Source organism: Heteronotia binoei, chromosome 17, assembly GCF_032191835.1.
Source record: "Heteronotia binoei isolate CCM8104 ecotype False Entrance Well chromosome 17, APGP_CSIRO_Hbin_v1, whole genome shotgun sequence".
Classification (NCBI taxonomy): Eukaryota; Metazoa; Chordata; class Lepidosauria; order Squamata; family Gekkonidae; genus Heteronotia; species Heteronotia binoei.
In genome coordinates this window covers 51,298,081-51,355,708 of record NC_083239.1, presented here as the reverse complement: position 1 = coordinate 51,355,708, position 57,628 = coordinate 51,298,081, and the positions used below count along the sequence as shown (strand labels likewise).

The following is a 57,628-nucleotide window of genomic DNA, read 5'->3' as shown; positions in this document are numbered from 1 at the left end:
CGATCACCGCGCTATGGACTGGTACTGGTCCATGGCCTGCCGGCAACTGGGCCGCGGAGCAAGACAGAGGCGCCACACCACTCCCGCCCTCCTGGGACCCGGGTGGATAAAAGAGGCAGTGCGGCCTCACTCCAAAGCTACCTCCCCTTGCATCAGCTGTTTGGCAGGGGTGTTAAAATGGGAGGGGGAGATAGGCTTTCTGCCCCCTGGCTACTTAGTGGGAAGGTGACAGAAACAGCCAACGTTCCAAGATGCATTTACCCATCTGGTTTTTTTATGCCTCCCCTCCTCCGAGGGTTTTTAAAAAATCAATTCAAACAAAAAATATATAATGACAAGGGTGGTGAGTCTACACACAAGCATCTATAAGTAGGTTCCAAACAACATTTATTAACAGCTAAAGTCCAGCAGCCCCTTGGGGCAGGGACAGAGTGCAGGTGGGGGGGGGGCAGCCTGAGATAGCAAAATTGCCAGCACTCCCACCCCCCTTCCCCAGTTTACGTCACCCCAATTACGCCACTCTTTTGCATTAGGGAGACTTAATGTTTTACCCTCAGTGGTACTGTCTGAGAGGTTTGCCAACAGCCCTTATCAGGAAAGATTCTGCCCATGTAATGGAAGGCAAAACTGTCCGTGGAAAAACTCTTCCCCAAAACCGGTCCCTGGTGCCAAAAAGGGTGGGAGACACTGCCCTAGAGAAATTTTGAACAAAAAACTAAGTTCTGCTCACAAACCAAGGTTGGGAGTTGAGTAGGAGTTAGAACAAAAAGAATCTGAACAGAAGCACCCTGCTCTGAGAGGCTCTAAGGTTCTTTATTTTAGAAACCTAAGACTTAACTTCTCTCTTGCGATTGCAATTTTCTCTTTCTGACCCAACCACTTCCCCATCTTCCAAAGTCTCTCTCCCATCGACACTTGGGGGCCTCTGCTCTAACGAAGCCTCAGCTCTCTGCTTTCTCTTCTTCTTCCGAAGTGGGTTTTGCTGTCTCCTCCTCCTCCGGGGTGGGTGAGCTCGGGTCGGCCACCTGCGCCTCCTTCGCTGGCTCCTCCGGGGAAGGGGTTCCCTGCTTGGCCGGAGCTGGCTTGGCGGCCGATCCCTCATCCGAGCTGCTGCTGCTGCTAGCTCCGCCTTCCTTGCTCTGCAGCTCCTAGGGAGAAACCGGGGAAGAGTCAGGAAGGGGAAAAACTCCCCGCGTGAACACAGCCCTCCTCCAACCGGGCAACGCTGTTCCAAGGTGCATTTGCCCGTCTGGTTTTTTTATGCCTCCCTTCCTCCGAGGGTTTTTAAAAATCAATTCAAACAAAAAAATACATATAATGACAACGGTGGTGAGTTTACACACAAGCATCTCTAAGTAGGGTCCAAACAGCATTTATTAACAGCTCAAGTCCAGCTGCACCTTGCAGACCGACAAGATTTTCCAAGTATATCCTGTCACCCCGCAGTCGACGTTTCTCCAAGCTAAAAAGCCCCAGGCGTTTTAACCTTTCTTCGTAGGGAAAGTGTTCCAACCCTTGAATCATTCTAGTTGCCCTTTTCCCAATGCTATAATATCTTTTTAGAGGTGCGGTGACCCGCCTATCGCCTCCTATTTCCTCTTATCTGGATTCTTATGAACAAATGCCTAATAAAGGTTTCAACATATATAAAATTTAAATAGTTTCAAGTTCGACTCGGCGGCAGCTCAGCCAGAGGGAACCTGGCCTGGTTATCTAGCTGACTTCCCAGGCCAGCCCATCTGAGCTGGCACGCACAGCATCCCCCGCTGCTTCTGGCAGGGAACTCCCACAACCAAAGACAGACGCCTTCTGCAGCTGTGCGGGAAGGAGACTGATGTCCCCTTGACTGGCAGCACCTGAGCAGAGTTACCTTTGTGGGCCAGGTCCCCTCCAGGCTGGAATCCAGCAGAGAGCTGTCTGCCCCGAAGCTCTCCTCTTCCTCCTGCATGCTGATGAAAATGGTGGGAGTCTCCACCTCCGGAACTTCCTCCCGGAAGTCCGCGGGCCCCTCGGCGGCGGGAAGGGGAGTGGGCGGGGCCGCCGGGCGGGGCGGCTGCTGCTGCTGCTTCAGCTTCTGCTCCTCTTCCAGCTGGCGCTTGAGGGCCTTCTCTTGGGCCAAGCGCAGGGCAATCATGTCCTGAGACACTCGAGGCAGGAGGGGGTGGGGCTCTGCTTCCTCCTGGGGGGTGGGGAGAGAAAGGATTCAGTCAGGTTTGGCAAAAAGACACACACACAACCCTCCCAAATCGTGGCTCATTCAGGCCTAGTGCCCCAGTGTGAGGAGCTGTGCCTCAGTGGTAAAGAATCTCCTTGGCCTGCAGAAGGTCCCAGGTTCAATTCCTGCCAGCGTCTCCAGTTAAAAGGACCAGGCAGGAGACGATGGGAAAGACCTCTTGTCGTGATCCTGGGCCGAGCGAGGCCTGCAGGCCCCAGGGAAGCCTGCTTAGGAGTTACTGGGAAAAGCCCACATCTCCCAGGATCCCCTCTGTCCTCTGATTGGGTAGTGAGGGCTTTGGAGGGAAACAGGCCCAGAGAGGGGTGGGAGCCTGGGAAGAGAATATAAAGGCCAAGCCCAGGAAATGGGGGTTCTTTTCCTAGGAGGCAGAGCTGAGGAAGAGCTGCTGCCAGGGAGAGACCCTCACCCTGTGAGGTAGGGTGAGTAGAAGATGATGATGTAGTGGTTAAGTGTGCGGACTCTTATCTGGGAGAACCGGGTTTGATTCCCCACTCCTCCACTTGCACCTGCTGGGATGGCCTTGGGTCAGCCATCCTTCTCACAGAGGTTGTCCTTGAAAGGGCAGCTGCTGTGAGAACCCTCTCAGCCCCACCCACCTCACAGGGTGTCTGTTGTGGGGGAGGAAGGTAAAGGAGATTTTGAGCCGCTCTGAGACTCTTCGGAGTGGAGGGCAGGATATAAATCCAATATCTTCTTCTTCATATCCTGCCCTATACTCTGAATCTTAGAGCGGTCACAATCTCCTCTACCTTCCCCCGCCCCCCCAACAAACACCCTGTGAGGTAATTGGGGCTGAGAGTGCTTTTATAGCAGCTGCCCTTTCAAGGACAGCTTCTATGAAAGCTATGGCTGACCCAAGGCCATCTCAGCAGGTGCAAGTAGAGGAGTGGGGAATCAAACCCGGTTCTCCCAGAAAAGAGTTCACGCACTTAACCACTACACTAAACTGGCTCTCAGTAGGCCCAGGTCTGACTGAGACAGTAAGTTTAGATGTGTTAGGGCATTTGGTTATTTTTCCCTTCACCCTTTTGCTGTTTTATGCACCTTGCTTGTTATATTGCACTGAGCTTCTAAAATAAACCTTTCCCCCCCCCTTGTTGTTAACTCTGCCTGGTCCTCACGCCCATTATTTCGCTTAAGCTAAGGGAGGCCTGAAGGGCTTGGGAGGGTACTCTGGGCCTTCTCAAGGGAGACCCTTAATCCAGAGTGGTGGCAGCAATTGGTAAGACCCCCCCCCCCCCCGTAGACAGTACTAAGCTTGATGGACCAAGAGGCCCGTAACCAAAATTTTTAGGTGGGGGAGCCCAGGGGAGAAAATTCTAGGTGGGGGGAGGGGGCTGCGGGGCCCAAAATGACATCTGCCTTCAAGAACTACGAACAGGACTTTGCTGTGCTCACTGCTGAGATCACAAACTGTACCTGCAAGGTGCCCAAGTTGCAGGAGGTGGAGATCTTACAAAAGAAATGCACTTCTTCAGTGCAGCAGCGAGTGGCGGTGAGCAAAGGGGACAAATCGGAGGCCCTCCAACGGAGGGACCATATAGATGGAAGGGGGGGGTCGAATGCAATGGCCTATGCTCCCCGGGCCCCACTGTAGCTACGGGCCTGTGGACCAAGGGTCTGATTCAGTATAAGACAGCTTCACATGTCTAATGCTGTTTAGAAGGGGCTGTAGCTCGGTGGCAGAATCTCTGCTCGACACGCAGAAGGTTCCAGGTTCAATCCTCGGCATCTCCAGTTCAAAGGACCCGGCAGGAGGTGATGGGAAAGACCTCAGCCTGAGACCCTGGGGAGCCATGAAGTGGGGCTGTGACTCAGTGGTAGAGCCTCTGCTTGGCATGCAGAAGGTCCCAGGTTCAGTCCCCAGCATCTCCAGTTAAAGGACCAGGCAGGAGATGATGGGAAAGACCCCTGCCTGAGACCCTGGGGAGCCACTGCCAATCCTGACACCGGATACTGCCTTATACTGAATTGGACTCTCAATCCATCAGAGCAGTATCAGGTGTCCCCGGTTTGAGGGGCGCTTCTCCCCCTTTCACCAGCCCTACATTTCTCAATCTGGTAAGATAAATATTATTCCTTCCTATGTAAAATTTCCTGGGACTTATGGATATTGCAAAGAAACCGCATCTTCTGCGGCTGGCACTGATACCAGGCCTCCAGAGTCCGGCTTCACCCTATCGCCCACCAAATTCTGCAACCATATACCAGCTGCGGGTTCCCCAACACCAGGAGTCACTGCATTTTCTTTACAAAAAACTTCCACTTGCAAACTTTGGGTTGAAATACCCCCCACAACACACACCCTCCCAGAAATCCTTCCCCACTCGTATTTCCAAGCACCCTCCCCCAAAATGTGCATGCATCCATTGCACTGAAGCCAGAGCGCCCCCCCCCCCCTGCATGCTCCAACCTCTCTCTCTCTCCTCAGCGCCTTGCTATTCCTGGGTGGAGCCGTGCTCTTCACTTCCTCCAGCAGCTGCAGGTCTTTCCCTTCCAGGTCTTGCTTGCCGCTGGCTTCCAGGATGGCCATTGTGGAGTTGGGGACGTGGGCTTGCTGGGGGAGGAGAAGCAGAGAGCACCAGCCTTATTACAGACATCAAGACCGACACGCGCTGCTGCAAAAGGGGCCTACAGTCAGCGTGGCGTAGTGGTTAAGAACGAGGACTTACCTCACAAGGTGCCTGTTGTGGGGGGAGGAAGGGAAGGCGACTGTAAGCCACTTTGAGTTAGAGAAAATGGAATAAAAACCAACTACTTCTACTACTCCCACTGCGCAAGGAGCTACCAAAGTAGAAGATGACGACTGCAGATTTATACCCCGCCCTTCTCTCTGAATCAGAGACTCAGAGCGGCTTACGATCTCCTATAGCTTCTCCCCCCACAATAGACACCCTGTGAGGTGGGTGGGGCTGGAGAGGGCTCTCCCAGCAGCTGCCCTTTCAAGGACAACCTCTGCGAGAGCTATGGCTGACCCAATGCCATCCCAGCAAATGCAAGTGGAGGAGTGGGGAATCAAATCCGGTTCTCCCAGATAAGAGTCCGCACACTTAACCACTACTTCTTCTTCTACTCACCCTACCTCGCAGGGTGAGGGTCTCTCCCTGGCAGCAGCTCTTCCTCAGCTCTGCCACCTAGGAAAAGAGCTCCCATTTCCTGGGCTTGGCCTTTATATTCTCTTCTCAGGCTCCCACCCCTCTCTGGGCCCGTTTCCCTCCAAAGCCCTCACTACCCAATCAGAGGGACAGAAGGGATCCTGGGAGATGTAGGCTTTTCCCAGTAACTCCTAAGCAAGCTTCCCTGGGGCCTGTAGGCCTCGCTCGGCCCGGGATCATGACAAGAGGACAACTCAGCGAGAGCTATGGCTAATTCAAGGCCATTCCAGCAGGTGTAAGTGAAGGATTGTGAGGAACTCCAAAGGGATCTGTTGAGGCTGGGTGAGTGGGCGTCAACGTGGCAGATGCGGTTCAATGTGGCCAAGTGTAAAGTAATGCACATTGGGGCCAAGAATCCCAGCTACAAATACAAGTTGATGGGGTGTGAACTGGCAGAGACTGACCATGAGAGAGATCTTGGGGTCGTGGTAGATAACTCACTGAAAATGTCAAGACAGTGTGCATTTGCAATAAAAAAGGCCAACGCCATGCTGGGAATTATTAGGAAGGGAATTGAAAACAAATCAGCCGGTATCATAATGCCCCTGTATAAATCGATGGTGCGGTCTCATTTGGAGTACTGTGTGCAGTTCTGGTCGCCGCACCTCAAAAAGGATATTATAGCATTGGAGAAAGTTCAGAAAAGGGCAATTAGAATGATTAAAGGGCTGGAACACCTTCCCTATGAAGAAAGGTTGAAACGCTTAGGGCTCTTTAGCTTGGAGAAACGTCGACTGAGGGGTGACATGATAGAGGTTTACAAGATAATGCATGGGATGGAGAAAGTAGAGAAAGAAGTACTTTTCTCCCTTTCTCACAATTCGAGAACTCGTGGGCATTCGATGAAATTGCTGAGCAGACAGGTTAAAACGGATAAAAGGAAGTACTTCTTCACCCAAAGGGTGATTAACATGTGGAATTCACTGCCACAGGAGGTGGTGGTGGCCACAAGCATGGCCACCTTCAAGAGGGGGTTAGATAAAAATATGGAGCAGAGGTCCATCAGTGGCTATTAGCCACAGAGTGTGTGTGTGTGTGAGAGAGAGCTGTGTGTGTGTGTGTGTGAGAGAGAGCTATGGCTGACCCAAGGCCATTCCAGCAGGTGCCAGTGGAGGGGTGGGGAATGAAGCCCGGTTCTCCCAGAAAAGAGTCCACACACTTAACCACTCCACCAAACTGGCTCTGTAGCGGTTCTGATCCAAATAGCAGTTCATCTCCCCACTTAAATCCCTCCCTCCAATACATTTGAGACACGGTGCTTCAGTGGCGATGGTGAAAAGTGCTATCAAGTTACAGCGACCCCATGGGGCTTTGAAGGCAAGAAATGTGACGAGATCTGCTGTACAAGGACCCTGCACCTTCTTGGTGGTCTCCCACCCACCACGCATCTTTCTTGAAGCATCCTTCCACTCTGCACCCTGGAGGACCACGCGCTCTGTGGTTTCGGCACAGCCATTCTAGCCCCTACCTGGTGCGGGGTGAAGGAGCGGACGTGGGCCAGCAGGGGCTCCCGCAGCTCCGGGCATTTCTCAAAGACGGCGTTGAGCTGCTGCGGAGGCAGCTGGAGGATGACTTGGAAGGACTGGGGCTTGGTCCGCTGGCAGCACTTGATGAAGCCCTCCCACACCTTGGGGTACTTCCACACCTGGGGAGGGAAGCGGAGAGGTGAAATCCTGTCCCCTCGCTCATGGCCCGCCCCACCCTCTAAATAGGAACTGCCTTGCAAAATGAGTCCAAAGCCTATCTAGTTCAGGGGTGCCTTCCCAGCAGTGGACAGCTAAGGCAATTGTGTTTGGTACTCAAAGGTAGGCAGTTGCTGAACGTGGAGGTTCGAGTCATCTTGTCAGATCTCTTAATACTCGTTCTTTCGTTCTACTCGTTCTTTCACTTATTGTCTGGTTTTCTCGATGAGAGCAGCCTTGTGGCGCAGAGTGGTAAAGCGGCAGTACTGCAGCGCTGCGATCTGAACTCTCTGCTCACGACCTGAGTTCGATCCCAGCGAAAGCTGGTTCAGGTAGCCTTCCATCCTTCCGAGGTCGGTCAAATGAGGACCCAGCTTGCTGGGGGGAAAGTGTAAAAGACTGGGGAAGGCAATGGCAAACCGCCCCGTAAAAAGTCTGCCGTGAAAACGTTGTGAAAGCAACGTCACCCCAGCGTCGGAAACGACTGGTGCTTGCACAGGGGACCTTTCCTTTTTCCTTTCTCAATGAGGCTAATAAAAAAAGGTAAAGGTAGTCCCCTGTGCAAGCACCAGTCGTTTCTGACTCTGGGGTGATGTCTCATCACAACGTTTTCACAGACTTTTCACGGGGTGGTTTGCCATTGCCTTCCCCAGTCATCTACGCTTTCCCCCCAGCAAGCTGGGGACTCATTTTATCAACCTCGGAAGGATGGGAGGCTGAGCCAACCTTAAGCCGGCGACCTGAACCCAGCTTCCACCAGGATCAAACTCAGGTTGTGAGCAGAGCTTAGGACCGCAGTACTGCAGCTTTACCACTCTGCACCACCGGAGCTCTTGAATGAAGCTAATAGCCACTGACATATTTCCTGTACAAAATCAGAGCTGTTAGTGGGACAGGCTGTGACCTGGGAAGACCCAACTTAACCCCCTGCCCAATTGTTTTTCATTTTCTAGGGCACTGTGGGCCTGCTACAGCCTAGCACAGCAGCTGTGGAGAGGAAATGCAGAAAAGACAAACTAGCAACACTTCAGAGGAAAGGCGGGATGACAATGCAATGGACAGAATTTGTCCAACTGTTTTTACAAAGCTACCGAAACTCGGCACCCCTCGGTCCCTTGGGCAGCGATCCAAACCTCCCGCTTCTGGAAACGAACTGCCTAGGAGACGCAAGACACCCGCCCTGTTCTATCTGGCAAAGCGTTCCTTTCTGGGAGGGTATCGGCATGGCTCAGGAAGCCCCGATATCCCAGAGACCGTGTGCTGGGCAGACGGGCAGCAAAGGATGCTGGGTGGAAGTAACGGGGCCCCGTCTGGCCCCCTTCCCCACCTGCTTCAAGATGAGGCGGGAAAGGATGTTCATGACGAAGCCGCCGAGGCGCGGGTACATCGTCAGCGACTGGATCACCGTCCGCATGAGGAGCATGGGCAGCGGGCTCTGCTCCATCAGCTGCTGCATCACCACGGCCAGGACCTCGGAGGTGTAGACATTGCGCTCAGCAAAGCACAGGTTGGTGGCTGCAGATGAGGAAACGGAAAGGTCGGCTGAAGGCCCAGAGGAGGGGGGCTAACAACAGTGACCCCGAGGGGAGAAAAAGCCACAAGAGAGCACTGTCTAAGTCGCTGGCCGGTTGAGAGGGAGAAAAAGGACTCAAAAGTCTTTGTCCCAAGTGAATGCACATACGTTAAGGACTCCAACCCAGGGGTGTCAACACATGTGGCCCGGGGGCCAAACCAGGCCCTCGGAGGGCTCCTATCAGGCCTCTGAGCAACTGGCTCTTGTCTGCTTCCTTCTCCCTCTCTCTTGCTTCCTTCTTCATCTCAGCTTGCTTTACAAGGCTTGCTCAGAGCAAAACCTCAATTTTCTCCATTGGCTGAGGCTTCTCCCCCTCCTGGTCCCCTGGGGAGGGAGGGAAAGAGTCAGAGCTTCCTTTGCCCAGTTCCCTGGATCCCCTGGGAGAATAAAAATGAAAATACGGAGCAGAGGTCCATCAGTGGCTATTAGCCACAGTATGTATGTGTATATATATATGTGTGTGTGTATGTATGTATATGTGTGTGTGTGTGTATACACACAAACATATATTGGCCACTGTGTGACACAGAGTGTTGGACTGGATGGGCCATTAGCTTGATCCAGCATGGCTTCCCTTATGTTCTTATGTGACACAGAGTGTTGGACTGGATGAGCCATTGGCCTGATCCAATATGGCTTCTCTTATGTTCTTATGTGACACAGAGTGTTGGACTGGATGGGCCATTGGCTTGATCCAACGTGGCTTCTCTTATGTTCTTATGTGACACAGAGTGTTGGACTGGATGGGCCATTGGCTTGATCCAACGTGGCTTCTCTTATGTTCTTATGTGACACGGAGTGTTGGACTGGATGGGCCATTGGCCTGATCCAACATGGCTTCTCTTATGTTCTTATGTGACACGGAGTGTTGGACTGGATGGGCCATTGGCCTGATCCAACATGGCGTCTCTTATGTTCTTATGTGACACAGAGTGTTGGACTGGATGGGACATTGGCCTGATCCAACATGGCTTCTCTTATGTTCTTAATTACAAAGAAAGCATCTTTAAGACCAACGAGTGCTAATGTTTTAAGCACGTTTTATTTTAAGGTGAGTTTTTTTTTTGTCGTGTTTGTCCGTGTCCTTTAAAAAGTTTACATCTCTGCTACCTAATCTTAAATAGATTAGGCCCGACATGGCCTCATTTATATCAGATCTGGCCCTCATAACAGATGAGTCCGACATCCCTGCTCTAACCCATGTGCCATCCTCAAATGAGTCACCCGCTGAGAAATGAGAATTTTGTCTGTGGATGTTGCTTTGGGGACAACAAGAGTGGAAGAATACAATACCTGCAGCCGAAGAAGCCAGCAATATTGGACATTCGAGACAACTGATTCCATTCCATGGAAGACAATCCCATGGTTCGGAGCTGCAGCATCCGCGTCTCAACAGCTAAGGGAGAGGCACGCCCCCTTCCCAGCAGCCTTACCTTTGATGATGGACTTCATGTCGCACTTGGTGGAATCGATGTTGTGGAGGGCGATCAACAGCTCGCCGGGATTCAGCGGGGAAACGGGCGAGTTGCCTTCACCTGTTGCCGTGACAGCAAGGAAGAAGCGTCAGTGTGGGCAGCCACACTGCCCACCCCCTCCAAAACCAATCTCTTCCCCCCTCCTCTCAACCCAGCTTGTGATCCCCCCCCCCTCTGAGTGGGTCTGCCCCCCCCCCCCCCCCCTTACCATGCTGTGTTCCCAACAGGCGGTTGAAAACCTCTTTCACGACGATGGGATTCAGTTTGATGAGCTTGGGCAGAGCCTGGATCACTTCTTTCTGCAAGGAAGGAGGCAGAGAAGAAACTCAAGGTCTGTTTCTTTGAGAGGCTGGGAATGCTGGGGTGCAGCAGAACAGCTCGATTCGATTCCACAACTCGTGGAAATCTTGTTGGTCTGTCGGGTGCTCTTGGGAGTCAAATCTAGCTGTTCAGATTTGTTTCGACATCGACACGTTTCTCTGCTGTCCCCGTTCGCCAAGAAAAGGCAGCCTTTGCCCCACAGCCCCTCAGAAACGACTGGCAGAAGAAGAAGAAGAAGACAACCGTAGATTTATACCCCGCCCCCCACTCTGAATCTCAGAGTGGCTCATAATCTCCTTTATCTTCTTCCCCCCCAAAATAGACACCCTATGAGGTGGGTAGGGCTGAGAGAGCTCTCCCAGAAGCTGCCCTTTCAAGGACGACTCTTGCGATAGCAATGGCTGACCCAAGGCCATTCCAGCAGCTGCAAGTGGAGGAGTGGGGAATCAAACCCGGTTCTCCCAGATAAGAGTCCACACATTTAACCACTATACCACTACAGCAAAACCTGGGCTGCCTTTTCATGCAGCGGAGCTTTCTCTACTTCTTCAGTCCGTCCTAGAGACTCTGTGGGCCTCAGCACATTGGCCATTGCTGTGTAATACCTAAAAGCAAACCCTCATGTGCATTTCTATCAGCTGTTGTTCCTTCATTCTTCACCCCACCCCGGCAGCAGATAAAAAATCTGAGCTAAAAAGACTTGAAATGGAAGCAGCAGCAGCCAGTGTAGGGAAAGGGGGCTGCACTAAAAGAAAGAGAAAAGCAGCTGAGGCCTAAAGATGTGCAGAGCAAAATAAGTGACTTAAAAAAAAATGGCATAAATCCAGGGCTTTTTTTGTAGCAGGAACTCCTTTGCATATTAGGCCACACACCCCTGATGTAGCCAATCCTTCAAGAACTTGCAGGGCTTTTCTTACAGGGTCTACTGTAAACTCTTGGAGGATTGGCTACATCAGGAGTCTGCGGCCTAATATGCAACCCCGTTACAAAAAAAACCCCCTGCATAAATCCCTGCTACAAAAAACCCCCCTGCATAAATCCCTGATATGTTTTGAGACCTCCCACTAGGGAATCATGAAGACCTAAACTTACAGATGTTTCTTTGTCATTCAGAGGAATTCAGTATACTTGGCATGATACAGAGTTCAATATACTCTGTATCGCAAGGCAAGTTTGGATGGAAGCACAAGCCAAACAAAAGCTGGAGAGTTTGGGATCAAAAGGCCAGCTTATTCCTTCCCCCAAACCCCCTGAGTACCTTTTCCAAGCCACTGAGGACAGGAATAAGAAACCGGACATCCGGGAGCCTCTTGTGGTACAGGTCTCGAACTCGCTTCACCAGCTCTGGAGATGGGGGAACTGAGGGAGGAGAAACAAATCGGACTGCAGAGTTAGGACCTCAAGCACACTGGGTGCTTCCAAATCCCAGGGGATTTTCTTTTAAGAGAAAGGAGGAAAACTCTCTTTCTACACACAATGGAACTCCCGCTGCCTCGTTCAGGCAGCCTCCAAGAATTCAGTATAGTCCCCTACCCAGTATGTACCAAAAGAGAAAGCTTGTATGGAGCTGCAGAGCCCAGGGGTCTGGGCCATTGCGTAGGAAGCACTAATGAAGAAACACAGCAAGATTTCCTCCTACCTTTATCCGTTAGGCTGTGCAGGCAACGGGTCACGAGGGTCTCTGCCCCCTTGGGGCAATTCTCAACCAGAAGCAGCAGCTCTGGGGAATTCATTCCCATCCCACGGATCTGGAGGATGTTTGGAAGAAGGTCAATTGGGTGGGGTGGGGGGAAATACAGGCCCGGCTGTCTATACCAGGGTTGTCAAACATGCGGCCTGGGGGCCATATCAGGTTCCCCCGAGCAACTGGCTGTCATCTGCTTTCTTCTCCCTCTCTTGCTTCCTTCTGCATCACAGCTTGCTTTGCAAGGAGCTACAGAGCAAAGCCTCTGTTTTCTCCATTGGCTGAGGCTCCTCCCTCGGGGAGGAAGAGCTTGCTTTGCCGGGCTCTCAATTGCACAGCAGAGCTACTGAGCCAAGCCTCTCTCCCTTCTATTGGCTGAGGCCCCTCCCTCCCCTGTTCCCTGGGGAAGGAAGGAAAGAGCCAGAGTTTCCTGGATCCCACGGGAGAAATGCAAAACGAGCCCCTTTAAGACCAACGAGTGCTAACGTTTTAAGCATGTATGCGCGTGTGTCCTTCGTAAAGTTCATATCTCTGCTACCTAACTTTGAATAGATACACGCATGGCCCGGCCCGACAAGGTCTCATTTATGTCAGATCCGGCCCTCATAGCAAATGAGTTCGGCATCCCTGGCCTAGAGCATGGGGAAGGGGAAGCTGTTCCCTGCTCACCGGCTGCTCGATAACCCTGAGGACGGTGCGCTTGATGTCAGCGATGGCCTCGGTGTAGACAGACGCCAGCTCGTGGATCAGCTTGTGGTTCTGGGGAAGCAGGGCCAGGTAGAGGTAGAGGCACTGCTTGATGGTCTCCTCTGTCCAAGGGGCGGCCACCTCTGCAAGGCAAAAGAAGGCTCAGAACAGCTCACCAGCACAACAGAACAACAATGAAAACAGTTAAATGAAACATTAAAACAAACGATTTAAAACAGTTTAAACAATTTGGCGCTAATTCTGTACGATATAGGATGGCATTCAGCGGGAAGGAAGGCGGCAATTGGGTGACCGAGAGCTCAGAGGGAGGAAAGCATTTCTTGGGCAGAATCCACCCAGCCCCACCTAGATTTTAAAAGCACCTGCTAGGATTTCCATCCCGTTTAAGCAGATCCTACACTTGCAGGAGACGGAAGGAAAAATGCTTCATCTCCCAGCAGCAGAAAGAAACAAGAACACGGCGCTATGACGTCTTGCGCATTGGGAAGAAAGCGAGACAGCTGGATATTGGATCAGCGATTCTGGTGATGCTGAGGTTGGATTCAGGCATCATGAACAAGCCAGTTGGGACTTCTGACTGGAGAGCCAATTTGGTGTAGTGGTTCAGTGTGCGTACTCTTATCTGGGAGAACCGGGTTTGATTCCCCACTCCTCCACTTGCACCTGCTGGAATGGCCTTGGGTTAGCCAGAGCTCTCGCAGGAGTTGTCCTTGAAAGGGCAGCTTCTGTCAGAGCTCTCTCAGCCCTACCTACCTCACAGGGTTTCTGTTGTGGGGGGAGGAAGGTAAAGGAGACTGTGATCACTCTGAGATTCAGAGTATAGGAAAGGTCCCCTGTGCAAGCACCAGTCGTTTCCGACTCTGGGGTGACGTTGCTTTCACGTTTTCACGGCAGACTTCTTACGGGGTGGTTTGCCATTGCCTTCCCCAGTCTTTTACACTTTCCCCTCCAGCAAGCTGGGTACTCATTTTACCCACCTCGGAAGGCTGAGTCAATCTCGAGCCAGCTACCTGAAAACCAGCTTCCGCCGGGGATCGAACTCAGGCCGTGAACAGAGCTTAGGACTGCAGTCCTGCAGCTTTAACACACTATGCCACGGAGTATAGGGCAGGATATAAATCCAATATCATCTTCTTCCCTCTCCTCCAATCTCTACATAGAGCCATGATTGAAGATCCCCTGGTTTAGGAGATCTTTGACCTAACCACATATTCAGATGCGTTCAAGAAACAGAGGTTTGGTTTTTTGCCCTAAAACTGGGAAGCGAAATCAATCTTAACTTCAGATATCACAAATTGTGGTTAGAATGAAGAATTCCTGAACTGAGAACTGAGTCCAGCTCTGTGCCAGTTTGTGAACTTGAGGAATTCAGGGCCACTCGTATTGTGAAAAACTATGGCTTCTTTACAGTGTCTGAAATCCAGCCTCCGTGCTCCTTGAATGCAAGTGATACTCTGTATTCTTGGTGCTTGGGGGGAGGGGCAACAGTGGGAGGGCTTCTAGTGTCCTGGCCCCACTGATGGACCTCCTGATGGTACCTGGGTTTTTTGGCCACTGTGTGACACAGAATATTGGACCGGATGGGCCACTGCCTGATCCAACAAGGCTTCTCTTATGTTCTTCTGTCTGGGGCAAGTGATGCTCTGTCTTCTTGGTGCTTGGCGGGCACAGTGGGAGGGCTTCTAGTGTCCTGGCCCCACTGATGGACCTCCTGGTGGCACCTGGGTTTTTTGGCCACTTTGTGACACAGAGTGTTGGACCGGATGGGCCACTGGCCTGATCCAACATGGCTTCTCTTCTGTTCTTAACGAACATGACGAGCACACACAAGAAGCGACAGATGTCTAAGGAAGGGCAGGTTTGTTCCTACATGGGAACAAAAACCCTTATGCAACTATTTGCAATGTCTCAGGGTAAGAAGCAATTTCATGTGTGAAGCGGAGACAGGAATGGTTTGGTTGTGGAGGGTCCCTCTACTACTTCTGGCCAAGGACTCCCCCCCCCAGTCACCAGCCTTGAGAGTCACCTGTGTCTTTGTCTGCTCCAAAAAGGACCGAGGGGGGGTTGGGATGCACCAGGAGCTGCAGGTAGTTGAGCGCAAACTTCTCCACGTACTCCCGCAGCTGATCTTTCTCGTACATCCGCTTGATGAAGAGCAGCGCCTGCTGGCGGACCTGAGAGGCAGGAAGAGACGGCTTCCGTGAAGCTTCCTTCTGCTGAATCAGACCACCCTTGGTTCATCCAAGTCAGCATTGTCTACTCAGTCTGGCAGCAGCTCTCTCTCCAGAGTCTCAGGCAGAGAAAGGTCTTTCACATCACCCACTGCCAGTTCTTTTAACGGGAGATGCTGGGGGTTGAACCTGGGACCTTCTGCCCAACAAACAGATGTTCTACCACTGAGCCATGGACCCTCCCCTGTAACCCAATATTAAATTGCTGAAAACTGATACGAGAGGGTGAACAAGCAAGAGAGGAAAGAAAATAACAGAATTGGATGGCGATTGCTTCCCAGGAAAAGTCTGAATATAGAGATCCAGGGATTTATGTCAGATTTCAATTGGAGGGGCCATGGCTTAAGAGTCCTCATTTTGCAATGCAGAAGTTCCTTGGTTCAGTCCCAATGTCTGCACTTTAAAAAGATCTCTGGAAACAAGCTGCAGAAGACCGCCCCCCTCCCAATTCTGCCAACTTGAATGTACAGGACCAGGGCTTTTTTCATAGAGAAAGTCCAGGAGGAACTCATTTGCATATTAGGCCACACACCCCTGGCACAAAGCCAGCCGGAACTGCGTCCCTGTGCTTTCCTGCTCAAAAAAAAGCCCTGCCCGGGGCTAAGCAGAGCATTCCTTCCAGTCAGTCAAAGGCAATTTCACATAGCTTGAATGGGCACCAGCCCCAACTGAACTGGGCAACAGCAATCCAGCACACAGCGAACACGGACCAGAGCCTCCCTCCCAGTTTTTAAAGTAAGAGCAAGATGTCAAAAAGCAATCTGCACAGTGCTGGTCAGTCAGACTAGTTCGTAACTTCTCTGCCAGGTTGTGCTGCGGATAAGCCAGTTTGGGCCCTTGGCGTGCCGCTGCAAGGCCCAGGCGGATTTAAGCCTCACCTTGTCCTTCTCATGAGAGCTGAGGTCGAGGAGAATGTGCAGGTACTGGAACTGTCGAGACGGGCGCTTGAAGATCAGGTCTCGAAGCGTTGACATGCCCAGGTACGTCCGACTCTGCAAGAGAATCACAAGGGCCTCTGACCACACGCGGGGCTTTGCAAAGGAGGAGTGTTCTCGAGGAAGCTGCAGGCTTTGGGGGAAGCTCAACTGAAATTGTGCAGCCTGTAGCAAAACAAGGCGCCTTCCACAGAATCAGAAATAGCTAACATGCTATGGCAGGGATGTCCAACATGCAGCTCGGGGGCCAAATCAGGCCCCCAGAGGGCTCCTATCAGGCCCCCGAGCAACTGGCTGTCATCTGCTTCCTTCTCCCTCTGTTTCCTTCTGCATAACAGCTTGCTTTGCAAGGCTTGCTCAATTGCACAGGAGCTACAGAGCAAAACCTCTGTTTTCTCCATTGGCTGAGGCCTCTCCCTTGGGGAGGAAGGAGGGGAGGGATAGATTGCTTTGCCAGGCTCTCTCAATCGCACAGCGGAGCTACTGAGCCAAGCCTCAATTCCTTCTATTGGTTGAGGCTACCCCCCAGTCCCCTGGGGAAGGAAGGAAAGAGCAAGAGCTTCCTTTACCCAGTTCCCTGGCTCCCATAAAAGAAATACAAAGAAAGCATTTTTAAGACCAGTGAGCGCTAACATTTTAAGCATAAGTTTTTAAAAAATATATATATTTGTGTTTGGTCTGTGTTCTTTATAAAATTTGTATCTCTGCTACCTAATCTTCAATATGGCCCAGCCTGACGTGGCTCGGCCCAACCCGACATGGCCTGGCCCAACAAGGTCTCATTTATGCCAGATCCAGCCCTCGTAACAAATGAGTTTGACACCCCTGTGCTAGGGGATACGCCATGTCTGGTCACCCTGAAATGCTTCACTTTCAGCGTGCCAGCACCAGCCCCTGACTTTGCTCCTGTGCAAACTCCCAAGGCTACAGCAATCCCTTTAACACGGAACCCCCAAACATCACCTTCTTGGGAGACAAACCTCGTCTTCGCAGTATTTCCGGATCACTTCCAGGGCGCTCTCGGTGATCAGCGGAGCCTCCAGGACCACCTTGGTGAATATCCTGTGAGGGGTAGAACCAGAGAGGCAGGAGGCGACACCAAAACATTCCATTAAAATGCACAGCCATAGCTTGGAATCGTAGAGTTGGAAGGGGCCATACAGAGGCCATCTGTCCAACCCCCCGCTCAATGCAGGATCAGGCTGGAGCATCTCTGACCAGTGTTTGTCCAGCAGCTGCTTGAAGACTGCCAGTGAGGGGGGGCTCACCACCTCCCCAGGCAGACAAGTCCACTGCCGAACTATTCTCATGGGGGGGGGGGAACCTAATATTCAGCTGGTATCTTTCTGCACATAATTTAACCCATAATTGCTAGCAGTGTTCCCTCTAAGCTGAGTTAGCGTGAGCCAGCTCACGGATTTGCGACCTCCGGCTCACAGATTTTTGTCTTGGCTCAGGAAAAACAGCCCCAGGGCATACTAATTTATGCAGGAGCTCACAACTTTAATGCCAGTTGCTCACAAAGCAGAATTTTTGCTCACAAGACTCCGTGACTTAGAGGGAACATTGATTGTGAGTCCCGTCCTCTGCTGCCAACAGGAACGGCTCCCTGCCCTCCTCTAGAGACAGTTTGGTGTAGTGGTGAAGTGCGCGGACGCTGATCTGGGAGAACCGGGTTTGATTCCCCACTCCTCCACTTGCACCTGCTGGAATGGCCTTGGGTCAGCCAGAGCTCTGGCAGAGGTTGTCCTTGAAAGGGCAGACTCTTATCTGGGAGAACCGGGTTTGATTCCCCGCTCCTCCACTTGCACCTGCTGGAATGGCCTTGGGTCAGCCAGAGCTCTGGCAGAGGTTGTCCTTGAAAGGGCAGACTCTTATCTGGGAGAACCGGGTTTGATTCCCCGCTCCTCCACTTGCACCTGCTGGAATGGCCTTGGGTCAGCCAGAGCTCTGGCAGAGGTTGTCCTTGAAAGGGCAGACTCTTATCTGGGAGAACCGGGTTTGATTCCCCACTCCTCCACTTGCACCTGCTGGCATGGCCTTGGGTCAGCCAGAGCTCTGGCAGAGGTTGTCCTTGAAAGGGCAGACTCTTATCTGGGAGAACCGGGTTTGATTCCCCGCTCCTCCACTTGCACCTGCTGGAATGGCCTTGGGTCAGCCAGAGCTCTGGCAGAGGTTGTCCTTGAAAGGGCAGACTCTTATCTGGGAGAACCGGGTTTGATTCCCCACTCCTCCACTTGCACCTGCTGAAATGGCCTTGGGTCAGCCAGAGCTCTGGCAGAGGTTGTCCTTGAAAGGGCAGACTCTTATCTGGGAGAACCGGGTTTGATTCCCCGCTCCTCCACTTGCATCTGCTGGAATGGCCTTGGGTCAGCCAGAGCTCTGGCAGAGGTTGTCCTTGAAAGGGCAGACTCTTATCTGGGAGAACCGGGTTTGATTCCCCACTCCTCCACTTGCACCTGCTGGAATGGCCTTGGGTCAGCCAGAGCTCTGGCAGAGGTTGTCCTTGAAAGGGCAGACTCTTATCTGGGAGAACCGGGTTTGATTCCCCGCTCCTCCACTTGCACCTGCTGGAATGGCCTTGGGTCAGCCATAGCTCTGGCAGTTGTCCTTGAAAGGGCAGCTGCTGTGAGAGCCCTCTCAGCCCCACCCACCTCACAGGGTGTCTGTTGTGGCGGGAGAAGATAAAGGAGATTGTAAGCCGTTCTGAGTCTCTGATTCAGAGAGAAGGGCGGGGTATAAATCTGAAGTCGTCTTCTGTTTTGCACACAGTCCTACATTCAATCCCTGGCATTTTGCCTTGATACTGAGTAGTAAGCGTTGGGAAAGCAGTTTCTCTGCCAGATAACCTGGAATGGATGCTGCCAGAGTATGCTATACCCAAGTCTGACTTGATATGAGGAAGAGCAGTGGATGAGCACCTGCTTGGCACGCAGAAGGTCCCAGGTTCGATCCCCAGCATCTCCAGTTCAAAGGACCAGGCAGGAGGGGATGGGAAAGACCTTGGCCTGAGACTCTGGAAAGCCATGAAGTAGGGCTGTAGCTCAGTGGTAGAGCATTTGCCCGGCATGCAGAAGGTCCCAGGATCAATCCCTGCCATCTCCAGTTAAAAGGGCCAGGCAGGAGGTGATGGGAAAGACCTCAGCCTGAGACCCTGGAGAGCCATGAAGTGGGGCTGTAGCTCAGTGGTGGAGCCTCTGCTTGGCACGTAGGAGGTCCCCAGTTCAATCCCCGGCATCTTCAGTTAAAAGGACCAGGTAGAAGGGGATGGGAAAGACCTTGGCCTGAGACTCTGGAAAGCCATGAAGTGGGGCTGTAGCTCAGTGGTGGAGCCTCTGCTTGGCACGCAGAAGGTCCCAGGTTCAATCCCCCACATTTTCAGTTCAAACGACCAGGCAGGAAATAATGGGAAAGACCTCAGCTTGAGACCCTGGAGAGCTGCTGTCAGTCTGAGTAGACAAGACTGACCCTCATGGACCCATGGTCTGATTCAGTATGGCAGGTTCCTATATTATATTTCAGGGGAAGAGCCTGAGTTCTTGGTACAGGACGCACTTCTGCCTGTAAAGACTGAAGCAAAACTATAGGATCTTAGCGTACAGCTGTGTATATTAAAAAACCACTAAGAGACACCATACATTTTAAACAAGACAGTGTAATGTAGAGGTTCGTGGTGTTCTGACCAAGCTTGCACATAGAACTTCAAATAGACAAGAGCATGTAGCAAAAAGACATTCACAGAAGACAGTTTAAAAACAGTCTTTCCAATCACAAAGGAGTGACAATATTCCAGTATTTAGTTCATAGAACTAAAAGAAGCCCTTCCAAAGACGTCTGTTCTAGATGACATTTCATCCATCTTTCTTCAGTTTGGCGGCTTAGTTATCACTGGAACCCAATCTTTACAATGCATTCACAGGAGACCAACAAGGTTCAGAACACGTCTGGAGAACCGGGAAATCTAACAGACATATTATGAACCTTGTTGGTCTCCTGTGAATGTAGTTTAAAGATTGGGTTCCAGTGATAAATAAGCCTCCAAACTGAAGAAAGACAGATGAAACGTCTTGATATCTAGAACAGACGTCTTTGGAAGGGCTTCTTTTAGTTCTATGAACTAAATACTGGAATATTGTTACTCCTTTGTGATTGAAAAGACTGCTTTTGAACTGTCTTCTGTGAATGTCTTTTTGCTAAATGCTCTTGTCTGTTTGTTTCTGTTCATGGGGTTTTCTTGGCAAGGATACTGGAGTGGTTTGCCATTTCCTTCTCCAGAGGATCACATTTAGTCTGGTTTCTCAGCTGTGGCCTGTCCATCTTGGGTGGCCTCATTGAACCGCGCAAGCCCTCTCGCCACGACAAGGCAGCAATCCATGAGAGGTGACTGTAGCCATGAAATTAAAAGACGTTTGCTCCTTGGGAGGACAGCTATGGCGAACCTGGGCAGTATAATAAAAAGTAGAGACATCATCCTGCCAACAAAAGTCCGTATAGTCAAAGCAATGGTATTCCCATTAGTAATGCATGACTGTGAGAGCTGGACCATAAGGAAGGTCGAGCGCAGAATAGATGCTTTTGAAATGTGGTGCTGGAGAAGAATCTTGAGAGTCCCTTGGACTGCAAGAAGATCAAATCAGTCAAATCAGTCAAATAAGGGAGATCAACCCAGACTGTTCACTGGAAGGTCAGATGCTGAAGCTGAAGCTCAAATACTTTGGCCACCCAATGAGAAGGGAGCACTCCCTGGAGAAGATTCTGATGCTGGGAAAGACAGAAGGCAAAAGAAGAAGGGGACGGCAGAAGATGAGATGGCTGGACAGCGTTACTGATGTAACAAACACGAATTTGAGCAGACTTCGGAGGATGGTGGAAGACAGGAGGGCCTGGCGTGACTTTGTCCAGGGGGTCGCAAAGAGTCGGACTCGACTGTGCGACCCGAACAACAGCAGCAACTTGTCTGTTTGAAGTTCTATGTGCAAGCTTGGTCAGAACACCACTGACCTCTAGATTACACTGTCTGGTTGTTTAAAATTGATGGTGTCTCTCAGCGGTTTTATCTGTAGACTGAAGGGCTTCCGCCAATCACAGCAGGCAGTGCTGGCCTAGAGGGACCAGTGGATGTCACGAGGTATAAGGCAGTGCCACACGCTCAATGTTTTCCTAGGGCAGCTCCTATCCACCAAGCAAAAGGGAGCCCTTTGTGTCCTGTCCCAACCCCACCCTTCCCCGTACAGGCCCAGACCCACCCGTCCTTTTGGTCCGGCTTCTCCTGCAGCCCCGAGAGCAGGCCGATGAGACATTCGTCGTAGTTGTTAAGGGAGCCCGAGGGGTAGTTGGTAAGGTAGGCGTTGTACTCCTGGTAGAGCCAGGCGAAAGCCAGATCCAGCCGGTTGCGGATGTCGTCCAAGATGAAGGAGAGGACCTCGCTCTTCAGGGGCACCTCGAACTGAGTCACCAGGGACGAGAGGATCTTCACTCGTGCCTGCCGGAAGAGGAAAGGAGCGAGGAGGAGGCTGCAGCAACCCCCCCACAAGGTGCCCACGATCGGGGGACGTTTCAGGCCGCTTACGTGGGCTGCGCCGCTACAGGCCACCGCCTTCTCAGAGCGCAGGATCCGCTTCACGGAAGACAGCTTGAGCTTGTCCATCTGGGCGTCCGTCAGAGGCTTGATCACATCGCTCAGACGGAATATTTTCTTGCGGCCGCTGGCGCCCACCAATCTGATGTAGAACATAAGAGAAGCCCTGTTGGATCAGGCCAGTGGCCCATCCAGTCCAACACTGTGTCACACAGTGGCCAAAAAACCCAGGTGCCATCAGGAGGTCCATCAGTGGGGCCAGGACATTAGAAGCCCTCCCACTGTGTCCCCCCTCCCAAGCACCAAGAATACAGAGCATCACTGCCCCAGACATAAGAACGTAAGAGAAGCCCTGTTGGATTAGGCCAATGGCCCATCCAGTCCAACACTGTGTCACAAAGTGGCCAAAAAACCCAGGTGCCATCAGGAGGTCCATCAGTGGGGCCAGGACACTAGAATCCCTCCCACTGTTGCCCCCCCAAGCACCAAGAAGACAGAGCATCCCTGCCCCCCCCCAAAAGCCATAAAAAAAGATCAGCCTCTGAAGACCGACCGGTACTCCAGAGGAGGCACGCAAGGAAGGAGGACCCAATCCAAAGCAGCAAGGTGCTGCCAGGCCTTGGCACATGACAGACAGCACAGCTTGTTAATGGTTCTGGCAGGTCTATGCAATGACTGTCACGAAAGCTGGAAGCAGCACAACCTAACGCAGGGGTCCCCAACATGGTGCCACCAGAGCACCCACTGACATCTTTCCTGGCAGCTGCCAAGGGTTTTCAGAAAGTGGGCAGGGCCTTGAGCAGCTTTATCCCAGCCAGTTTGGTGTAGTGGTGAAGTGTGCGGACTCTTTATCTGGGAGAACCGGGTTTGATTCCCCACTCCTCCACTTGCACCCGCTGGAATAGCCTTGGGTCAGCCACAGCTCTTGCAGAGCTGTCCTTGAAAGGGCAGCTTCTGTCAGAGTTCTCTCAGCCCCACCCACCTCGCAGGGTGTCTGTTGGTGAGGGGGAAGGTAAAGGAGATTGTGAGCCGTTCTGCGACTCTGATTCAGAGAGAAGGGCGGGGTATAAATCTACGGTTGTCTTCTTCAAGGCATCTGATTGGCCACTGGCGATTCAGTAGCGTGTGAAGATCTTTAAAGACACTGCTCGGGCAGCAGCTGCCATTGTAGCAGAAGGATCTTCACTGTGAGACTGAAGGTGACTGTGTCAAAACTCCAAAGGAGTCCACAGGCTCAAAAAAGTTGGGGGCCTCTGACCTCACATATCCAGTGAACTTCTGGCCACTGGAAGTAGAAGCTGCCAGAATACTTGGTGGGGGGGGGGAGGGTCAGAGGAATCCCCTCCCCTTTACATTTGATTGCTCCCAGCACTTGCCCCTGTGCAGCCCCTCAGGTCTTCTTGAAGGTCAGCCCCGCTGAGGCTGCACTAAGAAAACTCCTCTTCCCCTCTCAAGGGGATGGTCTCTCACCTGGGCTGGGTGGCTGGGATGATGGGTTCCGGCCGCCGTTTGGCCTGCGGTGCCCCCAGCTCTGCGACGACAGGGACCGAAATACCTGGAGCCCCCACCACCGAGATGGCCTGGCCCGGGTTGAGAGCGGACAAGCGCCTCTTGATCAACACGCTTTCCGGCTTCAGGAGTTTTTCTTCTTTGACCTCTTCCTTGGCCTGTTTGATCTGCTCCACGCCTACGGGGCAGGGAACAAGAGGGTTCGTTTGGTAAACGGAACCTCGCCCCCTGCTGTCACTGCAGTGTCACCCCCACGGGAGAAAACGATCCATCCAACGGCACGTCTGCAACAGTATGTCAAATCCACCCAGACCACAGTCACCAGTTCCAAACTTTTCCTCACTGGCCAGTGACAAAAAAGAAAACTCGTAAGCAAGAGGCATCATAAGAACATAAGAGAGGCCATGCTGGATCAGGCCAATGGCCCATCCAGTCCAACACTCTGTGTCACATAAGAACATAAGAGAAGCCATGTTGGATCAGGCCAATGGCCCATCCAGTCCAACACTCTGTGCCACATAAGAACATAAGAGAAGCCCTGTTGGATCAGGCCAATGGCCCATCCAGTCCAACACTCTGTGTCACATAAGAAAATAAGAGAAGCCATGTTGGATCAGGACAATGGCCCCTCCAGCCCAACACTCTGTGTCACATAAGAACATAAGAGAAGCCATGTTGGATCAGGCCAATGGCCCATCCAGTCCAACACTCTGTGTCACACAGTGGCCAAAAAAACCCAAGTGCCATCAAGAGGGACATTAGAAGCCCTCCCACTGTGCCCCCCCCAAGCACCCAGAATACAGAGCATCACTGCCCCGGACAGAGAGTTCCATCAATACCCTGTGGCTAATAGCCACTGATGGACCTCTGCTCCATATGCTTATCTAGTCCCCTCTTAAAGCTGGCTATGCTTGCAGCCACTGCCACCTCCTGTGGCAGTGAATTCCACGTGTTAATCACCCTTTCGGGGAAGAAGGACTTCCTTTTATTCATTCTAACCTGACTGCTCAGCAATTTCATGGAGTAGCCATGAGTTCTTTGTATTGTGAGAAAGGGAGAAAAGTACTTCTTTCTCTACTTTGCAACAACGGGTGAGTCCTGAGGAATTGCTCTAACAGTCACGAAGTTCTTTCTAATGTTGAGCCGGAAACTCTTTTGATTTAACTTCAACCCATTAAATCCAAAGAGGCTCCAGCTCAACATTAGTAAGAACTTCCTGACCGTTAGAACGGTTCCTCAGTCGAACAGGCTTCCTCGGGAGGCGGTGGGCTGTCCTTCCTTGGAGGTTCTTAGACAGAGGCTAGATGGCCATCTGACAGCAAGGAGGATCCTGTGAATTTAGGGGGAGGGATTTGTGAGTTTCCTGCACTGTGCAGAGGGTTGGACTAGATGACTCTGGAGGTCCCTTCCAACTCTATGATTCTACTTTATCCCATGCATAATCTTGTAAACCTCTATCGTGTAAACCTCTATCTTGTAAACCTCAGTCGACATTTCTCCAAGCTATAGAGCCCCAAGAGCTTTCACCTTTCTTCATTGGGAAGCCAGAGGCGGGGGCTACCATCAGAAGCCCCTGGCGACTACAGACGTACCTGGTCCCAACCCAGCCGCAGTCATCTGGGTGGCCATCAGCCGGGCGAGATGCTTGATCTGGACCTCCGTCCCAGCCGATTCCACTGGCGTGTAGGTCGCTTGGAAAGAAGCGGGCATGTTCTCGGGCAGGTAGACCATGCTGATGAGCACCTGGGGGCAGCGAGGAATTGGCATCAAAAGAGCCAGGAAGGACGCGACTTGCCCAGGGGAACCGCTTTGCTACAACGGGAAGCTTCTCTCCTCCACGTTTAGAGATCCGAGGCCATTTCTGCTTCCCACCCGGCCGAATCCCCGAGCAAAGACAGCGGCGAGCTGCTTTCCCAGCCCCTGGAGACTCACCAGGTTAGCCACGTTATCCGGAGTCAGGAGGGGCTGCAAGAACTCTGCCGTTATGTCAATGTCCGACTGCGCGCTGAGTTGGGTGGAGGGCTTCTGGGTGGGGGCCGCCACCTGCTCCAGGTCCTTATCCTCGTCGTCCTCCCCGAGAGGCGGCTCTGCGTCCAGGAGAGATGGTTATCATCGTTTAGCGACTGATCCGAGGCCCCCAAAGCCCGGACATCCTCCCCTCGCCTCCTCACCGGTCTTGATTTTCTTGGAGGCCGAGTCGCTGTCGTCCCGCGGGCGTTTGCGCAGCTCCTTCAGGTTGGGCATGTTGCGGGCGATCTCGGCCTGCTGCGTCCCCAGGTCCATCAGCAGGGTGGTGATCTGGGCCTGGAACTCCACGGAGGCCGGGTGTTTCAGCACGCTCAGCAGGTGGAGCTTGAGGTTCTTCCGGACGCTGCTGACCTGGGACTTGGCCAGCGTCGGAGGGAGGTTGGCTGTCAAGAAAGGGACAGCGCAAGGCATTGAAAGCCACCCAAAAGCACTGAAGAGCTAGGAGGAGCTGGGGCTCAGTGACAGAGCCATCTGCTTGTCCCCGGTTCAGACCCCGGTTAGAAGGACCAAGCAGAAGGTGATTGAAAGACTTCTGCCTGAGACCCTGCAGAGCTGCTGCCTGTCTGAGTAGACAATACCAACCGTGATGGACCGAGGGCCTGAGTCAGGATCAGGCAGCTTCATCTGTTCAAAATGCCCAACTCGGAAGTTGCCCATTCTCATTCTAGAAGGAGTAACCACATTTATTTGTTGCCACAACGTACAAAGCACCTTAAAGGTTTAGCACAGGGGTGTCAAACATGTGGCCCAGGGATCGAATCAGGCCCCAGAGGGCTCCTATCAGGCCCCCAAGTGACTGGCTGCATCTGCTTCCTTCTCCCTCTCTCTTGCTTCCTGCATAACAGTTTGCTTTTCAAGGCTTGTCTCTGCGTCCTTTATAAAGCTTATACCTCTGCTACCTAATCTTAAATAGATACACGCATGGCCCGGCCCAACAAGATCTCATTTATGTCAGATCCGGCTCTCATAACAAATGAGTTTGACACCCATGGCGTAGCAGGTTCATTGCGACGGAAGCTTTTGTGGATTAGAACTCACTTCATCAAGAGCGCTTTAGCAAAGCTGTCTTTACCACAGACACATGAAGCTGCCTTATATGGAATCAGACATCGTCCATCAAGGTCTACCAAGACTGGCAGCATCTCTCTAGAGTCTCAGGCTAAGGTCCTTCCCATCACCTACTATGTGGTCCTTTTCAACTGGAGATGCCGGGGATTGAACCAAGGACCTTCGGCATGCCAAGCAGAGGCTCTATCGCCCCTCTCCTTTCCCCTTCGGGCTTCTCAGCAGTTATTCTTGCATGACCCTCTTTAGCATTTGATTTGGTTTACAAAATGCATTTTTTAATTTTAAAGCCACGGGCACCACGCTGGAGACCCCTGCTGTTAGCTGCGATAACGTAATGCTTTCTCTTTAGAAATTAAACCGAAAACCCCGGTTCTGCATCCAGACGCCAGCCCTTTTCAGGCCCTGCTGCTTACCGTGGAGCGTCTCATAAGCCTGGATGACCTCTGACATGAACGTGGGCCGCTGGCGGGCGATGGAGGCCAGGGATCCCAGCGCGGCCGTCAAGTTGATGCTGGAGATGGCCGGGTGCACCATGAACTTCAGGAGCTGCTCCAGCGCCATCTTCCCCTCTTCCCACAGGGAGCCTGAGGGGCACAACGGAAGAGGCAGAACAGACAAATCAAGGCAACAGACCGGGACCATCGCTGCAGAAAAAGCCTATCAAACGCTGTTGGGCTTGCCCAACGTTTCCTAGCCTGCAGCCCTTCCAAGGTCATTTGCAGCCAACCCGGGAAGTCGGAAGAGAGAAAGCAAATAAGACTGTCGGGAAGGTCCGTCGATAGGGAGAGAACAAAGCAGAAGGCGAGGGGCAACTTTGGTCTTCAAAGTGCCACTTGTCTACTGCTTTGTTCTGCTGCTTCAGACCAATCATGGCTGCCCGCTTGGATCTATCGTTGATAGGGAGCGACCCTCACTCACTACAGGTAGCAGTGCCAGCGGCCGTTGACAAGACGGGCTGCAACCGCTGTTGCTCCAGGCAGGGCTTGTTACAGGCTGCGCAAAGGGCCTTGTCAGCTGCCATGCAAAAAGGAATCACAGAATCCTAGAGTGGGGAGGGACCTGCAGGGTCATCTAGTCCAACCCCCTGCACCATGCAGGAAACTCACAAACGCCTCCCCCTAAATTCCCAGGATCTCCACTGCCGTCAGATGGCCATCTAGCCTCTGTTGAAAAACCTCCAAGGAAGGAGAGCCCGCCACCTCCCAAGGAGGAAGCCTGTTCCACTGAGGAACCGCTCTAACGGTCAGGAAGTTCTTCCTAATGTTGAGCTGGAAACTTTTCTGATTTAACTTCAACCCACTGGTTCTGGTCCTGCCTTCCGGGGCCACAGAAAACAATTCCACCCGGGATATGAATTCAATAAAGAGGCAGAGACTTTTCTGCTGGGATTACAAATGGAAAAATTTCCAAAAGAAGATAGAACATTAATATGGTACTTGCTCTCAGCTGCTAGGACATTGTATGCGCAGTTGTGGAAGCAAGAAAAAATACCAGAAAAATGGGACTGGATTATGAAAGTTATGTCATGGAGTGAAATGGACAAATTAACAAGAAAATTAAGAGACTGTGATTTAGAACTTTTTAACCAAGAGTGGAAGAAATTCAGAAGATATGTAGAGAAAGAGTGGAAAATAAAAGGACATTGGACAATTTTTGAGGATTAAGATTTTTAAGATAACAATATAACTCTTGAAGGGGGTTCTTCTTCCCTATGTTTCTTTTTTGTTTCGTTTTTTTTCTTGATAGTTAAGGGTACCTTTAATATCTGTTTTTTTAAAGAAAATAACACTGGCGGGGGTCAAGTAATTGGGGGAGGGGTGGGAGAAAGTAAGATGTGGGGTAGAATGATGGTTTTTTTCTTAATATATATTAAGCTTTTTATAAGTTGTAGTTATAGTTCTACTACCATATGTTACTAATAAAATTGTTTATTCACAAGAAAACAATTCCACCCCATCCTCTAGATTCCACCCCATCCCATTCCACCCCATCCTGCAGTTTGGATTGCTTGCTTGAGTGACGCAGTTTGCTCTTGAGCATTTGCTTTTCAAGGCTGAGCACATAAGGCATGGACCCTCAACCTTGTTAAAGCTTGTTGGCACTTTGGAAAGTTTGAGAAATGGCCGCCTTGGGGGAAGGGGAGGGCCGGGCTTTTTTCCCCACTGGGGGATGTGGCAGAACAGAGTCCCGGAACCTCTTTGCTGAAACAAAATTCTCAAATGATGTTTAAAAGTTTGTGAGGGGCACCCACGCGTTTCTCCTTCATTTCCCTCTTGAGAGTTCCGGCACCTTTTTCCAGAAGAAAAGCCCTGGGGAGCACCAGTCACAAAATGGGGACTAGCTCTTGGCTTTGTGGGAAGAAACACTATTTGGTGTCTGTTAAAGAAAGAAAGAAAGAAAGAAAGAAAGAAAGAAAGAAAGAAAGAAAGAAAGAAAGAAAGAAAGAAAGAAAGAAAGAAAGAAAGAAAGAAAGAAAGAAAGAAAGAAAGAAAGAAAGAAAGAAAGAAAGAAAGAAAGAAAGAAAGAAAGAAAGAAAGAAAGAAAGAAAGAAAGAAAGAAAGAAAGAAAGAAGGAGAGAGGAGGAGGAGGGAGGGAGGGAGGGAGGGAGGGAGGGAGGAAGGAAGGAAGGAAGGAAGGAAGGAAGGAAGGAAGGAAGGAAGGAAGGAAGGAAGGAAGGAAGGAAGGAAGGAAGGAAGGAAGGAAGGAAGGAAGGGAGGGGAGGGGAGGGGAGGGGAGGGGAGGGGCCACAGGAAGGAGTTATCAGCTGAGAGACAGCTGGATGAGGTCGGTTCTTTGCTAGACAATCCATGCAATCCCAGGTTCCTCTCTGTTCCACTCAAGACACTTTGGATTTTAGACCCACCTGCAAGCAGGCGCCTGCAAACACACAGGCTGGAACGACACTGGGGAAAGGTGCTCTACGGGGTGATAAGAAAGCGGAGGAGCAGGTAGTGGACAGAGGATCCTGAGTGAGGGTCCGGACTAGTGGGCATCCGGTGCCCCCCAGTTCCTGCTTGGGACAGAGCTGCTCTCCTCCCAGCTTTTATAGCACCCACATTCTAGTGCAGGGGTCCCCCACCGTTTTGATCTATGCACCTCTAGAATTCTGACACGGGGAGAGGGGCACACCTACAAAATGGCTGCCATGGGAGGCGGAGCCACAGACTGAAGTTGCCCAAACGCAGGGGGAAAGGGCAGTCATTTTTTTAAAAACTGCACTGCGAAAGAAGAATGCCTGAGAGAATAAAACCAACGCTGTCATGGCAGCTGCCACCTGATCGAAACCATGTTAATTTAAACGGCACAGCCAATCAGATTTGCAGCGACTGATCAGAAGTCCCACCCGTTCCTAAAAACAGCTGGCGGGATCCACGGTGCCCACAGGAACCACGCGGGGAACCCCAGCCCCAGCGGCACTCGAGCGTTCCTCCCCAGCACCCTCCCCTGCCGCTCCCCGCCTCCTCCTCACTGTATTTGATGTAGGGGTGGTCCTTGGGGACCCGGTCGAGGCTGATGTCGCTCTCGTGGCGCTTGGGCACCTCCGAATCCGGCATGCGGGGTGAGAGGGTGATGATCAGCCCCTCCACGAACTTGATGGCATGGGTGCGGATCCCGTCGTTGTCGGAGTCCAGCAGCTGGATGATTTCGCTGGCCATAGCCGTCACCATCTCCCAGCAGGCCTCCTGCATGTCGTTGATCACCCGGGATTTCACCATCCACTGCCCAGCGAGGAAAAGGAGGGGGCTGTGTGAACAAGACTGACCGGGGCGGGGGTGGGGGGGAGCCGTCCTGCTGCCTCAACTTTTCTTTTTTTAAAATGAGCAATTTTAATTTAATTTTCAGATTTATATCCCACCCTATCCCGCAAGCGGGCTCAGGGCGGCTCACAACAATAAAGCAACAGAGCTAAAGGAAAGGAAAGGTCCCCTGTGCAAGCACCAGTCGTTTCCGACTCTGGGGTGACGTTGCTTTCACAACGTTTTCACAGCAAACTTTTTATGGGGTGGTTTGTCATTGCTTTCCCCAGTCACCTACACTTTCCCCTTAGCAAGCTGGCGACTCATTTTACAGACCTCGGAAGGATGGAAGGCTGAATCAACCTGGAGCCGGCTACCTGAACCCAGCTTCTGTCGGGATTGAACTCAGGTCGTGAACAGAGCTTAGAACTGCAGTACTGCAGCTTTAACACTCTGCGCCACGGGGCTCTTAAACTCTGAGGAAAGGAAAGGTCCCCTGTGCAAGCACCAGTCTTTTCCGACTCTGGGGTGACGTCGCTTTCACAACGTTTTCACGGCAGACTTTTCGTTAAGGGGCGGTTTGCCACTGCCTTCCCCAGTCTTTTACGCTTTCCCCCCAGCAAGCTGGGGACTCATTTGACCGACCTCGGAAGGAGGGACGGCTGAGCCAACAGACATTACAAAACAGGAACAGCCTTACAGACATCGGCGGTAAACAGCATGTGGCTGATGGCTAACAGCACAACCTAACACCATAATGGTGAAATGCTGGGGGAAGTGATGACTTTCAGAGGATGCCCGCTGGATTAATTAAAAGCCTGGTGGAGGAGCTCCGTCTTACAGGCCCTGCGAAACCTTGATAAGTCCCACAGGGCCCAGATCTCCAGCGGCAGCTCATTCCACCAAAAAGGGGCCTGGACCAAAAAGGCCCTGAAAGCCAGAAAGTAATACAGTTTGTTGCAAATGGCCAAGGCCTGTTACAGTCTTAAATGAAAAATATGTACCATAATGGGAGAGTAAAACAGACCGTCCCCCCGCTGGCCCCTCCAAGAAGGCGCTCACCTGCAGCGCCACCTTGTACAGCTGGGTCATGGCCAGGATGGCCTTCTTCACCACGTTGACGTTCTCGTCTCGCAGAAGCATGTTCAGATTGGCGATGAGCTTGTTCAGCAGCTCCGTGTCCCGCTTGCTGGGGGCAAGGAGACGTGTGGAGAATGAGGAGAAACCAAAGAAACCGCACCGTCCCCGCAACACTCCATTTAATTCTGGCCCCCAAGCCTCAGAAGGAAAAACTCTCGAGGTCAGGGGTGGCCAACGGTAGCTCTCCAGATGTTTTTTTGCCTACAACTCCCATCAGCCCCAGCCAGCATGGCCAATGGCTGGGGCTGATGGGAGTTGTAGGCAAAAAAAAAAACACCTGGAGAGCTACCCTTGGCCACCCCTGTTCTAGGTATATTCCAGCACAGAGGCTTTTTTAAACGCCGAAAATACTCTGTCCGGAGTGAGCCAGAAGATACCTGGCTGGCGTGCTTGCTCATGGGTTGGGTTGGAAGGGAGACGTTGCTGCAAACACACCCGCCACACAGAGACCCCCTTCCGCTCTTGGAGAACACCAAGCAAGCAATGGACACTTAATCTGCCCTCCCACAGAGCTAGTAGGCCAGGGGCCCCAACCTTTTTGAGCCTGAAGCACCTTTGAAATTCTGGTGCAGTCAAGAAAAGGCTGATGCAATAATTGGAGCCAATTGCACAATGGCTGCTGCAGCTTGCTTCAGCCTGTGTGTAAAGATCCTTGCGCTGCGGTGGCTACCAAAGCAATGCTTCTGAAAATTTGCCCAGCCAATCAAGTCTCCAGTGGCCAATCAGAAAACTTGCTGGGCAAAAGCCCCACCCACTTTCTTTTCATTTATATATTTTATTGAATTTTGAAAATATACAAGTTAGTATCAATATTAATACTCATATACAATTAATTAATCTCATGGAATCAGGTTATAAACAAGCATAAATACTTACATCCATACAATAAAATATCTACTAAGAATTTTAAGTTATATAGCTGTGTCTAGATGTGTAGACCATTTTGTATCCAAGGAGAGAGATCAAGATGAAAACAAGATTAAAGTTAAGGCAATAATTCCTGCATCAAAATACAGTCGATCTGATTGAACCCATGTTATCATTAAACCGTTCAGTAAGCATTGTGAAGAATTCTTAACTGCCTAAATAATTTTTATGCAAACTGTTACAGGTTATTCCAAAAATTACTATCGAGTAATTACTATTAGGTGCGATCCACAAGCGGCACGGTAAAAGAAAAGGAAGGTAGAAAAAAGAGAGAAATAAAGAAGTACTAGTAAAAGGAAAAGAAACAAAAAACAAAACATTAAAAACTTATAAGCAGAGAAGATCGAGAGATTCTGGTTTGTGTGGTTGAATATCATTTGCTGTAGTGAACTCAATAAAAGGAAACCATTTCTCAGCGAATTTCGAGATACCATCGTCTGAGTTGGAATGTTGGATGTGAGCTGTTATTTTTTCTAGCATGAGAACGTCCCGCTTTCTAATAAAACCAAGGGGGTGTCAACGGATGCCCGCAGGCATCAAATTGGGGACCCCCGGCTACAACACAGAACAGCCGGCTGCCAAACCCAGCCCAGCCCCCGGGACTACCTCCTTCATCCTCCCTAAGGCCCCGTTCTGAGGAAGGGCATCGAGCGTACCAGGCTTCTTCAATGAACCCAATGACAAACTTCCGCACTTCAACAGATTTGTCTGCCTGGAAGGCGATGATCTCCTGCAATGTAAGAAGAAAGTCAAAGCTGCACCGCTGTGAATTCTCAAGCCTGTCGCCCCAACAGGCAGAGAAATCATAGAGTTGGAAGGGACCTCTAGGGTCATCTAGTCCCATTCGATCCTGATGCTGGGCCCAAGCACGCCACAGGCAACAGAATCTGGCAAGAGCAGGCCGAGATCAGCGGTTGTCCTGAATCCTGTTGTCCTCTGCCTTGCCATTTTTCGCACCTCGGCCAATCGGGTTCTTTCTAGCACGGGCACACCCAACCCCTCCAAGCAAAACTTGGTGATACTCACATCCAGGAAGTTATCCAGCAGCGTCGGGTCCTTGTTTATGATTAACTCCTGGACCTGAGAGAGGAATGAAAGAAAGGGAAGCAAGACCCAGAAGAACATTTATGGCTCATCAGCGAGCGACCCAAGCGCCCTCTGATTTGCAGTGCGGTACCCAAGCTTTTGAGCTTGCTCTGCGCACAAAGATCCCAGAGAACCAGGCAGTGGGAAGAGGGGGCTGTTCCTCAGAAGAGAGTTCTAAGCCAGATGTGCTCAGATGTCGTGTCGCAAGCAAGCATAGCCTTGAAGCACCCTCCGGCCCGGGGCTAGGGGTGCCTGCGCCTCTAGGCCAAACACTGCTACTTCCCTCCCTTTTTTCGTGCGCACAAAGCACGTGCACGCCAATAACATCACTATGAAGAAGAAGATGAAGGTATTGGATTTATATCCCGCCCTCCACTCCGAAGAGTCTCAGAGCGGCTCACAATCTCCTTTCCCTTCCTCCCCCACAGCAGACACCCTGTGAGGTGGGTGGGGCTGGAGAGGGCTCTCACAGCAGCTGCCCTTTCAAGGACAACCTCTGCCAGAGCTATGGCTGACCCAAGACCGTTCCAGCAGGTGCAAGTGGAAGAGTGGGGAATCAAACATGGTTCTCCCAGATAAGAGTCCGCACACTTAACCATTACACCAGACTGGCTCAGATATGACATCACTGCCCCCCGAGACCTCCTGAGCCTTGGGAAAACCCGGCAAAGTCCGGAAGGGCAGCGGGGTGCGCTTAGAGCTCGCCTGCTGCCACGCCCCCCCCCCCGACTTTGCTGAGGCCCCCTGAGCCTCAGGAGCCCTCGGCAAAGTCCAGAAGGGCACTGCGTGCGCTTAGAGCACGCCTGCTGCCGTGTCTCCCAACTTTGCCGAAGCCTCAGAAGACCTCAGCAAAGTCAGGATGGCAGTGGCGCGAGGTGTTGGGGCGCCCCCAGGCCAAGCGGCGCCCTAAGCAACCACCTACTTCCAAGCGCCAGCCCTGAGCACCCTCAAGGTAAACAGTATTTTATTCCCGCATCTGCGCTAGAGCAGAGATGGACGGCAGAGACGGAAGGCAGCATGGCAGAGCTTGGTCTCCTCAGACACTGGAAGCTCAGCAGGGTTGGTACTTGGATGGGAGACCACCAAGGAAGGCTCTGCAGGGGACGGCAAGGGCCAACCGCCTCTGCTTCTCCCTTGCCTCAAAAGCCCCTTGCTGTGATCGCCGGAAGTCGACTGCAGCTCGGTGGCACGTCACACACAGAGACGCTGGAGCAGAAATGCTGCTAAACGAAGGTGCATAAAGCTCCCGTTTATTTTTGTCGCAACAGATTTGACACAGCTGATGGACTGATGAGCCCTGTTTACTATGCCCGGTCTGCAAATTCTTGTCAGCCCGCCAGACGTAAGGCACAGATCCTGGTATGAGCATCAACCCTGATTGGTTTGATTCAGGCTTCCTCTAAGCCTCCCATAAGGGACGACACCCTCAAAACGCTGAGCCTGGGTAGCAGCAAGAAACAATTCTACTCAACAAATCGTGGCTCTTGATTTCTGATGTCACAACAAGCTACAGTTAGTACATGGCAGGCCTCAGATTCAGCAGGAGCTCACGGGAGAAGCTCCTGAACCTTTCAGAGGGTTCCACCTCCTCCTCCTTACCTCCCTTGTCCATTGAATAGGAGGTGCAGCTGCATAAGAATCCCTGGATTAGGAGAGCGGGCAGCCAGCCAGCCACCAGGGGCTTTGCCACACCCCCAGCAGCCCTCATTAACCCCTGGAGAAGCCCACACCGCCCTTCCTCCACTTCTTATCTGATTATGTGTGGTGTGTGGCTTGCTGGCCTTTTGACCAGGAGAACCCCAGGCGAACGAGTCCTGCATGGCCTGGCTAGATCTCTAGCCAGCCCAACCAGGCCTCACTCACCCAGGACTCTCCTTTCTTGCATCAGGTTGCTTTTGGCTAGGGGGTGCGGCATATGCTAATGAGTTATGCTAATGAACTCTGCCACCTATTTTTCTACAAAATCACCCCTGGTACCTGGGCCAGCAGGGGGCAGTAGGGGCACTATGGATTCTACAGCACCCCCACCCAATCCTTCCCAATAGAAAAATTGGGCGGGTGTGCTGCAGATTCTATAGGGGGTACCGCTCCTGGTGCCCCCCTGCTGGCTACGGCCCTGAGTCAGTACAAAATGCAGTTAAGAACGCAACCAGATCACAGCAAATAAGGTCCCATCCCACCTGAAACTACCAGCCAGCTGGGTGAACCGGTGTGAGTCTCAGCTCCGCTGCAAAGGATCACAGAACAGGAGAAAAGCAGGGTTCACAACAAATAGATACAGAGGCAGTTAACGCCACTTACCTGCTTGAGAATAGTGATTTTCGAGTCATTGCTGATTAAGGCGGCCTGATTGAGCAAATCCACAACCTGTTTGGGTGTTAAGCAGGACATGAAGCCGATGTTAGAGACACAGATCAGAACCTGTCTTGCAAACAGCTATCGGCAGAAAGCTCTAGGATAGTTTTCTCCCATGCTGATACCCTCACGATCCCAGATCGGCTGTTCAGCGCCATTCTGCCTTCTGCAACCTGCGACTCTTACCCTCTCAGAGGTCGTCATGGTGTCTATCATCGCGGCCTCCTCGCCAGCAAAGAACTGGGAGGCGATGCTCATGCGAGAGAGGCTGGGGTCTCGCATGCTGCTCCCGCTCGCCATAGCTGCCAACACTCGATTCGTTCAGCAGATGGAATCCGGAAGATCAGGGCCTGGGAAGGGAGCACGCGTGGCAGTTAGAAAGAGACTCAGGTGCCCAAAGGAAAGTCTTGCCAAATCATAGAACAGCGTCAGGGAAATAGCCTGCTCTGGTTACACGAATGAAGCTGCCTTATGAATCAGACCCTCAGTCCATCTAAGTCAGTCTTGTCTACTCAGACTGGCAGTGGCTCTCCAGGGCCTCAGGTGGAGGCCTTTTCACATCGCCTACTACCTGACTGTTTTAAGTGGAGACGTCAGGAATTGCATCCCCAGCAGATGCTCTGGAGAGCCAGTTTGGTGGAGTGGTTAAGTGCGCGGACGCTTATCTGGGAGAACCGGGTTTGATTCCCCCACTCCTCCACTTGCACCTGCTGGAATAGCCTTGGGTCAGCCATAGCTCTGGCAGAGGTTGTCCTTGAAAGGGCAGCTGCTGTGAGAGCCCTCTCAGCCCCACCCACCTCACAGGGTGTCTGTTGTGGGGGAGGAAGGGAAAGGAGATTGTGAGCTGCTCTAAGTTTCCATGAAGGGGCAGCTGCTGTGGAAGCCCTCTCAGCCCCACCCACCTCACAGGGTGTCTGTTGTGGAGGAGGAAGGGAAAGGAGATTGTGAGCCACTCTGAGGCTCTTCGGAGTGGAGGGTGGGATATAAATCCAATATCTTCATCTACCTCACAGGGTGTCTGTTGTGGGGGAGGAAGGCAAAGGAGATTGTGAGCTGCTCTAAGACTGTCCATGAAAGGGCAGCTGCTGTGGAAGCCCTCTCAGCCCCACCCACCTCACAGGGTGTCTGTTGTGGGGGAGGAATGTAAAGGAGATTGTGAGCTGCTCTGAGACTCTTCGGAGTGGAGGGCGGGATATAAATCCAATATCATCTTCTTCTTCTCTGCCACTGGACCACACCCCCTCCCAAAAGCCAGTATTTTGAGACCCATTTTGCACTCACGTGGTCATGGCCTGTGTTCCCTCTAAATTGAGTTAGCGTGAGCTAGCTCACAAATTTTTAGCCTCCAGCTCAGGAAAAATGGCCTCGGAGCACAACAATTTAAGCAGCGGCTCACAACTTTAATGCCAGGAGCTCTCAGCCTTTAATACCAGTAGCTCACAAAGTAGATTTTTTGCACACAAGTTTTTACAGCTTAAAGGGAACACTGAATGGCTACCCTTGTTCTGCCCCTTTTGGCTGGAGGTGTTTGCAATAGAGGAAGACCCAGTAAAGTCCCATCTGCAGTAGTTAAAATAGCAGTAGGCATTTAATTTTCCTCAGATTATCGTATTTTTCGTATTGTCTTCTTAATATACCAGATGGGCTCAAAGCTCTATCTAGTTGCACGTTAATCTCCTTGCTCAAAAATGAGATCCCCATTTCTTCCTGAAGAATGCTGCGTAAGTTTTAGCTTGTGTGCTCTTTAAGGTCCTATTGATAACTTCACTTCAACAGTATTGCATTCACCAAAAGACAGCTTCTTTGTACTGAAGAGTTTACAACAGGAGTGGGGAACCTCTGTCCTGAGGGCCGTATACGGCCTTCAGTGTGGCCCTCGGGGATTGCTGGGCCAAACCGAGCCATGTGGCAGCCTCCCTGGGGCCTGGCTGACCAGCGAGGATTGTGGGGCCCAGCTGCGCTGTGCAGCAGCCTCCCCAGGGCCAGGCAGGGATCACAGGACCCAGATGTACTGTGCGGCAGCCTCCCCGGGGCCTGGCTGGCCGGCAGAATTGCTGCAGAGCCTGGAAAAGTTACTGTCACAGTTCAGTTCGCACTTGATTATCCCAGAGGGTGTGGCCTAATATGCTAATGAGGGTGTGACCTAATATGCTAATATTAGAGGATGTGGTCTAATATACTACTATATAAAATCTATAAAAAAGCCCTGGACCCCTATGCATTTGCCTAGGGCGGCGGGGCAGGTGTGTGTGTGTGTGTGTGTGCCACATGACTTCAAATAGAAAAACAATTATTTGCATTAATTTTGCTGGCCTGAATCATTCTCCCTCGGCGGAGCACTGTTTTTTAAGTTGACAATTTTTATGGCCCGCAAATGATGTTATAAATATAAATACGGCCCTTGGCAGAAAAAAGGTTCCCCACCCCTGGTTTACAATATACACTTGCATGTGGGTAAGAATCACAAAAATTAATTCAGTCTTTACAAGCTTAGCACACAGCACCCTACAAAAGCTCTGAAAGTACTGCTGACCTGAGAAACAGACACTTGGGGACCATCACAGCCTACAAGAGGGAGTCAAACCCTGGACATAAGCACATATAAAGAGCCCTGTTGGATCTGACCAATGGTCCATTTAGACCAGTATCCTGTATCATACAGTAGCCAACCAGTTCCTCTGGAGGGCCAACCCTGTAAAAAGCCTGCCATGAAAACATTGTGAAAGCAACATCACCCCAGAGTCAGAAACGACTGGTGCTTGCCCAGGGGACCTTTCCTTTCCCATGTAATGTAGTGGGACTAGGAAGATGTGGTACTATTCAGGTTTGGAGTTTACTGAGTTACTTTAGGGTGAGACAGTTGATCTTGACCTCACCTACCGCACAAGGAGGTGGAGAAAAACAATGTTTGTTTCCTGGGCTTTTTAGAAGAAGGAAGAGAAAAAGCCCAACCGGCAGATAATGCCAAAGCTGGCGTGTGCTTGGCTGGAGAGTGGATGGGGCTGCTGATCCGTAGTTAGGGGCTCAAAATCGCTTCCCCTGGAGGAAATGGCAGCTCAGGAGGGACTCTGTGGCATCAAATCCTTGCTGAAGTCTCTCCTCCCCTCAAATCTCCAGGAATTTCCCAATCCAGACCTGGCAACCCTGCGTGTGAAGCTGAGGAAGGGGGATCTGGGTTCAAATTCACCACTGAGCCAGGCACTCTCAGCTCCACCCGTCTCACGGGGTTGTTGTGACGATAAAACGAGGAAGGGGAGGCCAGGGCCTGCTACCTGGAGCTCCAAGCAGATAGACAGGTGGTCAGCGTTCCCTCTGAGTTAGCTCACAGTTTTTAACCCTCCGGCTCACACATTTTTGTCTTAGCACAGGAAAAATGGCCCCAGAGCAAACTCATTTATGCAGCAGCTCACAACTTTCATGCCAGTAGCTCACAAAGTAGAATTTTTGCTCACAAGACTCCACGGCTTAGAGGGAACATTGGTCACCACCAGTGTTCCCTCTAAGCTGAGTTAGCGTGAGCCGGCTCACAGATTTTTCGCCTCCAGCTCACACATTTTTGTCTTAGCTCAGGAAGGATGGCCCCAGAGCACACTAATATATGCAGGAGCTCACAACTTTCATAACAGTAGCTCACAAGGTCGCATTTTTGCTCACAAGACTCCGCCTCTCAGAGGGCACTTCGGTGGTGGTGGCGCCTTAAAAGCCAGCCGGTTTTTCTTTTCTTTTCTTTCCTGGGGGGTGGGGGGCAGCTGCAGATCCTTCCACTGACTCGGCCTCTGACTCTTTCCCAGCCAGGAGAATCTCTTATTAACTATTTATTTGTTATTTACGTACTTAAAGCACTTATTATTATTATTATTTTAAAAACCCACCCGCGACCCTTCCTCAGCATCCCCCCCCCGACTCAACCCCCGCCCAGTGTTGTCATGACAACCCCCTCCCCAGGCTGCTCATCCTACCGACTCCCCCCCCCCCGTTGCCGTGACAACCACTAGGCCAAAGCCGGCCCCCAGATTACCCGCCGGCCCAAGTCGGGCACGTTTCCTTTCCTCAGAGCACAGAACGAGCCTACTTTCCTCCCGGTTTTCTAAAACCGGACCTCCAGGAAGCCACCATGTTGGGAAACCCAAATTTGTCTCTCTTTTTTTTTTTTTAAAGCGGGGATGAACTACTGCGCGTGCGCCTAGAGTAAAGGATTTGGGGTATTGTAGTTTTTCTTGCCCCCATAGGCGGCGCCGCTCGCCTTTGCCCGGTCCGCCATTAAAGAAGAGCGCAGGCGCGACGCGTAGTGTATTCTGGGTAAGGCTGTGGCCGGGTCCCTGTGCTTTTTTTTAATCGGAAGTCGTCACCGGTAATTGAATTAGTTCCGGGAGGCGCCGTACGTATATATGTATTTATTTAGTGCGCTTTTCCCGCGCCGAGATTCTCGCGAGGTATCGCGTAGTTACACGTAATCGCGAGGAATGCTGGGAAACTGAGTCTCTTGAATCCTCCAGTCCCTCCATTTAACCTGCAATTAAGCAAGCTTGAATTGTTACCGTATGTGGGGTGTGGCGTCGCCGTGACCTCATCGCTCTGTGACCTTTAACCTCGAGTATAACAACCCTAAAAGCATTTGGGATTTTTTTTCTTTTTTGCTATCAATTTTCTTCTTTTCTCTCAACTCGAAAGGGGAAATTTACCCTTGCGTAGATTTCCAGTTAGATAGATCCAAGTGGGCAACCGTGTTGTTCCGAAGCAATAGAAAAAAGCAGTAGACAAGGCGCACCTTTAAGACCAACTAAGTTTTATTCAGCTTAGAGCATACGAAAGCTTACATTCTGAATAAAACTTAGTTGGTCTTAAAGGTGCACCTTGTCCACTGCTTTTTTCTATAGATTTCCAATGCTTTAACTTATGCAAATAACCTGCTAGCTGGTTTCATGTCCCTCCCTTGTTTCTTCGATTGCCTCCTCTGCCCCTTTAAACATGACCTTTGACTTGTGGCTTATTGCTCAGTTAACCTTTTTGACCTCAGTTCAAACTTAAGGTTCTAGCTCACCTAGGGGAAATCAACTTCTGACCAGTGTTCATTTAAAACCTGATTTCACTTATTTTATTTATGTATTTTTTGCAATAATTTATTGATGTATTTATTTGCAATGATCACGAAACTTCCTGGGTTTCCTTGGTCCAGTCCTTCTGGAGTCAAAAGGAAAGCCTTATTGGCACCCGCTGATTTTGTTTGTTGTAGGAGTGCCAGCTTTGTGTCTGGGAAATGCTTGGAGATTTTGGGGTGCACCCTGAGGAGTGCAGGGTTAGGAGGGGAGTAGGGTTGCCAATGCAAGAAATATCTGGGGATGTTGGGGTTGGAGCCAGGAGCAAGGTTGTGGCAAGCATAACAACTCCGAAGGGAGTTTTGGCCATCCCATTAAAAGGGACTGCACACCTTTGAAATGCCTTCCCTCCATTGGAGATAGTGAAGGATAGGGGCACCTTCTTTGGGGGCCCATAGAATTGGACCCCCTCCTCCCCCAGCTCACATATGAGCCCCCCTGCCCCGACTTTGAGATCATCTACACAACATCTTCTCATTCTCCCTGGTCCTAAGGATGCCCAGTTGGCCTCAATGAGGGCCAGGGCCTTTTCAATCTGGGCCCCTGCCTGGTGGAATGAACTCCCGTTGAAGATCTGGGCCCTGCGAGACTTACCTAAGTTTTGCAGGGCCTGTAAGACGGAGCTGTTCCGTCAGGCTTTTAATCTACCAGGCATCCTCTGAAACCTTCCCGCAGCACTGTATTATCCATATGCTTGAGTTGGGTCAGGGGTCTGAGTTACAACCTTAAGTGTTGTCAATGACCTGAAACTGTGCTATGTGGTGTTAACTAGCTGAAGTCGTACCAACTGCTGAATTATGGCCTTTGGCCGTATTGTTGGAGTTGTGACCCTCTGTTTTGTGTATTATGTTTATGAGATATTTTAAATTTGTTGCGTTTAATTGGATATATTTTATTTATTGTTATTGCAATGTTTTAATGTTGTAAGTTGCCCTGAGCCCGCCTTGCGAGATAGGGCAGGGTATAAATTGCAAAATTAAATTAAATTAAACCATCTGAGCAGACGGATTCAGCCACATCTCAGCCCCCACCCCCACCCCGGAGAAATTGCTAGCAATGAAGCTGACAGAAGGGGTGGGGAGTCATAACCATGTTACTCCCACCCTATTGCTTAGGTCCAGATTAGCTGAGAATCCCCAAGTAAAACTTGTATAGCATTTTAGTGTAATTTGTATAGGTTTTTCTTTAATTCTGATGAACTGTTTCAAGAGCCAAAGCTGAATGAAAAGCAAGGTGGAAAGGAAAGGAAAGGAAAGGTCCCCTGTGCAAGCACCAGTCGTTTCCGACTCTGGGGTGACGTTGCTTTCACAACGTTTTCAAGGCAGACTTTTTTTACCGGCTGGTTTGCCCTTGCCTTCCCCAGTCTTTTACACTCCCCCCCCAGCAAGCTGGGTACTCATTTGACCGACCTCGGAAGGATGGAAGGCTGAGTCAACCTTGGGCCGGCTACCTGAACCAGCTTTCGCTGGGATAGAACTCAGGTAGTCAGCAGAGAGTTCAGATCGCAGTACTGCAGTACTGCTGCTTTACCACTCTGCGCCACGGGGCCGCTAAAGCAAGGTGGGGGGGAAGGGAAATATCACAAGAATCAAGGGCTGCCAACCTCCAGGTGGTGGCTGGAGATCCCCTAGAATTAGCTCATCTCCAGACAACAGAGGCGAGTTCCCCTGGAGAAAAGGGCTGCTCTGAAAGGCAGGCTTCATGGCATTATACCCCCCTGGAAGTCCCTCCCCTCTAGGGTTGCCAGGTGGGGAGCAGGAAATAACTGTGATACAATAAGAAACCAATGAATACCAAATACAATCGATTTTACACAATTTGAATATAGTGATACTAACACACCACCAGTGTTCCTTCTAAGCTGAGTTAGTGTGAGCTAGCTCACAGGTTTTTAGCGTCCAGCTCACCCCACAGTCGACGTTTCTCCGAGCTAAAGATCTCCAAGGATGTTTCGCTTTCTATTTCAACTTCCGTTGACCTTGATGGAAAGCGAATTTTTTCTTTATTGAATTGCCACCAAATCTCAGCTAACGTATGGCCACCTTGTAGGGTTTTCAAGGCAAAATGTACGCAGAGGTGTTTTGCCATTGCCTGTCTCTTTGTAGTGACCCTGGAGTTCTTTCGTGGTCTCCCATCCAAGTACTAACCAGGGTCAATTCTGTTTAGTTTTCAAGCTCTGATGAGATTGGGCTATCCAGGGCTATCTAGGGCAAGGCAGAAATGAACAGAAGCAGTTTGCTGTTACCTGCATTACTTATTCCTATAGGAAATAACAGAGAATTGATCTATGGGTCTCGGGGGGGGGGCTGTTTTTGAAGTAGAGGCACCAATTTCTCAGCATAACATCCAGTGCCTCTCCCCAAAATACCCCTCAAGTTTCAAAAAGATTGGACCAGGGGTGATGAACACATGGAATTCACTGCCACAGGAGGTGGTAGCGGCTACAAGCATAGACAGCTTCAAGAAGGGAATGGATACACATGTGGAACAGAGGCCCATCAGTGGCTATTAGCCATGGCGTACTGTTGGAAGTAGAGACATCACCCTGACAACAAAAGTCAGTATAGTTAAAGCGATGGTATTCCCAGTAGTAATGTATGGCTGTGAGAGCTGGACCATAAGGAAGGCCGAGCGCAGAAGAATAGATGCTTTTGAGATGTGGAACTGGAGAAGACTCTCGAGAGCCCCTTGGACTGCAAGAAGATCCAATCAGTCAGTCCTAAGGGAAATCAACCCAGACTGTTCGCTGGAAGGTCAGATGCTGAAGCTGAACCTCAAATACTTTGGCCACTAAATGAGGAGGGAGCACTCCCTGGAAAAGATGCTGATGCTAGGAAAGACAGAAGGCAAAAGAAGAAGGGGACGGCAAAAGATGAGGTGGCTGGACAGCGTTACTGACGTAACTAACACAAATTTGAGCAGACTTCGGAGGATGGTGGAAGACAGGAGGGCCTGGCGTGACTTTGTCCAGGGGGTTGCAAAGAGTCAGACTCGACTGTGCGACTGAACGACAAATTGTTGGAACTCTGTCTGGGGCAGTGATGCTCTGTATTCTTGTGCTTGGGGAGAGGCACATTGGAAGGGCTTCTAGCCCCACTGGTGGACCTCTTGATGGCACTTGGGTTTTTTGGCCACTGTGTGACGCAGTGTTGGACTGGATGGGCCATTGGCCTGATCCAACATGGTTTCTCTTATGTTCTTATGCCTCTGTGTAGTGACCCTGGACTTTCCTTTCTGGTCTCCCCTTCAAGTACTAACTAGGGCTGACCCTGTTCGGCTTCTGAGACCTGATAAGAGATGGCTAACCTGGGCCATCAAGGTAGAGAGCGTCTCTAAACCGCTAAAAAAGAGATAGTGACGTTTCTGCTCCTCTCCTAGGGATTAAAAAGGGAGGAGGTAATTTGATAATTGTGCCTCCGTTCTCAGTCTCTTTTGTGTGTGCTTTTTCTGGGTCCTTAATTCCAGAGCTGACGGCTGGATCAGGCATTCTGACAACGCCAAGGGAACCAGTAGAGATAACAGGAGCCTCTTGGGAAATGTGATTCAAGGTAATGGGAGCTTCTTGGGAAATGTCTGCTTCCCTCTTGGTCTCTTTTGAGCCCAAATAGATAGATTGCCTCCAATGAATGTTCAGCTCAGAAGTTTCCCACTAGAGCAGGGGTTAGGAACCTCCGTCACTTGGTGTGGCCCTCAAGGATTGCTGGACAGTACTGAGCCACGTGGCAGCCTTCCTGGGGCCTGGCTGGCCAGTGAAGATCGTAGGGCCCAGCCGCGCTGCGCAGCAGCCTCCCCAGGGCCAGGCAGGGATCGCAGGGCTCAGATGTACTGTGCAGCAGCCTCCCTGGGGCCTGGCTGGCCGGCCAGAATTGCTGCAGGGCCTGGAAAAGTTACTGCCACAGTTCAGTTTGCACTTGATTATCCCAGATGGTGTGGCCTAATATGCTAATGAGTGTGTGACCTAATATGCTAATATTAGGGGATGTGGTCTAATATGCTACTGAGTTCCTGCTGGCCCTAGACATTTGCCTAGGGCGGCAGGCCATGTGTGTGTGTGCGCTCGTGCCAGATTAGGCTCTCCCCACATGACTTCAAATAGAAAAACAATTATTTGCATTGATTTTGCTGTCCTGAATCATTCTCCCTCAGTGGAGCACTGTTTTTTAAGTTGATATTTTTTCAAGGCCCGCGAATGATGTTATAAATATCCATATGGCTGTTGGTGGCAAAAGGGTTCCCCACCCCTGCACTAGAGTCTCATTGGCAAGGTGGTGGATGTTCTGAACTGTGAGACTACTTGAATTTTGGGGTTATCATACAAGTTGGCAGGGCTTCTCCAAATTCCCTTTCTCGTTTTTCATAATTTGTATTTAATTTCCTTTTATTCATTTATAATCTGCCTGTGCCCTCAGTGGGGATCCAAAGTGGCTGACGTCTCTCCTCTGTTTTTTCCTCACAACCCGGGGTGGAATTTTAGCAGGAGCTCCTTTGCCTATTAGGCCACACACCCCTGATGTAGCCAGTCCTCCAAGAGCTTACAAAAAAGAGCCTTGTAAGCTTTTGGAGGACTGGCTACATCAGGGGTGTGCGGCCTAATAGGCAAAGGAGCTCCTGCTAGAATTCCACCCCTGCTCACAACAACCCTGTGAGGTAGATCAGGCTGAGAGAGCACAACTGGCCTGAAGTCATCCAGCAAGCTTCCATGGCAGAGTGGAGATTAGAACTTGGGTCTCCCAGATCCGAGTCCAACATGTGTTTCTGTTGTCCTCTGAGAAATCGGATTCCGCTGGTTTCTAGGGTTGCCAGTCTCCATGTGGTAAAGGGACAGAAGTCACTTGCAGGATAAAGACAGCGCAACCGAGGTTATAGTGACCAAATAACCAAGAATGTCTTGAAACAAAATCATACAAATATGTTCAATAGAAGACTAAATAGCAATAACGATTCTCCAAAAGTTTCCCAGTGCCATCAAAGGAGTCCCAATGAACATGAGGTCGACTTGATTATTCCTACTTCAAATCCTCTTCTAGCGTAGGGGGGCTCCAACCACATAGCTCAATAGGGCTGCCAATCCCCAGGTGGGGGCAGGGGATCCCCCGGTTTGGAGACCCTCCCTCCGCTTCAGGGTCGTCAGAAAGCGCGGGGAGGGGAGGGAAATGTCTGCTGGAACTCTGTTATTCCCTATGGAGATTTATTCCCATAGAAAATCATGGAGAACTGATCCACGGGTATCTGGGGCTCTGGAGGGGCTGTTTTTTGAGGTAGAGGCACCAAATTTTCAGTACAGCATCTAGTGCCTCTGCCCAAAATATCTCCCAAGTTTCAAAACGACTGGACCAGGGGGTCCAATTCTATAAGCCCCCAAAGAAGGTGCCCCTATCCTTCATGATTTCCTATGGAAGGAAGGCATTGAAAAGGTGTGCCGTCCCTGTAAATGTGATGGCCAGAACTCCCTTTGTAGTTCAATTATGCTCCTCACAACCTTAAACGTGGCTCCACCCCCAAAGTCTCCTGGCTCCACCCCAAAGTCTCCTGGCTCCACCCCCAACGTCTCCTGGCTCCACCCCCAAAGGCCCCAGATATTTCTTAAATTGGACTTGGCAACCCTATATCTCAACCACTGCAAAGAATAACCACATCTCTCACAAAAAAAATACCAAAGTGTTTCTGACGCGTCAATAAGTTGGGAAAAGCTGCAAAACGCGATTCTTTTTCAGTGCGTCCAAAGACTGCGCATAGAATTCCCACTGGACAAATGGGACAGAGAGTCTCCAGTAAGATTTCAAAATGGCGCCAGACTCCAAAAGGCTCATTTTGAACAACATTTCTTGTTGGGCTGTATGTAGTGAAGGGGTGTCAGTATTTATTAAAAAAAACCAAAACATGTGCAAAGCCTTCCATCTCATTGCTGGCCATGACGCTCTCCACGAAGGAACCACCTTAAAGGTCCAAATAACAATGCTCTTGTGAAGTTTGTTATTACACTAATATTTTAAGGACCCTGAGATGAATTCAAACCTTTATCCCCGAATTATTCAACTTAACTATTACAGGGGACATATACACATAGGACTTGTGTGAAGGCACAACTGGGATTCACTTCTCTTGGCCGACGTTCTCCCCTTACTAGCGTAGTCTTCCGCCCTCCCTGTTGGACGTTCCAGAAGCCCCTGGGCCTACTTCCCCTGGTTTCCCAGGAGCTTGATTGTATAATGGGGTGCGGCTGAGATTAGGTTACGGGCCCCTCCTGTTACGGGGATTAGAAGGGGAGGAGGTCATTAGTTAATTGTGCCTCCCGTCCCTGGACTCTTTTGTGCCTCCTCTGGGCCGTTAATCCAGGAACCGGCGGCTGGATCAGGCGTTCTCCTGACAATACCATGGGAACAAGGGCACCGGCGGAGGAAATGGGAGCCTCTTGGGAAATATGACTCGGGGTGAGAAGGACATGCTGGGGAGGGAGGCGAATGTCAGAAGGAGGGGGACACAAAGGTGGGAGAGGAGCCCAATACCCCAGGAATGCCCACCGGGGGGGGGGTGAAGGATTTGGCCATTGGGTTTTGAGTCTGGGGTTCTCTGCCTGACTCAAGAGGGAAAGAGCTGTGCCTGAAGGTTGGCCCTAGGGCCTTAAACCATCTACAGGGGTGTTGGTAGTCCCCGGGCCAAAGGGGTGTTGGTAGTCCCCGGGCCAAAGGAGGCCCGCCTAAAATCCACCAGGGATCGGGCCTACTCAATAACGGCACCTTATTGGTGGAACCAACTGCCGGAAGAGGTGCGGGCCCTGCAGGATCTAGGGCAATTCCGCAGGGCCTGTAAGACAGTCCTCTTCCGGCAGGCCTATGATATTAACTGACAATGCAAAATATCCTGGATGAAAAAATGTATCTATAGGCCGCCGGTTTTTACTCTATCTTGTTTTTACTAAATTATGGTTTAATGGTATTTTAATTGTTTAAACTGAAATTGTTTTAATTATTGTGTTGTAAGCCGCCCTGAGACACCTGGGTGAGAAGGGCGGGGTATAAATCTTAATATAAATAAATCTTAATATAAATAAATAAACATGTGGCCCAGGAGCTCCTATCAGGCCCCCCCGAGCAACTGGCTGTCATCTGCTTCCTTCTCCCCCTCTCTCTCTCTCTCTCACAGCTTGCTTTGCCAGGCTTGCTCAATTGCGCAGGAGCTACAGAGCAAAACCTCTATTTTCTCTGTTGGCTGAGGCTCCTCCCTTGGGGAGGAAGGGGAGGCTTGCTTTGGCAGGCTCTCTGAATTGCACAGCAAAACTACAGAGCCAAGCCTCTCTTCCTTTCTTCCTTCTATAGGCTGAGGCTCCTCCTCCCCCTCCCGGTCCCCTGGGGAAGGAAGGAAAGAGCCAGAGCTTCCTTTGCCCAGTTCCCTGCATCCTATGAGAGAGATACAAAGAAAGCACCTTTAAGACCGATGAGTGCTAATGTTTGAAGCATGTTTTATTTCATTTTTTTGTAAAAAAAATTTTTTTAATTGTGTTTGTCTGTGTCTTTTATAAAGTTTATATCTCTGCTTCCTAATCTTAAATAGGTATGCACATGGCCCAGTTCGACATGGCCTAGCCCAGCCCAACATGGCCCGGCCGAAAAGGTCTCATTTATGTCAGATTCGGCCCTCGAAACAAATGAGTTTGACACCCCTGCTCTAACCAGATACCCCAAAAGTTCTAGTTACATGACCCAGAAATGCAGTGCAAAGATTACTTGGGAAGGGCATTTTCAGCTAACTTGGGTAGGGTTGCCAGTTTAGAGAGGGAAAATACCTGGAGATTTGGGGGGTGGAACCTGCAAAGGGTGGGCTTTGGTGATGCGACAGACTGCAGTTTGCTATCATGCTGTGGAGTCCGCCTTCCAAAGCAGCCATTTTTATCCAGGGGAATTGATCTCTTGTCGTATGGAGATCAGCTATAATTCCAGGAGCTCTCCAGGCTGTGCCTGGAGGTTGGTAATGACACGCACTCTTAAGCTCTTCCTTGTGGCTTTGGGCTGTCTTCCCCCACCCCTAATCGTGCGATGGCCCTGGCAGGGGCCTGGAGCAGGGGTGGATAAACTCGCTCAATGTCAGAGCCACATGGAATAAACATCAGATGTTTGAGAGCCGCGAGACATGAACGTCAGATGTTTGAGAACTGTAAGGCGAGGACATCAGATGTTTGAGAGCCAGAAGGAAGGAAGGAAGGAGAGAGAGAGAGAGATAAATAAAGACTAAAAAGAAAAAAAGATGGGGTGGGAGGGAGAGGTGGAAAGAAAGCAACTTAAACTTTAAATGCATTCTCCAAGCTGCTGGCTGGCTTGGCTTGGAGAAGTGATTTAGAGAGACTTCTGCCAGCCTTCTGCTAGCCGGCAGATAGGGTGTTGGGGGCTTTGAGAGCCACACGATACGTGTGAAAGAGCCACAGTTTGGACACTGGGCGTGGGACTCTCCCCGAATCAAAAAACGAGCACGTGCAGAGTGCCTTTCCCTTTGAGGAACTGCAAATAACCCCTGGCTTCCAGGCAGGCTTTTGAGCGCCAGCCCCTTTTTGTGGCAGTGCCCGTGTGCCGAGCCGAGCAATGCCATGCCTCGCCTCCGATGGCCTCCAACGTCCCTTGACCCAGGGGGATCGGGTGTCCTGCCCGAAGCCCCTTCCCCGGAGGTAACAGGAGGGGCCGTCTTCCCGAAGAGGCTCTCCCTTCCCCAACAGGCCCAGATGATCTTATCACTCCCCAACAGGCTTGCAGATTGGCCCTGCTAAATCCTTCGCAAATCCCCCTCAGTCTCCGCTGGCAGATAAATAGATGGGGCCGGGACCCTTTGGCCCACATCGCCCTGGGAAGAGTCGCTTCGGCCTTCCAGAGGGATGGCACACGCCAACCTCTCGGGGTTCAGCAGCCTCCGGATCCTTCCCCTTTGGCCCGTCCCCAGCAGAGAGGGGCTCCCTGCCTTCCCTTCCTGGCTGCAGCCCTCCGACCACCCGGGACAGAAGGGTCCCCCTGCCCTTCAGAGGACGGCAAAACCTTCCCGGCGGGTGGTGGATTTCTCCATCCGGTCCATCCTTGCCTTGGAGGGTCCCGAAGGGGGAAAGAAGACCCAGGAGGAGACGCCGGAGGGTGCCGTCGAGTGGGCTGGGGCCCCGCCGGGCTACGCCTGGATCCGTTGCACCTGCTTCAAGTCGCCAGCCGCGACGAGTAAGGCATCCACAGCACAGTGTTTTGGGGGTGGGCTCTGGAACCTGAAGGGGAGTTAGCTTGAAAATGGCCCAGTGGCAACAGGGAGAGATTTGCAGTGTTGTCTGGGCAAGAGAGCCCGCGGCGCAGAGTGTTAAAGCTGCCGTTCTGCAGTCCTAAGCTCTGCTCACGACCCGAGGTCGATCCCCGGCGGAAGTTGGGTTTTCAGGAAGCCGGCTCGAGGTTGGCTCAGCCTTCCATCCTGAGGTCAGTCAAATGAGTCCCCAGCTTGCTGGGGGGAAAGTGTAGAGGACTGGGGAAGGCAAGGGCAAACCACCCCGTAAAAAGTCTGCCGTGAAAACGTTGTGAAAGCAACGTCACCCCAGAGTCGGAAACGACTGGTGCTTGCACAGGGGACCTTTCCTTTCCTGTGCAAGAGAGAGAGAGAGGAACCCCTGCCCCAAGGAACATACAATTCCCATTTCAGTGAGCAGATGGGGAAACAGTGTCGGATCTTCTTGGGGCTGCCATCTGTGCTAGGCTGGTACCCACCAGCCTCTCTAGTTGCCAAGTCCAGGTTGGGAAATTCTTAGAGATTTGGGTAGTGGAGCCTGGTGTAGTGGTTAAGTGCACAGACTCTTATCTGGGAGAACCGAGTTTTATTCCCCACTCCTCCACTTGCAGCTGCTGGAATGGCCTTCGGTAAGCCATAGCTCTCGCAGGAGTTGTCCTTGAAAGGGCAGCTTCTGGGAGAGCTCTCTCAGCCCCGCCCACCTCCCAGGGTGTCTGTTGTGGGGGAAGGAGATAAAGGAGATTGTAGGCTGCTCTGAGACTGAAAGGGCAGCTTCTGGGAGAGCTCTCTCAGCCCCGCCCACCTCACAGGGTGTCTGTTGTGGGGGGAAGAGACATAAGAGATTGTAGGCTGCTCTGAGTCTCTGATTCAGAGAGAAGGGCGGGGTATAAATCTGCAATCTTCTTCTTCTTCTTCTTGGGAGGAGGAGGGATTGGGGAGAGGAGAGACCTCGCCTGGATTGTAACGCCCTAGAAGGCACCTTCCAAGCACCCATTTCCCCCAGAGGAAGTGATTACTTTGTGGTCCGTTGCGATTCTGGGGGAACTCCAGGCACTACCTGGAGGTTGGTAACCCTAATGCCTGTGTGGAATTGGGAGGATAGAGAGTTGGCTGTGCCAATTCAGGTGTGGGTGTGTGTGGGGGGGAAAGATGCCATCGGGGGCTGCAGCAGATTCATTTGCCCTCTGCTGAGCGTGGCTGGTTCTCTAGCCGGGCTGCTCATGCGATTGCTGGAATTGGGGGCACAATGGGGTTGCCAATCCCCAGGTGGGAGCAGGGGATCCCCTGGATTGGAGGCCCTCCCCCCACTTCAGGGTAATCAGAAAGCCAGGGGGGGAATGTCTGCTGGGCACTCCATTTTTCCCTATGGAGACCAATTCCCATAGGGATCCACGGGTATCTGGGGCTCTGTGGGGACTGTCTTTTGAGGCAGTGGCAGCAAATTTGCAGCATAGCATCCAGTGCCTCTCCCCAAAATACCCTCCAGATTTCAAAAGGATTGGACCGGGGGGGTCCAATTCTATGAGCCCCCCACAAAAGGCACCCTTATCCTTCATTATTTCCAGTGGAGGAAAGGAAAGGTCCCCTGTGCAAGCACCAGTCGTTTCCGACTCTGGGGTGACGTCGCTTTTACAACGTTTTCATGGCAGACTTTTTACGGGATGGTTTGCCCTTGCCTTCCCCAGTCATCTACGCTTTCCCCACAGCATGCTGGGTCCTCATTTTACCGACCTCGGGAGGATGGAAGGCTGAGTAAACCTCGAGCCGCCTACCTGAACCAGCTTCCGCTGGAATCGAACTCAGGTCGTGAGCAGAGAGTTCAGACTGTAGTACTGCTGCTTTACCACTCTGCGCCACAGGAGGAAGGCATTTAAAAGGCATGTGGTCCCTTGAAGTGTGATGGCCAGAATTCCCTTTGGTGTTCAATCGCGCTTGCCACACCCTTGCTCCTGGCTCCACCCCCAAAGTCTCCTGGCTCCACCCCCAAAGTCCCCAGATATTTATTGAATTGGACTTGGCAACCCTATCTCAAATCTCCAGTAGTTTTCCGACCTGCAGCTGGCAACTCTACCCCGCCCCCCACCCCCAGTTGGTACCCTACAACAAAGTGAGGCTGTAGCTCAGTGGCAGAGCTTCTGTTTGGCATGCAGAAGGTCCCCAGTTCAATTCCTGGCATCTTCTGCTAAAAGGGCCAGGTAAGAGGGGATGGGAAAGACCTCTGCCTGAGACCCTGGAGAGCCAGGAAGTGAAGCTGTAGCTCAGTGGCAGAGCCTCTGCTTGGTATGCAGGAGGTTCCAGGTTCAATCCCCGGAATCTCCAGTTAAAAGGATGGGATGGGATGGGAAAGACCTCTGTCTGAGACCCTAGAGAGCCAGGAAGTGGGGGTGTAGCTCAGTGGTAGAGCCTCTGTTTAGCATGCAGAAGGTCCTCAGTTCAATCCCCAGCATCTCCAGTTGAAAGGGCCAGGCAGGAGGGGATGGGAAAGACCTCAGCCTGAGACCCCGGAGAGCTGCTGCCGGTCGGAGTAGACAAGACTGACTTGGGATGAACCAAGGGTCTGATTCAGATAGGGCAGATTCACACATTCCTTTGTCTTCCCTGCAGAGATGAAGCGGGCAGGGAGTTCCTGCCCTCCCTCCCGCAGTCCCCGCATCCCCTTCTCTGCCTCCCAGCTGGGGACTCTGGAGAGCAGCTTCCAACAGACCCGCTACCTGAGCACTGGGCAGGTTCGGAACGTGGCCCTGCTGCTGGGGCTCACAGAGAACCGGGTAAGAGAGCCTCCCCTCCCGTGGGACCCCCTGCAGCCTTCTGGGTTGGGGGGGGGGTCTTGCTAGGGTGGCCAGCTCTGGGTTAGGAAATACCTGGAGATTTGGGGGCGGAGCCTGGGGAGGTTTGGGGAGGGGAGGGACATCAACAGCCATGGAGAAACTGGCCACTGGAGAGCCAGTTTGGTGTAGTGGTTAAGTGTCTGGACTCTTATCTGGGAGAACCGGGTTTGATTCCCCACTCCTCCACTTGCAGCTGCTGGAATGGCCTTGGTCAGCCAGAGCTCTCTTATCTGGGAAAACCGGGTTTGATTCCCCACTCCTCCACTTGCAGCTGCTGGAATGGCCTTGGGTCAGCCATAGCTCTCGCAAGAGTTGTCCTTAAAAGGGCAGCTGCTGTGAGAGCTCTCTCAGCCCCACCCAGGGTGTCTGTTGCAAAGGGAAGAATTTAATTTTAATTCAATTTACTTTTTCGATTTATACCCCACCCTATCCTGCAAGAGGGCTCTGGGCAGCTTACAACATTAAGAAACCTTACAAAACCTCACCAAGAAGATAAAGGAGATTGTGAGCCGCTCTGAGACTCTGATTCAGAGAGAGGGCGGGGTATAAATCTGCTGTCGTCGTCGTCTTCTTCTTCTTCTTCTTCTTCTTCTTCTTCTTCTTCTTCTTCTTCTTCTTCTTCTTCTTCTTCTTCTTCTTCTTCTTCTTCTTCTTCTTCTTCTTCTTCTTCTTCTTCTTCTTCTTCTTCTTCTTCTTCTTCTTCTCCTCCTCCTCCTCCTCCTCCTCCTCCTTCTTCTTGTTCTTCTTCTTTGTCTTCTTCGTCTTCTTCATCTGGAGACAAAATGTAATAGTGGGAGATGGTTAGGGTGCCACCTAGGAGATGGCAACCGTACCTGCAGGGGTAGAGAATTACTTTTGAATAGGCGGTTATTTATTTGTATTTTTATCCTGCTCGGGCTTTGAGGAATCAAAATCTAACACAATAAGCAAATCGTATGAAATTTCCGCATCATCACAGAACGTGGGGGGTGGGGGGTGTCCGGGGGGGGGGGGGGCTTCCAACGACTCGAATTCCCTGGCCGACAATTTCTCCTTTTTCTCCCAAGGTGAAAATTTGGTTCCAAAACCGGAGAGCCAGAGAGAGGCGGGACTTCTTGAAACAGCAGCCCAACCACACCACTGGTTTCAAAGGAGGTCGTTTGCAGGATCCGGTCCCCTTTGGGCTGGCGCTGCGACCAGACGCGGGGCCGAAGGGTCAGGGGTTGGGGTAAAAGTTGTCAGCCGGCCAGTTGGGAACTTGTCTGGTCAGGAAAGGTGACTTCCGGGGAGCCAACACCGCAGTCCGGAAAGCCAGAAACACTTGGACTCTGCCAGGTTCTTTCCATACGCCCTCTGGATCCTGCCTGGAGACCGTGGGAAAAACCGTAGGGCAGGAACGGTGGGATGGCTCTGTTGATGAGCACTGGGTGTCGGGAGATGGGTACTGGGAGCTGGCCCATCATCACAGAGCTGTTAAAGGCAAACAATGACTGACAATAAATAAAGTGACTGAGAAAGAGCTGCGCAGGAATTCTTATACTCCCTCCCATTCCACCTGATTAACTGCGGCCTGTTATTCCATTTTGAAAAGCCAATAGGATCTTTCCTAATCTATTCTGTTATGTTTTCACTCTCTCCTTCCTCTACGGCAGGGTCTCCAACGCATCGCGCATGGGCACCATGGTATCTTCTGCCACTTTTTCCAGCGCTTGTTGAGAAGTTTTTGAAAATGAGTGGGCCTTGTTCTTGACGGGACCTCTGATTGGCTATTGGAGATTCGATGAGCTGTGCAGATATTTAAAAAAAAATATTGCTTTGGCACAGCTGCCCCCGCTGCACAAGGATCTTTGCCGTGTGGCTGAAATTAATCAGCAGCAATCCGATGATGTACTCTGCATATAAATTAAATAAGCAGGGTGACAATATGCATCCTTGTCGAACTCCTTTTCCTATTCTAAACCAATCAGTTGCTCCATATCCCATTCTGACCGTTGCTTCTTGACCCTTATACAGGTTTCTCAGGAGACGTGAGGTGGGCTGGTACTCCCATCTCTTTAAGGACTTGCCACAGTTTGTTGTGATCCACACAATCAAAGGCTTTAGCATAGTCAATAAAGCAAAAATAGACATTTTTCTGGTGCTTTCTCCATAATCCATCGAATGTTGGCAATTTGATCTCTAGTTCCTCTACCTCTCCGAAACCCATCTTGAACTTCTGGTAGTTCCCGATCCACATACTGCTGAAGCCTAGCTTGTAGGATCTTTAACATGACCTTGCTGGCATGTGAAATGAGTGCAATGGTGCAAAGAGTCGGACTCGACTGTGCGACTGGAATTCCAAAGGTGCCTGCAAACTCCACAAGATTTGGGACCCTTGTGCTAGGCAGTTCAGGATGGTGGTGTACAGGGCGGGCCAGTGGTATGTGGGGGGGCATAGGGGAAAGGGTCCCCTCTAGAATCTGCAGGAAAGGAAAGATTGGGGTGTTGCAGATTCTATAGGAGGCACCGCCCCTGTGCCCCCCCCTGTGGCTACAGCCCTGGTGGTACCTGTTTTTCCCCTCCTGTGTTTTGCCCTCTAGGGATGCCAACCTCCAGGTGGGACCTGGGGATTCCCCAAAATTATAGCTCACCTCCAGGCTACAAAGATCAGTTCCCCTGAAGAAAAGGGATGCTTTGGAGGGGGGGCTCTATGAAATTGTAACCCACTGAGGTCCCAGTTCTGCCCAGGCTCCACCCCCAAATTAGGGTTACCAATCCCCAGGTGGGGCAGGAGATCCCCTGGGTTGGAGGCCCTTCCCTCGCTTCAGGGTCATCAGAAAGTGTGTGTGGGGGAGGAAAATGTCTGCTGGGCACTCCATTATTCCCTATGGAAACCGATTCCCATAGGGTATAATGGAGAATTGGTTCACGGGTATCTGGGGCTCGGGGGGGGGTCTGTTTTTTTTTTTAAGTAGAGGCACCAAATTTTCAGCATAGCTTCCAGTGCCTCTCCTCAAAATAGCCTCCAGGTTTCAAAAGGATTGGACCAGGGGGTCCAATTCTATGAGCCCCAAAAGAAGGTGCCCTTATCCTTCATTATTTCCAAGGGAGGGAAGGCATATAAAAGGTGTGCCGTCCCTTTAAATGTGATGGCCAGCGCTCCCTTTGGAGTTCAATTATGCCTATCACAACCTTTCTCCTGGCTCCACCCCAATGTCCCCTGGCTCCACCCCCAAAGTCTCCTGGCTCCACCCTCAAAGTCCCCAGATATTTATTGAATTGGACTTGGCAACCCTATCTCAAATCTCCATTAGTTTTCCAACCTGCAGCTGGCAACTCTACCCCGCCCCCCACCCCCAGTTGGTACCCTACAACAAACCTGTGAGGTGGGCTAGACTGAGAGCAAAGGGAAAGAAGCCTGAAGGGTTTGAAGCTGCCAGCCTCCCCAACAGATTGTTTAAAACGCTAAAAACACCATATTTAATTTTATTCTCACTTTAGGACTTTTGTTGCTCTATTGCCCTCTTGTGGTCATTAGTGGTAACACTAGCATCATTCTCCTGTTTTCAACAATTCTGAACTAGACATGCGCAGATGAAGATGTCTTGATCATAAATACTTCAGGTTATAGAAAGATGAAAGCTGGGAATTAAATCTTTATAACTTAGCTTAACAACTTAATATCAAAAATTAATATAAAAAAGACGTTATAGCATTGGGCAACTAGAATGATTAAAGGGTTGGAACACTTTCCCTATGAAGAAAGGTTGAAGTGCTTGGGGCTCTTTAGCTTGGAGAAACGTCAACTGAGGGGTGACATGATAGAGGTTTACAAGATTATGCATGGGACAGAGAAGGCAGAGATAGAAGTACTTTTCTCCCTTTCTCACAATACAAGAACTTGTGGGCACTCGAGGAAATTGCTGAGCAGACGTGTTAGAACAGATAAAAGGAAGCCCTTCTTCATCCAAAGGGAATTCACTGCCATAGGAGGTGGTGACAGCTGCCAGCATAGACAGCTTCAAGAGAGGATTAGATAAGCATATTGAACTGAGATCCATCAGTGGCTCTTAGCCACAGCTTATCTTTGGGAGTCTCTGTTTGGGGCAGTGATGCTCTGTATTCTTGGTGCTTGGGGGGAGCACAATGGAGGGTTTCTAGTGTCCTTGCCCCACTGATGGACCTCCTGATGGCACTTGGGTTTTTTTGGCCACTATATGACACAGTGTGTTGGACTGGATGGGCCATTGGTCTGATCCAACATGGCTCCTCTTATGTTCTTATGCTGTTATAATTAGTAGTCCAAACAGAATTGATTGACAAACAAGCCTTCTTCATAGAATAAGTTGTAAGTCCAAAGAAGGAAAAAGTAGGCCCGGTTTCGGTTTATCCAACCTTCATCAGCCAAAGGTTAAGATTTTCAAAATCTCATGGCTTCCTGCTGTTAAAAAAGATCCAACAGTAAAGAACGTAACAACTCCTCTATGCAGCCAAAAACATCCATGATAAGACCCATACTTACCCATGCTCTTACACAAAATGACATGTTAATGGAAGAAGAAGACTGCAGATTTATACCCTGCCCTTCTCTCTGAATCAGAGACTCAGAGCGGCTTACAATCTCCTATATCTTCTCCCCCTACAACAGACACCCTGTGAGGTGCGTGGGGCTGAGAGGGCTCTCACAGCAGCTGTCCTTTTAAGGACAACTCCTGCGAGAGCTATGGCTGACCGCAGGCCATTGCAGCAGCTGCAAGTGGAGGAGTGGTTCTCCCAGATAAGAGTCCATACACCTAACCACTACACCAAACTATCCCATTCTGAGACTAACGTTCCCTTATTTTATTGCTGGTATATGCTGCTCCAAACACACTATGCAGTTTGCAGTATGCAGCTTACGTTTCAGGTCAGCCATACGATTCCGAAATGCAGATATCTGGCACCCCACTTTTAAAAACAAAGACAATACATATTTCACAGCTGGAGTGAATAGACAACGCCTGCCCAATTACAGAAAGGTCTTGCACATATAACAGTCCCCCTACAGACAGTTTAGACAACTTTATAAGAAAAAGGTG

General features: G+C 51.0%; 1 protein-coding gene, 1 long non-coding RNA gene and 1 other non-coding gene across 3 annotated transcripts; 2 read left to right on the top strand and 1 right to left on the bottom strand.

Annotated features, from left to right (window-relative positions):
• Positions 1-794: 794 nt before the first annotated feature.
• On the bottom strand, positions 795-35,778 carry SYMPK (symplekin scaffold protein). Its single transcript, XM_060257870.1, has 26 exons — positions 35,615-35,778; positions 35,375-35,440; positions 33,014-33,067; positions 32,644-32,717; positions 30,983-31,109; positions 29,653-29,902; positions 26,597-26,767; positions 25,259-25,498; positions 25,020-25,174; positions 24,680-24,830; positions 23,049-23,265; positions 21,570-21,720; positions 21,247-21,482; positions 16,981-17,062; positions 15,944-16,057; positions 14,861-15,008; positions 12,796-12,956; positions 12,082-12,190; positions 11,701-11,801; positions 10,330-10,420; positions 10,080-10,181; positions 8,401-8,588; positions 6,860-7,036; positions 4,650-4,793; positions 1,871-2,179; positions 795-1,148 (listed from the first exon to the last, which is right to left on the bottom strand). Exons 1-26 carry the CDS (start codon positions 35,726-35,728, stop codon positions 942-944), a joined length of 3,939 nt encoding a protein of 1,312 aa, XP_060113853.1. The 5' UTR covers positions 35,729-35,778; the 3' UTR covers positions 795-941.
• A 16,366-nt stretch (positions 35,779-52,144) lies between these two features.
• Positions 52,145-52,216, top strand: TRNAA-AGC (transfer RNA alanine (anticodon AGC)). Its single transcript has one exon. It is a non-coding gene; the product is annotated as a tRNA-Ala (tRNA).
• Positions 52,217-52,386: 170 nt separating this feature from the next.
• LOC132585643 (uncharacterized) lies at positions 52,387-53,715 on the top strand. The gene is made up of 2 exons (XR_009556330.1): positions 52,387-52,532; positions 53,639-53,715. It is a non-coding gene; the product is annotated as an uncharacterized LOC132585643 (long non-coding RNA).
• Positions 53,716-57,628: the final 3,913 nt, after the last annotated feature.

Bases quoted from the DNA above. Each gene is read 5' to 3' on its own strand.
- SYMPK (XM_060257870.1), bottom strand. From the start codon at position 35,728: ATGGCGAGCGGGAGCAGCATGCGAGACCCCAGCCTCTCTCGCATGAGC. The intron at 35,441-35,614 runs GTAAGAGTCGCA...ACACCCAAACAG, and splicing joins CCATGACGACCTCTGAGAGG to GTTGTGGATTTGCTCAATCA. The intron at 25,175-25,258 runs GTGAGGAGGCGA...TCCTGGACGCAG, and splicing joins CTCCAAGAAAATCAAGACCG to AGCCGCCTCTCGGGGAGGAC.